At 49.3% G+C, this 71,736-nt stretch overlaps 2 protein-coding genes across 5 annotated transcripts; both read right to left on the bottom strand.

The window, feature by feature from the left end:
- Positions 1-41,132: 41,132 nt before the first annotated feature.
- On the bottom strand, positions 41,133-44,246 carry LOC125536348 (pectinesterase QRT1). The gene is made up of 5 exons (XM_048699546.1): positions 43,454-44,246; positions 42,851-43,040; positions 42,539-42,745; positions 41,637-41,872; positions 41,133-41,521 (listed from the first exon to the last, which is right to left on the bottom strand). The coding sequence occupies exons 1-5, from the start codon at positions 43,765-43,767 to the stop codon at positions 41,374-41,376; spliced, it is 1,095 nt and encodes a 364-aa protein (XP_048555503.1). The 5' UTR covers positions 43,768-44,246; the 3' UTR covers positions 41,133-41,373.
- Positions 44,247-46,677: 2,431 nt separating this feature from the next.
- On the bottom strand, positions 46,678-49,723 carry LOC125541267. Of its 4 annotated transcripts, none has more exons than XM_048704719.1 (3): positions 49,365-49,723; positions 48,471-48,689; positions 46,678-47,118 (listed from the first exon to the last, which is right to left on the bottom strand). In XM_048704719.1, the coding sequence occupies exons 1-2, from the start codon at positions 49,635-49,637 to the stop codon at positions 48,471-48,473; spliced, it is 492 nt and encodes a 163-aa protein (XP_048560676.1). In that variant the 5' UTR covers positions 49,638-49,723; the 3' UTR covers positions 46,678-47,118. The 4 variants fall into 4 exon arrangements, with proteins under 4 accessions (XP_048560676.1, XP_048560677.1, XP_048560678.1 ...); XM_048704720.1 differs by having other exon boundaries at positions 46,678-47,112; XM_048704721.1 differs by having other exon boundaries at positions 46,678-47,084.
- Between the last annotated feature and the right edge of the window lie 22,013 nt (positions 49,724-71,736).

Below are 71,736 nucleotides of genomic sequence, written 5' to 3'. Positions count from 1 at the left end.
TAACGCGAAGCTCCGGGCAGCAAGATACCTGACCGTGGAAATCCTCCACAGGCTCCCGGCTAAGGGGCAGGTTATTCCTACACCCATATCCGGCGAGAGGGTCGTATTCATCTCCCACTTCCTCCGGGGGCTAGGGTTCGCTCTCCACCCCTTCGTTCATGGTCTCATGTTCTATTACGGGCTAGATTTTCACGATCTGGCTCCGGACTCCTTTCTTCACATCTCAGTGTCCATTGTCATGTGCAAGGCCTTTCTCCGCATTCGTCCACACTTCGGCTTATGGCTCAAGACCTTTAATGTGAAGCCGAAGGTAGTCGACGGGAGCAAGCGGAGTGTGGCGGTGCTATGGTGAGCAAGCTCGCCAATACTATTTGGCCAAAGGGATCCTTCACATAAACTTCCAACCTATGGCAGCAGGAGTGGTTTTACATCACTAAACCCCGTGGTACCAAGTGGGCAGCTACACCTACGTTCCGATCTGGCCCTCCATTACGAATCACATCATGGATTAATAAGGGGCTGGACTGGGGATCGATTGACAAAGTGTAGACGCTACAAAGCCGTATCCGGAGCCTCCTTGAAAAGGACACCGGCCTCATCAACGTGATCCAGGTAATGCTAGTCCGCCGGGTCCTGCCGTGCCAGCGACAGCCTCTCCGCATGTGGGAGTTCAATCCAGAAGGACCACAGACCCTTCTGCACTTCTTCGGCACAATGCACACAGGGATGTGGAAGTTATTCTTCGGGACCTGTTGGGGATATTACTGCTGGGCATAAACCGGATAGGAGAGGCCGGGTTATCCCCATAAATGAGTTATTATATTTGAAGCCCATGAAGACAAAGATAGTGGCGCTTTATGAAGGCCCAGGGCCCAAAGGCAGATTAAGGCCTATAGACATAAACCGACATTGATATGTAAACTTGTGATGTAAGATAGAAAGAGTAGAGATCGAGCCGGACATGTTCATGAGCCGGTCTCGGGATTCTGTAAACCGACGGGCATCAACCTATGTATATAAAGGGACGACCCGACGGCGGTTTAGGAACAACAAACAAGAACTCGAGAGCCAGGCAAAGCAGATTCGCTCCCTGGTCATCGAAACCCAAGCAATTCCATCACAACTGGACGTAGGCTTTTACCATCACTGTAAGGGGCCGAACCAATATAATTCTTTGCGTCCCTTGTCCGCTTTAACCCCTTTAAGCTAACCCGTCGTGATGGCTCCACGACTAAGTCCTTTCATGAGGACATCTGCCGTGACAATTCCACGACGGTTGGTGCCCACCGTGGGGCTATCAAACGATGGTTTCGAGTTCTTGAAGGGCAGCTTCGAAGGACTCAAGGGATACGCTGTGGGCCGGATGACCAAGAGTTGTCGCGGCAAGCTCTACATCGATGACACAGGCTGGGGCCCCGAGGCTGGCTCGATCGAGTACGGGTACCGGGTCCCCTTTGGCAGAATACACGTCTTCATTGGCAAGATCGGTGAACCGGGCCCTGAGCCAGACATCTGCACGGACATCATCGAGACGGCTTAGCGTGCGAGACCTATTCGCGTTCAGCCTGCCGTGAAGCGTGCCTTTGTGGGAGTCATCCACGGAGCGGGATCTGAGGATAGATCGGTATCTAGTGGCGAAACCGTCGTTTACTCTGATGACGAGTCTTCAACCGGAGAAACCGAATCGCTGTATCAGCTGCATGATGACCGGATTAGCGGTAGTTCCGATGGCGACAGTATTCCAAACCTCCTTGAGCCGCCGAGCTGAGCTGCGATCTTCATGGGCGGTACACAATCGGTACGGCATTCTTCTACCGCCGCACCGGTGATTTCCGGTTCAGCAGCAGCGACACCAGCCGGAGCAGGGGGCTCTACACCGCCACCGGCTCAGGTTTTGTCCGATTTGTTCGACACTTTGGGAACGTTGCTGGCAGCGGAGGTTGACGCGGTAAACTGGGATCAGCACAACATGGAGATTGCAAAGGTGAAAGATCAGATAGCTCAAGCTAAGGTGGATCTGGCAGCGGAGAACACCAGGATGTCCCCTGAGCGTGCCGGATTAGAGGCACAGGCCTATCGGCTTATGCTGGACTAGAGTGCGTCAGATGATGTCATGAGGAGAAGGTACCGATCTCACCTTCCGCCGGTTTACGAAGGAAGAAACCTCTTTAACATACCAGGAACAGGCACCAGCAACCAACCAGTGGTAGACCGGGCAGAGGCACCTGGGACAGGGGCACCGGTTCAGCCGCGTGCGATGGATCCGCCCCCTCAGCCTCGTCAGAACGATGTCCCATCACGGCACGTCTCAACGCCTCCGGGTCATTACTCTAACCCGTTGGATAATATCGTTGCCGCCGCTTCATGACTGGCAGCTCTCCCGATCGACGACGATTCCCAAGTAGAAGTTGAGACACGACGGGCCAGGGAGCTCCTTCAGACGGCCTTGACTCAGCAGCAGGCTTATTCATATAGTCGCGAAAGGATTCATTCTACTCCCCGCCCGAGCCGGAGTTACATCAGGCATATGGATGAACCGGCTGTATCAAGTAGTGCGCGGAATCGTAATCCGCCCCGAGGCCATAACCTGGCGGGTGGCGGTGGTGATGCTCAGGATGTGGTGGACCGCGCTAGGGCATGTCGAGAGGCCGAGTTAGCGGCGCAACATGAAGCCCGCCAACTTACTCCAGTTCGTCCAACAACGCCGGTGGAACCAGGGGTTACCTCCAGTTCTTTGGGGGTACCGTGTCTCGTCCCAGCGCTGCGCAATGTACGGCTGCCCAAGGATTTCAAAGGCCCGCATAAGGTGCCGAATTACACCGCTGATTTATCCCCCGAGTCATGGGTTGAAAGCTATGAGATGGCAATGGAGATGCTGGATGTGGATGATGCGGCGTGTGCCAATTTTTCTACCATGATGTTGGAGGGAACAACTCGCACATGGTTGAAAAACCTACCGGCTAACTCCATTGGGTCGTGAGCCGTGTTAAGGGCCCGGTTTATCCACAATTTCAAGGATACATGCAAGCAGCCCATGTCAATTGTGGATTTAGCTGCCTGTGTCCAGGAGGAGGGAGAGTCAACAACCCGTTGGGTGCGCCGGGTTTAGGAGATTTTGCATTCATCAGACCGCATCAACGCTGATACGGCAGTTTTAACATTGGAAGCCAATTGCCGGTTTGCACCTCTAAAGTTGAAGTTGGGACGGCTCAAACGTCATTGCAATGACATGGGAACGCTTATGGCAGCTCTGGTGAAGTATGCCGACTCTGATAGTACCACGGACCCTGAGTATGACGATGACAAGACAGGGAAGGGAAAAAAGAGCGGCAGCACCAAGAGGCAGCAGTATAAACCGGCGAGTCACGGAAACAACAGTAAGCGTAAAGCGGGTAGCAGTTTAGATTTTGTGGCTAATACCAATGTGTAGGACAAAGGCCAGCGTCGTAAGGGTAAACCGCCCCCGCGTGGTGGAGTACCAAGTCCCAATCGCCTGTCTCACCTGTTAAACCAGCCTTGCCCGAAGCACGGATCGCGGGATAAGCCGGCCACACACCTTTGGAAGGATTGTTATATTATGCACGAATTCAAAAATTCAGATTTTTTCGGTATGACCATGGACCGGGCGGCGGTTCAGGCCCCGGATCTCATGGGCCGGGTTACGGTGGAGGCAGTTCCAGTTCAGGTTTTCACGGTAATCAGAGCGGACATGGCAATCAAGGCAATCAGGGAAACCAAGGTGGTTATAATCATCAGGGGAATCAGCAGCAACATCAAAAGTCGGGTTACCAGAGCAACCCGAAGCAATTGAATAGTTGGAAGTACCATGTCTTCACCACAAGTCTATGCAAGCGCGATCAGAAGCTTCATAAAAGGGCGGTGAATTCCGTTGAACCGGCGGTGCCCCGTTATCTGTGCTGGTCTGAATAACCCATCGTGTGGAGTCAAGAGGATCATCCTCCTCGGGTTGATAATCCGGGTCATCTGGCCTTAGTGGTGGCACCTCAGGTTGGGGGGTACAAGTTCACCAAGGTACTCATGGACGGAGGGAGCAGTATCAATATCCTTTATTATGAAACCTTCCGTCGCATGGGTTTGACATATAAGAATCTTAAACCGTTGAACACCGTCTTTCATGGTGTGGTGCCTGGTAAATCGGCGTACCCAGTTGGTAAGATAGCTCTGGAGGTGGCTTTTGGAGATGAGCATAACTCGAGATCAGAAACATTGACCTTTGAAGTAGTAAAGATCAAGAGCCCATATCATGCCCTATTTGGACGGCCGGCTTATGCCAAGTTCATGGCAAGGCCCTGTTATGTTTATCTGCAACTCAAGATGCCAGGTCACAAGGGAACCATCACGGTACATGGAAGCTAAAAGATCGCTTTGGAATGTGAAGAAGGTGATGCGGCTTATGTTGAGTCAGTTTGTGCAACGGAAGAGTTGAAGTTCTACAAGGACAATGTTGATCCGGCAGATATAACTTCGTTGAAGAAACCAACTACAGAGCATGATCCGGCCTTAAAGTTTAAATCAACTGATGAGACTAAGCTGGTTTACTTTGTTCCTGGCGATTCATCTCAGCAGTTTAGTATCAATGTTAACTTGGATCCGAAATAAGAAAGCGTGCTCATCGAGTTCATCCATGAGAACCTAGACATCTTTGCATGGAAACCCTCTGACATGCCAGGTGTACCGAGGGAACTCACTGAGCACACTCTCAATATTGACCCCAAGTTTAAACTAGTTAAGCAATTTCTCCGCCGGTTCAATGAAGAAAGACGCAAGGTCATTGGTGAGGAGATAGCCAAGCTCTTGGCGGCTGAGTTTATCATTGAAGTATTTCATCGTGAGTGGTTAGCTAATCTGGTGCTGGTACTTAAGAAGAACGGCACTTGGCGTATGTGTGTGGACTACACAGATTTGAACAAGGCTTGTCCGGCAGATCCTTTTTCTCTCCCTCGTATTGATCAAATCATTGATGCTACGGCGGGTTGTGAGCGTTTGAGATTTTTGGATGCACACTCTGGTTACCATCAGATCAAAATGACAGTTAAGGACCAAGAGAAGACAGCTTTTATAACTCCTTTTGGAGCCTTCTGCTATGTGTCTATGCCTTTTGGGCTCAAAAGCACCCAGGCGACTTATCAACGCTGTGTGCGGAATTGTCTTCATAATCAGATCGGCCGCAATGTTCATGCTTATGTAGATGATATTGTGGTGAAATCCAGGAAGGAGGAGACGTTGATACATGACTTGAAGGAGACCTTTGATAACCTCCGGGTTTATAAAATGATGCTTAATCCGGCCAAGTGTGTCTTTGGTGTACCGGTAGGAAAGCTCTTGGGCTTTCTGGTGTCTAACAGGGGCATTGAAGCTAATCCGAAGAAAATCAAGGCCATAACCTCTCTGGCTAAACCGAAGTGTATCAGTGATGTTCAACGCCTGGCAAGCCGGATTGCAGCCTTGAGCCAGTTTATCAGTCGCCTTGGGGAGAAGGCCATCCCTTTATATCAAATGCTGAAGAAGACGGATGACTTCGTCTAGAGTGATGCCACCAATGAAGCATTTGAGGACTTAAAGCGGCAGTTAGCCGAGCCGCCGGTCGTTGCTGCTCCTATTGATAAATAGCCCTTGTTGTTATATGTGGCTGCTAATGCGCGGGCTGTTAGCGTGGCTGTTGTTGTGGAGCGCAAGGAGGCTGGAAAGGAGTATCCGGTTCAATGGCCGGTTTATTATATCATGAGGTGCTTATCGAGTCTAAGCAGAGGTACCCACATTGGCAGAAGCTGGTGTATGGAGTTTTCATGGCGAGCCGGAAGCTCAAGCACTATTTTCAGGGTCATCCTATCACTGTGGTCAATTCTGCCTCTTTGGGGGATATCATCCAAAATAGACAAGCAACCGACCGGATTGCCAAATGGGAAATTGAGCTTGGACCTCACGGGTTAAAATATATGCCTCGCACAGCAATCAAATCCCAAGCACTTGTGGACTTCATCAATGATTGGACAGAGTTGCAGGCACCGGAGGAAAAACCAGATAACACTTATTGGACTATTCATTTTGATGGGTCTAGACAGCTGGAAGGCTCGGGGGCTGGAGTCATATTAACTTCCCCATGAGGTGATAAGTTTTGTTATGTTCTCCGTTTAATGTTCCCTTGCACTAACAATGCAGCTGGATATGAGGCCCTGCTCCATGGTCTTCGGATGGCTAAGGAGATGAATTTAAGCCGGGTTAAATGCTTTGGTGACTCGGACCTGGTGGCTCAACAGGTATCTGGCACCTAGGATTCCAAGGATCCACTCATGGCGGCGTATCGACGAGAGGTGGACGTAGTAGCTGGTCATTTCAAGGGTTATCAGGTGGACCATATAGAACGGCGTAAAAATGAAGCGACGGGCGCTTTAAGTTGCTTAGGCTCTCAACATAAGCCAGTGCCGCCCAATGTCTTCCTGGATGTGCTGCATAATCCGTCCGTCAAGATACCTACAGAGGAGGATTTGGTTGTTCCTGACCCGGAGGCTCAATTGGTGGCATATCTTCACGTTATCCCGGATTGGACAGTCCCATACCTGGCTTACATGAACCGGGGCGAGTTACCAGACGATGAAACTTTGGCCCGATAGATAATCTGGCGATCCAAGTCAATGACCTTTATCAATGGGGAGTTGCATCATTGCAGCGTAACGGGGGCGTTTCAGCATTGTGTGTCTCCTCCAGAGGGCTGTGAGATTTTGCGTGAGATCCATGAAGGAGATTGTGGTCACCGCAGGTTCAAAATCTTTGGTAGCTAAGGCTTTCCGTCATGGTTTCTATTGGTTGACGGCTCATGCTGATGCTGAGGATTTGGTAAAGAGGTGTGACGGTTGTCAGAAGTTTGCATGCCGCGCTCATGTTCCGGCTCAAGAATTAAGGATGATTCCAATCACTTGGCTATTTGCAACTTGGGGCTAGATATGGTTGGGCCCTTTAAGAGGTCCAAGGACAAGAAGACCCACCTGCTGGTGGCGGTGAATAAGTTTACCAAGTGGGTAGAGGCAGAGCCAGTCAGTAAGTGTGATGCGGCCACGTCGGTTCAATTCATCAAAAAGGTGATCTTCCGTTTCGGTTTTCCACACAACATCATAACTGATAATGGTACTAATCTGTCCAAGGGTGCTATGGAAGAATTTTGTCAACGTGAGCACATCCGGCTTGACGTGTCATCAGTGGCTCACCCCCAATCTAATGGCCAAGCAGAGAGAGCCAATCAAGAGATTTTGAGAGGCATCAAGCCCCGTCTTATGGTCCCTTTAAAGTGGACACCGGGCTGTTGGGTGGAGGAGTTACCTTCCGTGTTATGAAGTATCAACACCACACCGAACAGATCTACGGGTTACATGCCTTTCTTCATGGTTTACGGAGCAGAGGCGGTTCTCCCTAGTGACATCCTTCATGACTCGCCCCGTGTGGCTGATAAAGTAAGCCGGTGACATCCTTCATCAGCTTATGTTGCAGCTGATAATGAGAAAGCACGTCAAGACTCACTGGACCTATTAGATGAGGAGCGTGATCTTGCAGCGGCACGTTCGGCGATTTATCAACAAGATCTGCGACGTTATCAGAGCCGCCGGGTTAAGACCAGAACATTTCAAGAAGGCGATCTGGTGCTCCGGCTCATCTAGGATCAGACTGATATGCACAAGTTGTCCCCACCTTGGGAAGGACCTTTTGTGGTCAGCAAAAATCTGCACAACGGATCATACTACCTTATCGATGTTCGAGAGCATAAAGACTCACGTAAATCGGAGGAGGAGACCCAATGGCCATGGAATATAGCTCATCTTCGGCTTTACTATACTTGAGCCGCAGGCTCTTCTTATGTACATAATTATGACAATGTTATATTATGATCAATATAATGAACCGGAGCCTCGGCTAAAGCGGGGTATCTGTTGTTTTTCTTATATCATGTGTGGTTACTTGGGGGCTTGCGTTCATAAAGCGGCGTCCGGTTTACCACTTGATTCAGCTTATGCAGCTTTATATAAAATCACTTGGGGGCTTGGTCGTATTCGAACCATAGCTACACCTCTTGATCGGCTCAAAGCCAAAAAGGAAATTACTTAGGGGCCAAAGAGAGTGTTGCAAAATAACAACTCAAACATAGGCACCCACCGAGCACATCTCAAAATATTGCTTGGGGATTCTTTGCTTCGCAATGAACACAAAATCTAGACTTGTAATAGGCTATCAAGCCACGGCTTGGAAGCCTAGTGTATACACCTAAAACCCCGGGTTAGCCTGCCTTTTTAAGTAAGATACTCCGTCCAGGTAAACCTGGTATGACCCGCCGAATTTTTTGACAAGTCAATCTCATAGACCCTGAACTTGTCAAAGTTAAAACAATGATTGGTTAAAGATTGAGGTCCATCTTAAAAGGCTTTGTAAAATGGTTTAACCTAGCAGCCTGGCAGCCCATGAAAAGCCACGAATTTGGGGCCTGGCAGCCCGTGAAAAGCCCCAACTACAAGTTTTCATATGCTTTCATTTGCAAAGTTGTTTCTCCTTTGATGAGATTTATAATGGTTTTGATAAACCGGCGTTCATTAACCCGGTTCAGCTTTCAACTACAAGTTGTCAGTGCATAATCAGGCATAATCCGTCGCTTATTAACCCGGTCTGGTTTCAATTACAAGTTGCCAGTGTTACAAACGGATAATCCAGTGTTTATCATAAACCGGCACAATGTGGAAGGAGTTATCAGTACTCATGATTGGGGTTGTTGCCATCACTACAAAAGTTGGTCAACCAACATTGTGATTCAATGTCACAGGTATCATTTATTTTCATATTTGACTATCTTTTTACAGCCTTGGTTATCAATCCATAGGCCATATGTTTGGGCATCATGACCCGTCCAGCGGTAAACCGCCCGGACACTTTCAAATTTCTTGTATGCAGGAACAATTTAAATAACACCGCTACGGATTATGAACATAATATATCCTAAAGCAAGGTGGACTCGCAGTATCAAGCAAAATAAGTATGCATGATGGCATAGCAGACCAAGTGTTTTAAACTAGCCTATTACAAGGCGCTTTAAGTGCCCGAAAGAATAAATGTTTTTCAACAAAGTGTGGCTGTCGGGACCCCGATTCTAAGTCACACCGATCTAGCATGTAACACCTCATATCACTTTGCGGCCTCACGCACGGTATCCCCACGGGTGTCGCCTTACCATGGCCCGGGACCGTTTACGCCTTTTGGCTCACGTATATGATAGTGTCGCTAGCATCCATATGACAGAGAACCCGGGCCGACATGGCTAGTCGTGAACCCAAAGCGGCACTAACCTATGGGAACAGGCATACATGATTCACATCGAGCGTGTCGGTCAGCAGCGTGTGAATCCGGGCTGTAGCACTGGGCTAACAGGACTCCGGGGAACCCGGGCTGTAGCAGGCTAGGCAGGACTCCGGTTGTCACCGCGTGACATTTCCCCAAAGGGACAGACACATGAACGAAGTGAAACACATGCCGGCCAGTCAAGTGTCCTGAGCAGTAGTGCTGGGCTAGCAGGACTCCGGTGAACCGGGCTATAGCGGACTACTATGGCTCAAGGAAGCACTAGACTACATTTCCCCCATAAGAGAGACTGCCAAGGATAAACAACTAGATTGTCGGATCCCACACATAGCAATACACGTCACACGTACGCATAACATGCAAGTATGTGTTGTACAACATGGCATCACAACATAACACAAACTCATATAGATAAAGGCTCAGAAGAGCCACATAGCATAAATACAAGCAGGGGTCACATGACCCATCATCCAAAGCATACAAGCAACTGAAGCATTACATGTCTGAGTACAGACAACTACAAAAGAAAAGGGCTGAGAAGCCTGACTATCTAAAAGACCCTCCCAAGGGTACAAGATCGTAGCTGAGGTAACAAGCTACTCGTCGAAGTCCAGGCGGTACTACTAGTGAGACAGATGTCTCACCTGCAAAACATAAATAAAGCAAATGTGAGTACAAAGGTACTCAGCAAGAATTACATCAAATCCTATCATATATGCATTTGTATCAAGAAGGTAATGTGGGGTTTAGTTGCAGCAAGCCAGCTTTGACTCAGTGGCTATCCTGTTCTACGACAACGAGAAACTTCTTAGAGATGAGGCGGCGCACACGAGTCCACTAATCACCACATTAATACACTACTATGGATTAATCCTCGTCTTCCTACGAGAAGGCCATCCATAGCACTCACACTTATCTTGAGCATTTTAGAGTATCCTCTTTAAGTTGTCTATGTACCACGTAAGCATCCAAGAAGTCCATAACCGAGGACACGGCTATTCGAATAGATCATGATAACCCTGCAGGGGTGTACTTCATCACACACGCTCTCACCACTTATCACCATATACACGTCATATATCTCGTCAACCTTCAAGCGGAAGCCTGGCGAGTGTGTCGGCCACGACCTGACTAACCACGCAAGACTCTAGTCCAGGTTTATCGCCTATTCGGGTTCCATCCGCAAGGAGATCCGGCCGGGGTGTCGCTCACGGCCCCAAACAATGTGTACAGGGTTCCCGAGCCCACCATCCGGGTGCCACTCGGTACACCGGGCCACGGTGCCTAGTCCGTCCCAAGTCCACCCTGCCGGGTGCCACTCGGTAGAAAAATAGCACTACCTACAAACACCAGAAACTAGTTGCAACTCCTGGACAGAGATCAAGTTGGTTAATAAGTCGAGAGGGGTCGAGTTACCGGAACCCAATGTGTGGTAGTAGCTAGTCATTGGACAACTTACACAGAACTCGGTTCTTAAGGACGGTCCCAATGAGACAACCCACCATGTACTCCTACATGGCCTCTCACCGCTACCTTTACCAAATCGTGTTTCACACGCTTAACTCTCAGCATCAGAACATAGCATAACACTCCAATCCATTCCCAATGAATCAGACCTAACACAACTCTAAGCAATAGCAGGCAGGGCATGGTAGGAACACAACATGGCTCAATCAATTCCTACACATGCTAGTGGGTTTTAACTATTTACTGTGGCAATGACAGGTCATGCAGAGGAATGGGTTCAACTACCGCAGCATAAAGTAGCAGTTGAATCATTGTTGTCCTAATGCAATAAATGAGAGCGGGAGCGAGGGAGTGGGATTGTATCGGAATGAACAAGGGGGGTTGCTTGCCTGGTAGATCAACAAGGGGCACTGCTCCTCAGACAGGTACTCTGGATCGGTCTCCGGAGCAGGACCTATCGAGAAGGAACGGTGTCGGCAATCAATACACAATCATATGCAACAATATGATGCATGAAGATGGCATGAATATGTGATGTTGTTTGAGGTAATGCAACTAGTATTCAAATTGAATGAAGTCCATTTGAACCAAGGGTTTAAATGCAACTCCAAATTAAGCTCTTATATATGCCATTTATATGTTTTCACCTATACAGCAGGTATAAGTTGTTTTTTCATGCATGAAACTGGTACAGATGGAAAGATTGTATTTTTCTGATAATTTTTCATATATAAATTATTTAAATCTGAGCTATGGTTGAATTTCTACGAATTTTTGAAGTTTATATCATTTTCTGGAATTTCCTGATTTATTTTAATACCAGAAAATGATATATTGCGTCAGCAGGTCAAAGGAGCTGACCGAGTCAAACCTGACGTGTGGGGGCCACACATCAGTGACCGGTTAGTTAACAGGGGGTTAGTTTATCCTAATTATAGAATTAGTGGCGCAGGGGCCCACTGTCAGTGTCATCAGATAGTTAAGTTTAATTAACATCTAACTAAAATTAGCAGGGGCCTGGCCCACTTGTCAATGACCCTGGGTGGTCAAACCCCAGGTTAACTGGGGGGTTAGACCGGTCAACCTCACCGGTGTTTAGCCGCCGGCAAGGCCGAACGCGGCGGAGGGGCTCGGGATCTCCATTCCGGTGACCAAAAGGACGGCGGAGAGCACCGGGGCGTAGCCCGTGCTCTCCTGCATCTAGTGGGATAGATAGGAGGAGGAGGGGTGGCCAGAGCTCGCCGAAGCGAGGCTCGCGGCGGCGGCCGGAGCATGTCCAAGTGCGGGCGAGGGCCGCGGTGCATGGGGAGGCGAGCGGAGAGGCTCTACGGGTTCCTGGCGTCACCAGGAGCACGATGACGCGCACGGGTGCGGCTGGCTCGGCCCCTGGCCACGGTGGCGCCATGGCCGGCGGCGAGGAGCTCGCGGGCGCGGTGGTTGAGCTAGCTGGACGGGGCAAACGAGCACGGGGAGGAGGGGGAAACGAAGTAGAGCTCATGGCGGATCCAGCGGAGGCGTCAGCGAGCTCGGGGAAGCACTTGTTGGAGAACGTAGCAGAAATTCAAAATTTTCCTACGTGTCACCAAGATCTATCTATGGAGAAACTAGCAACGAGGGGAAAGAGAGTGCATCTACATACCCTTGTAGATCGCTAAGCGGAAGCGTTCAAGTGAACAGGGTTGATGGAGTCGTACTCGTCGTGATCCAAATCACCGATGACCAAGTGCCGAACGCACGGCACCTCCGCGTTCAACACACGTGCAGCCCGGTGATGTCTCCCACGCCTTGATCCAGCAAGGAGAGAGGGAGAGGTTGAGGAAGACTCCATCCAGCACCAGCACAACGGCGAGGTGGTGGTGGAGGAGCGTGGCAATCCTGCAGGGCTTCGCCAAGCACCACAGAAGAGGAGGGAGAGAGAGATGCAGGGTTGCACCAACGAGAGATCGAATCACGTGTGTTGTGGGCAGCCCAATGCCTCAATATATATAGGGAAGGGGAGGGGCTGCGCCCCCTCTAGGGTTCCCACCCCTAGGGGGGGCGGAAGCCCTAGATGGGGATCAAGGATGGCGGCCAAGAGGGGGAGAGGAGAGGGAGGCGCACTAATATGGGCCTTAAGGCCCATATCCCTTAGGGTTTGCCCCCTTTCCACCTCTTAGGCGCCATGGGCCCTTGTGGGAGGCGCACAAGCCCACTAAGGGGCTGGTCCCTCACCACTCTTACGCTGCGCAAGCCTCCGGGGTTGGTGGCCCCACTTGGTGGACCCCCGGGACCCCCCCCCCCCGGTGGTCCCGGTACATTACCGATAAACCCCGAAATTCTTCCGGTGTCCAAAACAGGACTTCCCATATATAAATCTTTACCTCCGGACTATTCCGGAACTCCTCGTGACGTCCGGGATCTCATCCGGTACTCCGAACAACATTCGGTTACCACATACAAACTTCCTTTATAACCCTAGCATCATCGAACCTTAAGTGTGTAGACCCTACGGGTTCGGGAGACATGCAGACATGACCGAGACGATCTCCGGTCAATAACCAACAGCGGGATCTGGATACCCATGTTGGCTCCCACATGTTCCACGATGATCTCATCGGATGAACCACAATGTCAAGGACTCAATCAATCCCGTATACAATTCCCTTTGTCTAGCGGTACGATACTTGCCCGAGATTCGATCGTCGGTATCCCGATACCTTGTTCAATCTCGTTACCGGCAAGTCTCTTTACTCGTTCCATAACACATCATCCCGTGATCAACTCCTTGGTCACATTGTGCACATTATGATGATTTCCTACCGAGTGGGCCCAGAGATACCTCTCCGTCACACGGAGTGACAAATCGCAGTCTCGATTCGTGCCAACCCAACAGACACTTTCGGAGATACCCGTAGTGTACCTTTATAGCCACCCAGTTACGTTGTGACGTTTGGCACACCCAAAGCACTCCTACGGTATACGGGAGTTGCACAATCTCATGGTCTAAGGAAATGATACTTGACATTAGAAAAGCTTTAGCATACGAACTACATGATCTTGTGCTAGGCTTAGGATTGGGTCTTGTCCATCACATCATTCCCCTAATGATGTGATCCTGTTATCAACGACATCCAATGTCCATGGTCAGGAAACCGTAACCATCTATTGATCAACGAGCTAGTCAACTAGAGGCTTACTAGGGACATGGTGTTGTCTATGTATCCACACATGTATCTGAGTTTCCTATCAATACAATTAAAGCATGGATAATAAATGATTATCATGAACAAGGAAATATAATAATAACTAATTTATCATTTCCTCTAGGGCATATTTCCAACAGCACTGGTGCGGCCGGAGCACCGTCGGCGATCTCGGGCAGCCGGTGGCGAAGATGATGGCGATGGCGGCGATGGAGGCCGTCCGGAGGTGCGTAGCTCGGTGAGGAGGTAGAAGGCGACGCGGCGAAGCTTTTGGGCACGACGGAGGGACAAGGGGACTACGGTGGCTACGACGGCGACGAGTTGCGGCGACGGCAGCGCTCGGTCGCGGGGAGAGGGAGGAATCCAGGGGAGGAGGGAGAGCGGGAGAGAGTGCGAGAGGTCCGGGGCGGCGTGTGGCGGCGTCCAGGACGGCCAGGGCGTCGGGGGAGAGGCCAGGCAGGCAGTAGCCGTGGCGCGCATGCGCGCGGCGTGCGGCGATCACATGCCCTGTCCCTCTGGCGCGAGGAGGGGGACGACTGGCGTTGCCAGTCGGCTGGGCCGGCCTGTTGGCCATTGGGCCAGGCCGGGCTGCACAGGGAGGTAAGTGCAGGTGGGTTTTCTTCCCTCTTTGTTTCTATTTTCTATTTTCTGACATTTTTTTTTGATTTAATAAAAATACTAAATCATTTTATTTTATTCTGTAAATTTTAGTAGGGTCTAGTTGGACCACTCCAAAGCCCCTCACCAAAATTCAGAATTATTGGAAAATATTTTATATATAATAAAATATTTATCCAACGCAAATAATTACTGGATTAATTCCAAATGCCCAAAATAAATACTTGTGAGCTCCTAAAGATATTGGTTTGATTTTTATCTCTGTCCAATATTTTCAGAGAGCAACATGAGCATTTTCTTGGACCCTTTTGGACCAATTTTTACTTGGATCATTTTCAGAAATGATTCTGAGGGTTTCACAAATCCCCATTTCAAATTTAAATGGAGTTTAAACATGAGGCAAGCATGAAGGGCTAGCCTAGGTCATACCATAACTAGGGATGTGACAACTCGCCCCCACTCGAAGAAATCTCGTCCCGAGATTCAGGAGTCAGCGGGAAGAAAGCGGGGTACTCAAGTCGAAGACGATCTTCACGCTCCCAAGTAGCTTCTCTCTCGGAATGATGAGACCATTGAACCTTGAGAAACTTGATGTTATGACGTCGAGTGACACGCTTTGCTTGTTCAAGGATGCAAACAGGGTACTCTCGATATGTGAGGTTATCTTGGAGATCAAGCGTTTCGTGGTCCACTCCACAGATGGGATCCGAGAAGCAATGCTTGAGTTGAGAGACGTGGAAGACATCATGAACTCGAGAAAGATGTGGTGGTAGTTCCAACTGGTAGGCAACCTCTCCTCATTTAGCGAGAATGAGAAAGGGACCAATGTAACGAGGAGCCAACTTGCCCTTGATACCGAATCGATGGGTACCCTTCAAAGGGGTAACCCGAAGGTAAGCTTTGTCGCCAATTTCATAAGCCACTTCCTTATGACTACGGTCATACTGGATCTTTTGACGAGATTGGGCTGTTTTCAAATTCTCACGAATGATGCGAACTTGCTCTTCTGCCTCCTGGATCATATCCGGTCCAAAGAATTGTCTTTCACCGGTTTCTGACCAGTTCAAAGGCATTCGACATCTTCATCCATAAAGAACCTCAAAAGGAGCTTTCTTGAGGCTGGATTGGTAGCTGTTGTTATAAGCAAACTCGGCAAAAGGAAGACACTTCTCCCAATCCATACCGAATGAGATGACACAAGCTCTAAGCATGTCTTCAAGAATCTGGTTGACCCTTTCCACCTGACCACTTGATTGAGGGTGGAAAGCGGTACTGAAAGAAAGATGGGTGCCCATGGCAGTTTGGAAACTCTCCCAGAAATGAGAAGTGAAAAGACTACCATGGTCTGAATTGATCTCTAGTGGAACACCATGAAGTGACACTATTCGAGAAATATATAAGTCAGCGAGCTGACTAGCAGTGATATTCTCTCGAACAGGTAGGAAGTGAGCCACTTTGGAAAGACGATCAATGACTACGAAGATAGCGTTATTCCCTTTCTTGGTCCTGGGAAAGCCGGTGATGAAGTCCATACCAACTTTATGCCATTTCCACTCAGGAATAGCTAAAGGTTGAAGGGTGCCAACAGGTCTCTGATGTTCTGCCTTCACACGACGACAAACATCATAGTTAGCAATAAACTGAGCAATTTCTCTCTTCATCCTAGTCCACCAGAACCTCTGGCGTAGGTCCTGATACATCTTAGTACTACCGGGATGAATCGTGAGAGGAGATTCATGCGCCTCCTTAAGGATTAATTGTCGAAGATGTTGATTCTTGGGAACCACCAAGCGACTCTCAAATAAAACAACACCACGATCATCTATAGAGAAACTACCACCAACTCCTTTGTTAGTGTTTCTCTTGATCCGGGAAATTCCCGTATCATGCTTCTGGGCTTCTATGATATGATCCACAAGAGTAGGCTTCGCCACCAAGGTAGAAAGGAATCCGTGAGGAGCAATGTGAAGGTTAAGCTTACATAATTCCTCATGGAGAAGTGGTTGGCCCTGCTGCAACATGAGATTGTTGCAGTAGGACTTACGACTTAGCGCATCAGCCATGACATTCCCCTTGCCTGGGGTGTAGGTAATCCCTAAGTCGTAATCTGAGATCAACTCCAACCAATGTCTTTGCCTAAGGTTCAAATCTGGTTGGGTGAAGATATATTTGAGACTCTGGTGATCGGTGTAAATCTCGCTACGTTTACCGAGAAGGTAATGTCGCCATGTCTTAAGTGCATAGACTACGGCTGCAAGCTCTAGATCATGTGTAGGATAATTCTCCTCATATGGATGCAACTGTCGAGATGCATAGGCAATCACATGGCGATCTTGCATAAGAATGCAACCTAGTCCCTGTCGTGAGGCATCACAATAGATAACAAAGTCCTTAGTGAAATCCGGTGGCACAAGTACGGGAGCAGAAGTCAAGCGTCTTTTCAGTTCCTGAAAACTGTGCTCACACTGTGGGGACCACTCAAACTTTTTATCTTTCTTGAGAAGTTCCATGAGAGGTTTGGCCACTTTGGAGAAGTTCTCAATGAATCGGCGACAATAACTGGCTAGACCAAGGAAACTCCTAACTTGCTTAACTGTTTCAGGCGGAGTCCAATCAAGAACGGCCTGAACTCTTTCGGGATTGACAGCAATGCCCTTACCAGAGATTACGTGGCCGAGATAGGTCACTTCTGGCAACCAAAATTCGCACTTGGAGAACTTGGCATAAAGGCGGTGCTCTCTGAGTTTTTCTAGCACAAGTCTAAGATGTTCAGCATGATCTTCCTCGTTCTTCGAGTAAATAAGAATATCATCGAGGTAAACCACGACAAACTTATCTAAGTACTCCATGAAGATCGACTTCATCAAGCGAGAGAAAGTAGCTGGAGCATTAGTTAGACCGAAGGACATGACGGTGTACTCATACTGGCCATAACGAGTGACAAAAGCCGTCTTAGGAATGTCCCCATTTCTAATCTTGATTTGGTGGTAGCCTAACCTCAAATCCATCTTGGAAAAGATTGAGGATCCAGCGAGCTGATCATACAAGTCATTGATCCTGGGGAGCGCTTTATCGTGACCAAATTAACGGGACGATAATCTACAACCATCCGGTCCGTACCATCCTTCTTCTTGACGAAGAGAACGGGGCAAGCCCAGGGAGAAGAACTAGGACAGATGAAACCCTTTTGCAAGGACTCATCAAGTTGTTCCTTAAGCTCGGCTAGTTCTAAGGGTGCCATCTTGTAAGGTCTCCTAGAGATTGGAGCAGTTCCTGGGATAAGATCTATGACAAATTCTACATCTCTTTCAGGTGGAATACCTGGCAGTTCCTCTGGAAAGACATCCGGAAAGTCACGGACTACCAGGATATCTTCAAGGTCTGGAAGAGGGTTGGCATTAAGAGAATAGAGTTGACGCTTTGCAACTCTAGTGGAGACAGTGACTATCTTGCCAGATGGATGTATGAGCTGAACAGAACTGGTGTAACAATCAATCTTGGCATAATGAGCTTTCATCCAGTCCATACCCAAGATGATGTTGATATCTGTAGACTTGAGGGCTATAAGTGATGCAAGGAATACAAGTCTGTCAACAAGGATTTCATTACCATGGATTATTCTGGTAGTTTTCCATCTAGACCACGGAGTTTGGATTTCCAGTGGAGTTGGCATATCACAAAATGACATGTGGTGCAAACGAGCATAGCCTTCAGAGATGAAGGAGTGAGATGCTCCGGTATCGAACAGAACTGAAGCTAGATGGCAATTGACAAGGAGGGTACCAAGAACGACATCCGGATCATCATGAGTGTCTTTAGCTGAGATGTGATGCACACATCCACGTTCAGTGGGAGCTGACTTGACACTAATCATCTTGCGTGATGGCTTACCACGGCCAACAGACTTCTCAGGCTGGGGTGGAGCATAGTTGGTTTGAGAGCAGTCACGTGCATAGTGTCCTGGCTCTCCGCATGTGAAGCAAGTCCCTAAGGTGGGACGTGGACCCGCATTGACAAGCGGTCTACCGATAGGCCTAGGTGGAGCATACGGTTGAACTGGGTGAGGCGCCACACAAGATGGCCTCGGTGAATATCCGGGTGGAAGAGCGGAGTTCGGAACCCAAATCCGGCGCTTTTGCGAAGTAGAACCGGAGGAAGAAACCAAATCACGGTTGTGCTTACGAGACTCCTCGTATGTGAGTTGAGTTGTCTCTGCATTAATGGCCTTGTTCACAAGAGCGTGGAATGTATTGCAATGATGCAAGTGGAGATCACGACGCAACTTGGGGTTGAGACCCTTCCGAAATCTAGCCTACTTCTTGGCATCTGTTGACACTTCTTCTGTAGCATAGCGGGCGAGGTTCTCAAACTCTCTACTGTAAGCATCAACAGCCATCTTACTCTGGGTGAAACTACAAAACTCTTCTCTCTTGTGATCAATGAGAGCCTGAGGAATGTGATGCTCGCGAAAAGCCTCAGTGAAATCCTTCCAGGTAGGTATCTGGCCAGCTGGAAGCATAGCCTCATAGTTCTGCCACCAAAGACTACCAGGACCTTCCAGGTGATGAGCAGCATAGGTGACCTTGTCACCTTCAGCTATGCTCGCGGAGCGCAGCTTGTGAGTAATACTACGGAGCCAGTCATCTGCATCGAGTGGTTCAATGGAATGATGGAAGGAAGGTGGTTTCAGACCGATGAAGTCATAGATGGTCGCTGACTCTTTGCACTGGGGTGCGGTGTTCTCCTCGATACGTGCTAAGAAGCGGTTAGACTCATGCTTGTTCCTCTCCATCTCTAACATGAACTCTGCCAATGAAGACTGGTCGGGAGGATCCTCCTCATCCCTACCACCTCCGTGGTTCAGGCAACGAGCAACAGAACTTCGGTTAACTGACGACATCCTGAAGAACCAACCAAGGAAAACAAGGATGGATTCAGCATCATCATAAGGATGTAGAATATAGTACGAGGAAAAATACTATCTCTTGAACTCCTAGGACAATTCCGGCAGCATAACGGCAGTAAAATGCTCAGAATGAGACATCCTGCTAAAATGGGGTAGTAACATACTCAACATCATTACTCAAGGTTCTGAGATATTACTAAACAGGCTACATCGGAGGTACTCAAACTGGGATATGACTCAGATGAACCAAACCTTAGAGACTACGGAGTAGTAACACATGATCCTGATAGACGGAAGAGAAAGCCTAGTTCCTTAACCCCGTAGGAAAGATAGGATGACTCAGATCAGAAGGCATGAGGCATAAGGAGTAAAAAGATCCTTACGTTCCCTTCCACAATCAATTCCCCCATATAGCTAAAGAATTTCTAGACTCAACTTCGACCAGGTTGGCTTGGAAATCCTACAGGCAGTTAGGCTCTGATACCAAAGCTGTCGGGACCCTGATTCTAAGTCACACCGATCTAGCATGTAACACCTCATATCACTTTGCGGCCTCACGCACGGTATCCCCACGGGTGTCGCCTTACCATGGCCCGGGACCGTTTGCGCCTTTTAGCTCACGTATATGATAGTGTCGCTAGCATCCATATGACAGAGAACCCGGGCCGACATGGCTAGTCGTGAACCCAAAGCGGCACTAACCTATGGGAACAGGCATACATGATTCACATCGAGCGTGTCGGTCAGCAGCGTGTGAATCCAGTCTGTAGCACTAGGCTAACAGGACTCCGGGGAACCCGGGCTGTAGCAGGCTAGGCAGGACTCCAGTTGTCACCGCGTGACATTTCCCCGAAGGGACAGACACAGGAACAAAGTGAAACACATGCCGGCCAGTCAAGTGTCCTGAGCAGTAGTGCTGGGCTAGCAGGACTCCGGTGAACCGGGCTATAGCGGACTACTATGGCTCAAGGAAGCACTAGACTACATTTCCCCCATAAGAGAGACTGCCAAGGATAAACAACTAGATTGTCGGATCCCACACATAGCAATACACGTCACACGTACGCATAACATGCAAGTATGTGTTGTACAACATGGCATCACAACATAACACAAACTCATATAGATAAAGGCTCAGAAGAGCCACATAGCATAAATACAAGCAGGGGTCACATGACCCATCATCCAAAGCATACAAGCAACGGAAGCATTACATGTCTGAGTACAGACAACTACAAAAGAAAAGGGCTGAGAAGCCTGACTATCTACAAGACCCTCCCAAGGGTACAAGATCGTAGCTGAGGTAACAAGCTACTCGTCGAAGTCCAGGCAGTACTACTAGTGAGACAGATGTCTCACCTGCAAAACATAAATAAAGCAAATGTGAGTACAAAGGTACTCAGCAAGAATTACATCAAATCCTATCATATATGCATTTGTATCAAGAAGGTAATGTGGGGTTTAGTTGCAGCAAGCCAGCTTTGACTCAGTGGCTATCCTGTTCTACGACAACGAGAAACTTCTTAGAGATGAGGCGGCGCACACGAGTCCACTAATCACCACATTAATACACTACTATGGATTAATCCTCGTCTTCCTACGAGAAGGCCATCCATAGCACTCACACTTATCTTGAGCATTTTAGAGTATCCTCTTTAAGTTGTCTATGTACCACGTAAGCATCCAAGAAGTCCATAACCGAGGACACGGCTATTCGAATAGATCATGATAACCCTGCAGGGGTGTACTTCATCACACACGCTCTCACCACTTATCACCATATACACGTCATATATCTCGTCAACCTTCAAGCGGAAGCCTGGCGAGTGTGTCGGCCACGACCTGACTAACCACGCAAGACTCTAGTCCAGGTTTATCGCCTATTCGGGTTCCATCCGCAAGGAGATCCGGCCGGGGTGTCGCTCACGGCCCCAAACAATGTGTACAGGGTTCCCGAGCCCACCATCCGGGTGCCACTCGGTACACCGGGCCACGGTGCCTAGTCCGTCCCAAGTCCACCCTGCCGGGTGCCACTCGGTAGAAAAATAGCACTACCTACAAACACCAGAAACTAGTTGCAACTCCTGGACAGAGATCAAGTTGGTTAATAAGTCGAGAGGGGTCGAGTTACCGGAACCCAATGTGTGGTAGTAGCTAGTCATTGGACAACTTACACAGAACTCGGTTCTTAAGGACGGTCCCAATGAGACAACCCACCATGTACTCCTACATGGCCTCTCACCGCTACCTTTACCAAATCGTGTTCACACGCTTAACTCTCGGCATCAGAACATAGCATAACACTCCAATCCATTCCCAATGAATCAGACCTAACACAACTCTAAGCAATAGCAGGCAGGGCATGGTAGGAACACAACATGGCTCAATCAATTCCTACACATGCTAGTGGGTTTTAACTATTTACTGTGGCAATGACAGGTCATGCAGAGGAATGGGTTCAACTACCGCAGCATAAAGTAGCAGTTGAATCATTGTTGTCCTAATGCAATAAATGAGAGCGGGAGCGAGGGAGTGGGATTGTATCGGAATGAACAAGGGGGGTTGCTTGCCTGGTAGATCAACAAGGGGCACTGCTCCTCAGACAGGTACTCTGGATCGGTCTCCGGAGCAGGACCTATCGAGAAGGAACGGTGTCGGCAATCAATACACAATCATATGCAACAATATGATGCATGAAGATGGCATGAATATGTGATGTTGTTTGAGGTAATGCAACTAGTATTCAAATTGAATGAAGTCCATTTGAACCAAGGGTTCAAATGCAACTCCAAATTAAGCTCTTATATATGCCATTTATATGTTTTCACCTATACAGCAGGTATAAGTTGTTTTTTCATGCATGAAACTGGTACAGATGGAAAGATTGTATTTTTCTGATAATTTTTCATATATAAATTATTTAAATCTGAGCTACGGTTGAATTTCTACGAATTTTTGAAGTTTATATCATTTTCTGGAATTTCCTGATTTATTTTAATACCAGAAAATGATATATTGCGTCAGCATGACAGCAGCATTGCGTCAGTAGGTCAAAGGAGCTGACTGAGTCAAACCTGACATGTGGGGGCCACACGTCAGTGACCGGTTAGTTAACAGGGGGTTAGTTTATCCTAATTATAGAATTAGTGGCGTAGGGGCCCACTGTCAGTGTCATCAGCTAGTTAAGTTTAATTAACATCTAACTAAAATTAGCAGGGGCCTGGCCCACTTGTCAATGACCCTGGGTGGTCAAACCCCAGGTCAACTGGGGGTTAGACCGGTCAACCTCACCGGCGTTTAGCCGCCGGCAAGGCCGAACGCGGCGGAGGGGCTCGGGATCTCCATTCCGGTGACCAAAAGGACGGTGGAGAGCACCGGGGCGTAGCCCGTGCTCTCCTGCATCTAGTGGGATAGATAGGAGGAGGAGGGGTGGCCGAAGCTCGCCGGAGCGAGGCTCGCGGCGGCGGCCGGAGCACGGCCAAGTGCGGGCGAGGGCCGCGGTGCATGGGGAGGCGAGCGGAGAGGCTCTACGGGTTCCTGGCGTCACCAGGAGCACGATGACGTGCGCGGGTGCGGCTGGCTCGGCCCCTGGCCACGGTGGCGCCATGGTCGGCGGCGAGGAGCTCGCGGGCGCGGTGGTTGAGCTAGCTGGACGGGGCAAACGAGCACGGGGAGGAGGGGGAAACGAAGTAGAGCTCACGGCGCATCCAGCGGAGGCGTCAGCGAGCTCGGGGAAGCACTGGTGCGGCCGGAGCACCGTCGGCGATCTCGGGCAACCGGTGCGAAGATGATGGCGATGGCAGCGATGGAGGACGTCCGGAGGTGCGTAGCTCGGCGAGGAGGTAGAAGGCGACGTGGCGAAGCTTTTGGGCACAACGGAGGGACGAGGGGACTACGGTGGCTACGACGGCGACGAGTTGCGGCGACGGCAGCGCTCGGTCGCGGGGAGAGGGAGGAATCCAGGGGAGGAGGGAGAGCGAGAGAGAGTGCGAGAGGTCCGGGGCGGCGCGTGGCGTCGTCCAGGACGGCCAGGGCGTCGGGGGAGAGGCCAGGCAGGCAGTAGCCGTGGCGCGCATGCGCGCGGCGTGCGGCGATCACGTGCCCTGTCCCTCTGGCGCGAGGAGGGGGACGACTGGCGTTGCCAGTCGGCTGGGCCGGCCTGTTGGCCACTGGGCCAGGCCGGGCTGCACAGGGAGGTAAGTGCAGGTGGGTTTTCTTCCCTCTTTGTTTCTATTTTCTATTTTCTTACATTTGTTTTGATTTAATAAAAATTATTGGAAAATATTTATCCAACGCAAATAATTACTGGATTAATTCCAAATGCCCAAAATAAATACTTGTGAGCTCCTGAAGATATTGGTTTGATTTTTATCTCTGTCCAATATTTTCAGAGAGCAACATGAGCATTTTCTTGGACCCTTTTGGAGCAATTTTTACTTGGATCGTTTTCAGAAATGATTCTGAGGGTTTCACAAATCCCCATTTCAAATTTAAATGGAGTTTAAACATGATGCAAGCATGAAGGGCTAGCCTAGGTCATACCATAACTAGGGATGCGACAGTGGCGGTACGCAGAAGGCTAAACCAGCCTCCGGATCATGACTCGTCACCAGGCTGGGTTTAAGGCTTTGGGTCGTCCTGCGCTGGTGCATCTTCCTCCTCTCTACCCAGTGGTTGGAAGTCAATGGTTGCCCAATCGATTCCAGTTAAGGCTTGGAACACAGCTTCATCACTTATAAGGTTTGAAGGGTCAATGTCAGGGGCATAGGTGTGCTTACGGATTGGAGGCATAAGATCTTCTACATCATGTGTTGGCGCAGGAAGTCTTTTATGATCAGAGTCATAAACCGGCTGATAGTGAGAGAGATCTGTTTTTGCGGGCAATTTGCTCGCTATGGGGCGCATTTCTTTTGTCAGCCTCCGAAGATCATCATTGTTAAACTCTGAGCCGTCCTCTTTTATGCTAGGATAGCCTCAACCGATATCCGACGAGTCAAGATCCGGTATCCATGCCTTAGCCCGCATTAGTGCAGTCAGCGCACCTGCCCTTGCACCTGATCTCTTTAACTCGTCCAAATGGGTAGGTAACATTAACAGTTTTTCAATGGTCTCCTTTATCAAAGTTGGAGGTGGTTTGTTATGCGCAGCAGTGCAAATGGCCCGTTGAGCTCCGGAATATAACTGCTCTATCAGAGTATAGGCAGCCTTCAGCTTCATCCGCATGTCAGAGCCCAGGTGGGTAATGCGGGTTCCTGTGTCATTACAAGCATCAGTAAACCGACAACCGATGAGATAATGTATATTGCAAAGCTTCAGGTGAGGTCCTTACAAAAAACAGCAGAGGTCATGGCATTGATCTGCCACTTTACACCGGTCAGCTCTTCGACCACCGGTTTAAGGGCCGCCTCTGCATCTTCGACCCTCTTTTGTAAATCGGCTTTCTCTATGCCCCTGTCTGCCTGTTCCTTCTTCAAAGTTTCCTTCAGCTTCTCCATGGCGGCTAAGGCACTGGTCAATTCTTCTTTGGCTTTGGAGGTCTCTGCTGGTTGGGTTTTGATATTTTCGTGAAAGTCAGCAATTTGGGCTTCCTTTTTGCTCAGCTCAGCCTATAAGAGAAAGACATATTATGAGGTATCAGTGACATTTGGAAGTCCCAAGCACATAACAAGTTATACACTTGGCACTTGGGGGCTAATGCCTATTTGCTTGATCATCAGAAATTTTTTACAAGTCCCAAGCACAATACAAGTATTATTCTTGACACTTGGGGGCTAATGTACGTTTTCTCAAAGTAACATTAGTTAAAGTCCTGGTTCAGGTTGGGAAGATGAACCGGCCCTTGGGGACTACACGGGCGGAAGTTCAAAGATTACAACGTTAAAGTACTAGTTCATTTGAAAAAGATAAATTGGTCCTTGGAAGATAAGCATGCAGAGTGGCGACATTGCAAAGTCACGGTTTATATGGGCATCATAAATCGGCCCTCGGGGGCTACTGGAGTCGGTACTAAAAACTTGGACATAAAAGAGAAACAGTTATGAAGTTACCTCATATCGCTCCTTCATCAGATTCACTAAACCGGCTTTGTAGTCATGGTTTGTGTACAGACGGTTTAAGAAACCATAATGAAGTTCTTGGGCGTTGAGGTGGGCGTAGCTTGACAAGTCTGTGGTCCACTTGCCTTTGCCCATAACAGAGAGTTCCTCCTTAGCGCTATGCTTTGATAATGCAACAGGATTGCCAGGAGTGGTGTGGCCAACACCAGTAATTACAACATCATCTTCCTTGTCACCAACAGCCTTTACCGGAGTCGATGATTCATCAGTAGCCTTAACTGGACTTGATGGTCTATTATCAGTTCGGACCAGGCTTACCGGTTTATCAGTATGACCTGTTGCATCAACTTTTGCTGGTTCAACAAAATCATGGTCCTAAAGGGGTGGATCATTAGGCATGGCATCAGCATTGGTTCTTTCCAATTCTGAAGTTCCCTCTGGTTCAACAACCACATGGTCATCAGACGGTTTATCTACACGAGCCTTCTTGCAGGGTCTGGCCTTGGCTCTGAAAGAAAAAGATACAAAGGTTAGTATAACATGTAAATATAAATCGTCAAAAGGAGTAGGTTTAAAGTGTTTACCCGGGAACATTTTTAAGTGGAGGGAGCTGTGTGGCTGTAGACTCGTCGTATGATGAAAGAGGCGTTCCCTGATAATTTGAATCAGATGGATTAAGAGGCTGTCGAAAATAACCCACCTTGGGATAAGAAGTATCGAAAGTGTTCGAGACCTCAGATCGATGCTTCCGAACCGGCGTGTTCGGTAAACCGGCCGAAGTGACTACTTGACCGCTATGCCGGGTTGTGCGGCGAGCTTCGTGCTGCTGCTTCTTCAAAAGAAAGTTTGGGTCCAAGTAAGCTAGGGGGTGAGAAAATCTTACTTTCCGGACTGCTTGACGGATTTTTTGTGTTGGTAGAGTGTCTGAACCGGAGGAAAGGATAATTACCTCTGCGTCATCAGCTTGGCTGCCTTCGGCGTCATCCTGATAATGATCATTGTCAATGAGGTGTATGAAAAATGAACCAAGAGAGTCAAGTTCTACCTCTGTGTCTGGGTCATCAAGGTTTAACCCGATGGGTTCAACTCCCTTTTTCTTGGCAGGTCTTTTAACAATCTTTGTCTTTGGTCAAGGGGTCTTGGCCGGGTTTTCCTGTGGTTTCTTCTTCTAGAATGGGTCGTCACCCTATTAAAAGATTGACAGAAGATATAAAATATTACACAAATAAGAATATCAAGCACAAGCAGGAGTAAGGTAAGTCTTATAGCTGGCGGTTTATTGGAAATGCGGAAGGGACTAAGCCCTGTTTTGCTGCAGACAACCACCGGTTCATCCAACATCTTCTTAACAGATTCAATAACTTCAGCCTCTGTTAGCTGAATATCAATGTGTCGTTGAGGATCTTTTAAGTCCCCTGTGTACTGACACATTAAACCGGAGCGGCGGCTTAACGGTAAAATACTCCAAGTTATCCAGCAACGAGCAAAATCAACTCCTGTCAGACCGTTAGCCATAAAGGCTCTGAGCTTGGCAAGTTGTCGAGCGTATGTGGACCGTTCCTTGGCAGTCAGCCGTTGTGGAAGTGGGTGCGTGTTGGTAAGCCGGTGAGCACGGTAACCCGACAGAGGGTTCTCATCTTCAGGGAAAGTATCCTTGCAGTAGAACCAAGTCGGGTTCCAATTCTTAGGATGACTGTGAAGTTTGGCATGAGGAAATATGACGTCCTCCCTTTTCTGAATGGAGACGCCTCCAAGTTCAGTGTTGGGCCCGTCTACAAATTCAGTACGATGGTTTAAATAGAAAAAATCCCAGAACAATTCAACAATTGGCTCTTCTTGCAAATGGGCCTCAGAGAACACTTGAAAATGGCAAATATTGGACACAGAGTTAGGTCCAATGTCTTGGGGGTGGATTTGGAAGCTGGCAAGCACATCACGGAAAAACTTGGACCCGGGTGGTTTAAAACTATGGCTCATGTGATCAACGAATACCACTATCTCGCCATCCTTGGGGGTAGGAGGATTTTCTGGGCCGAGAACTCGCCATTGGATTTTGCTTTGTTTTGGTCAAGCACCAGTTCTGACGCATCCATCTAGCTGTTCTTCAGTAATGCGGGAAGGGACCCAGTTACAAGCATAGAACTGTTTGACCATTTCGAATAAGGAGCTGGAAAAGATTGATGCCGGTTTAAGACTCATTATTAGCAAGCATAAAGCATAGAAGGTTAAGGAAAAAGCATTCAAGCATGCAAAATTGTTAAACCGGAGTCTGACAATGGAGGAGGTGCAAAGATAAATGAACCGACGGTTTAAGAGGGGACTAATGGTACCTACTGGATTATCAAATTTTTCAAAAAGCTAAACCTCCTATATTGGTATGAAAGGTACAGATCTAAAATACCTAAGTAAGGGAAAAAAGTTTCACAAATTGGTATGATAATTTCAGATTTGCGGTGCGACAGAAAACTAGAATATATTAAGACCTAAACTTCAGGTGCTTGAGCGGTTCATCAGGATCAGATGAGTCTTTCTATATGAAGGGGATGCTCTAATGAAGAAAAAGGAGCGCTAACTACAAAGGCACCGGAAAATATCAGATCTAGCTTTCCATTTGTGCTACTGAGAAGAACAGGGAAGAACAGCTCTAGAACTTCGAGGAACTCCGATGAGTACAAACCCTAAGGATAAGGTCTAGGGTGGAAGGAGAGAAGGCTTACCAGTGTTAGAGGAACAGCGGAGAAGCGCCGCGGCTTTCTGGTACGATCAGGGTGATGCAGCGGTCGTTGTTGGGGCAGATGCGAAGGTCGACGGCGGCGGCAGAGCTCCAACATTCGGGAGACGCAAGGAAGAAGACAATGTGAAGCGGCACGAAGGGAAAAAAATGAAAAGGACCCCTCGACCTTATTTATAAGGTGAATGGATAAACGACATGTGCGGAAATCGAGGAGCCCAAAAAATGGGTATACAGCAAGGTTGTTGCCTCGATTGTTGGAGGATCATTAATGAAGGGTATCTTCGGTTTTAATACATAGATGACGTCATGGCGGTTTATCATGATCCTGGAAGATGACGTCATGGTGGTTTATGAGACTTACATGAAGGTGCTGAAGAAGAAATTTTCCCAAGTATTGAAGATTGACATGAACCAGTTCAAATCAATCTGTGGCCTAATGTTGGGGATATTACTACTGGGCATAAACCGGATAGGAGAGGCCGGGTTATCCCCATAAATGAGTTATTATATTTTAAGCCCATGAAGACAAAGATGGTGGCGCTTTATGAAGGCCTAGGGCCCAAAGGCAGATTAAGGCCTATAGAGATAAACCGACATTGATATGTAAACTTGTGATGTAAGATAGAAAGAGTAGAGACTGAGCCGGACACGTTTATGAGACGGCCTCGGGATTCTGTAAACCAACGGGCGTCAACCTATGTATATAAAGGGACGACCCGACGGCGGTTTAGGAACAACAAACAAGAACTCAAGAGCCAGGCAAAGCGGATTCGCTCCCTGGTCATCGAAACCCAAGCAATTCCATCGCACCTAGACGTAGGCTTTTACCTTCACTGTAAGGGGCCGAACCAGTATAATTCTTTGAGTCCCTTGTCCGCTTTAACCCCTTTAAGCTAACCCATCACGATGGCTCCACGACTAAGTCCTTTCACGAGGACATCTGCCGTGACAATTCCACGACAGGACGCGAAAGCAGTGGCCAGATACAACCGAGGACATCAGCCTCGACTACAATCATCCGGATACCTCGGTAAGCACTCGACTCTTGAACATAGCTTAGTTGATTATCCCGTATCGGTATACTGAGAAATCTGTCTTTGACCAAGGATGGATAAAGAAGGCAGAACGAATTAAGTGTTCGGCTCCGCTTCCCGAAGACTCAGCGGATCCTGTGTTAACAAGGATGCTGGCCCCGGTGCCGTATCAAGTGCCGACGAAGGAGGACAAAGAGGAGGGCAAAAGGCTAGGGGTGGCTCCCACTCCAAAGATACACCGGACGCTATATCCGGGGAGACCAGAACTCCTTCTTCTGAAGACGAAGGGGAAGAAGAAGATGATATCCCTTCTCCCCATGGGAAGAAAAGGACCACCTCCGAAGGTTTGAAGGTGGAGGCTTCCAAGAGAGGGAAAATGTCCCTATCAGACAGTTCGGGTTCAGAAGACGACGTTGCCACACAGTTCCTCCGTAAGGACAAGCCTTTCGCCGAATCGTAAGTGAACAAGTGTATTCTAGACATATCCCGTTCTTTTCAGGTCACAAGGGTAACATCTTAAATATATGTTTGCAGTCCGGCCCGCAGTCTTCCTCAACAGTCCTCCTCCTCAGGTGACCTGCTTTCGGAGATGATGGAAAGCGAGACGCCTCCACATGCTTCCTCGCCCCTTAGGGCGGACAACTTCAAGGTGTCATCCCAGAGGGTCTCCCCCGATCATCAAGTGGCGCGGGGGACAATGAAGGCAGCGCCCGAAGGTGATACTTCGGTCGTCAAGGGTCCGGGGTGTGCAGCCCCTACGGGGACCAACAATAAAGGCCTCGGACTATCCGGTTTACAGCCGAAGACGACTCTAGGGTCGAGTGAACATATCCCTTCGAAGGGAGTTCGTACTCCTGCAGCCGCTTCCAGGAGTCCGGAGGCGCCGGATACATTAATGGGCATGTTGCAGAATGCACCCATCTCAGAGGAACATCGTACCTTAATGGGTATGGTAGTTGAGAGGATTTTGTCCGCAAGAAGCGGATTGAGTGAAGCCTTCATGGGCCTGCTAAGAGGCTTTGAGGTATGCAATGTAATATCTTAACCACTCTTTACATGCAGAATGTGCCTGTCTATAGATAGTAGCCCCTGAGACTCTGGTCAGCTTTCACAGGGAGGCGATCAGAGGATCAAAAAGATATGCTCAGGAAATGACATGATTACTTTGAAAACAGGCTAGTATGTCAATGGCGACTGCCCATGCTGCGGAAGCTGCAGATTTAAAGCAGAAACTTGAGTCAGCGGATGAGGACATTACTCTTATTAACAGGCGGATTGACGAGGCACAAGGTATGTTTTGGGGCAGTCAGTTTATGCATGTATACTAATATGAGCATGAAGCTGGAAAGTATATACTGGGACATGCATAATTGCAGATGGTGCTGCTGCGGTTGAGACCCTTCGGGCTGAACTTGCCCGGGCCAAGGAGCAAGCTAGAGTGAGCAATGCGGGTGTCAAGAAGGCATCTGTTAAGTTAAAGGCCGAACAACCCGCTCGACGCTAGTGCGAGGAGAGAATATCTATCATGGCGCGAGAGCTGAAGGATGCCACTAGGTAATGCGAATCACTCGAGAAGGATAACAAAGCCAAGGCAACCGAACTCAACAAGGCTTTACAAGAGGCGGGAGAGGCACGGTCCGAGTCTAGAGCGGCTTGGGAGGAGATCCGGCAAGCTGGGGACATAGCGGCTGGTAAGCCCTTTCCATTACAGACTAAATTCGGCGACCCAAAGTATGCCCTGCTTAATCAATTTTGGAGTTCTCCAGACTCATTCTTGGACCCGCCGAAGAGTGTCGCTGATGCGGTGCAATTTTATCAAGCGCAAGACGGATGTGCAGTGGAGAAGCTTTTCTGGTCACAGTTCAACGTGCCAAAGCGGCCGTCGTTGCTGCACGAACAAATGGCCCAGTGGGCCGAGCTCCACAAGGTGTCCGGAGCTGCCATGAATGAAGTTGTGGCTCGGCTATGGCCAACTGAGCCAATTCCGAATAGTTATTTCGGTTTGATGCAGTGACTTGTTGATGCGGTGCCGCGTATCGGCGCCGTTAAACGGTCAGCGTGCATTGAAGGTGCATGGATGGCCTTTGCCTGCGTCAAGACGTACTGGGCGAAAATGAAGGTCGCCGATGTTGCGGCAATCAGTCCACCCGAGGGCAAGGACCATCGCACGCCGGAGCATTATTTTGAAGATGTCCTAGACGGCGCCCGCTTGATAGAGGGTCAGTGCTCGAAGAATATTATGTTCAAGTGAATGTATCGGAATTGTGATAACAAATATTATGATATATTAAGGCCGTGTTATATTTATGCCTTTTGCCTGAAAGGCATATCCTCCTGTGCGGCCATTTTTTTATAATATGAAGGTTTGCCAGTCGGCGGCTTCAGCCCCCTCGCATATAATGCGGGGGTGTTCGAAATAGAAACTGACTACACTTGACCCAACGTCTTGGTCCGTGAAGGAGGTGTCAGTGCAGCGAACTAGGCAATCGGACTATAGGGCTTTAACACCTTCACTTAGCCATAGGAGTTTGATGGTGGATCTATGATATATCCCCTTGTATGTACGCGGTTATCCGAATACGGCTGCGCTACATATGTGACCGGAAAATGGTCCTTCATGTTATACGGAAGAAATCGCAAAAGATTTTAATAAGTCGCCGAGTGGTTGACCAGATCTCGCCGTATCATGACTGTCAGTTTTCGGCTTTCTCTACTGAGGTGCTTAACCAGGTGAACCGGAAACACAATCGCAGTAATTCTCCCTTTACTACCCTAGCCGATAGAGCGGAGGTGTATATGTGAAACCACCGAAAAGGTAAAATACAGTTCTATGAGGAAAAAATAAGTACTGAAGACGGATTATGTCCACCAGAATCTGATTGATACGTCGAGCACAATCTTACAGATTATAACACCTCTACCCGGGTCATTTTACATGCCAGGGGTCGAAGGCTGAGGAAAAAGGCTATATCCAGGTTTTAAATAGAGTGTTTGGTCTACAAAAAATCTTTTGGACCTCCTGTCGCACGTCTGTGCTGCCTTTGCCTTAGCGAAGAGGATTCCTTAAAAGGAGCCATCTTTGGTTGCCTGGAAGAAACTAGGCTCCGAAAGAGTCCTTGCATGTCCATAGGACGAGCAGGTTTTGATTCATCTGTGACAAAAGATAAGAAATAATTTAAAAAGAAGGGAGAAAAGCTGTAGGAGGACGAACCGTGTTGTAGGTCTGTCCGCATTGTGCCTCCGCCGACTACCAAGGTATTTTAAGTGCATAATTATGCATGCATGATGCGAACTTCGCGGGCATATGCGGCGAACGACGGAGGCGGAACTGCTAATCCAGCTCGAAAATTGATCGGTCTTGTGCAGTAGAGGCTGGTGGCTTAATGGTCGATAAGTTATGCGGTTTTAACGAGTCCGCTTTGTACTTCGGCTGTGATGGCCGTGGTATACTCCTCAGAATGGAGGGTGTGTTCCGTGTTTCCATTGATCGCTATGATGCTGCGTGGACCGGGCATCTTAAGATTTAGATAGGCGTAGTGTGGAACCACATTGAAACGAGCGAACGCGGTCCGCCCAAGCAGTGCATGGTATCCACTACAGAACGGAACAATATCGAAGATCAATGCTTCGCTTCGGGAGTTGTTCGGCGAACCAAAGACGACTTCCAGTGTGATTGAGCCCGTATAGTGAGCTTCTTTGCCAGGTATTACGCCTTTGAAGGCAGTTGTGGTGGGCTTGATCCTTGAGGGATCAATGCCCATTTTGCGAATAGTGTGTTGATAGAGCAAATTAAGGCTACTGCCGCCGTCCAAAAGGACTTGTGTGAGATGGAACCATTGATGATTGGGTCGAGGACCAAAGCTGCCGAACCTTTGTGACAGATACCTGTTGGGTGGTCATTGCGATCAAAAGTGATCAGATAGGCTGCCCATGGGTTAAATTTTGGTGCGACCGGTTTTATGGCGTAGTCGTCTTGCGGTACGCGTTTGCGCTCCCTCATAGGGATATGCATCACATATATCATGTTTACTATTTTTACTTCGGGGGGAAATTGCTTTTGTCCCTCGGTGTTTGGCTGGCGAGTCTCCTCGTCTTCGCTGTCACTAGGCGGCCCCTTCCCTTTGTGTTCGGCGTTGAGCTTGCCTGCTTGTTTGAAAATCCAACAATTTCTGTTGGTATGGTTGTTGGGTTTGTCAGGGCTGCCATGAATTTGACAGGGCCGATCCACTATCCTGTCTAAATTGGATGGGCCATCTTTGTTTGCCTTGAATGGCTTCTTCCGTTGACCGGATTTGGAACCACCCAATCCGGCGTTGACTGCCGTGTCTTGGGTTCCTACATTATTGTTACGACGCTTGTTTTTATTGCGTCGAGGCTTGCCATTGGCGTCCCTGACCTCAGAGGTGCCAGGATCGCTGGTGCTATTGTTTCGGCAAGCCAGCCAGCTGTCCTCTCCCGCGCAGAAGCGGGTCATCAGTGCGGTAAGAGCTGCCATAGACTTTGGTTTTTCTTGGCCGAGGTGACGGGCCAACCATTCATCTCGGACGCTATGTTTAAAAGCTGCTAGGGCTTCGACGTCCGGATAGTCGACGATTTGGTTATTTTTAATTAAGAACCTAGTCCAGAGCTTCCTCGCGGACTCTCCGGGCTGCTGGATGATGTGACTGAGGTCATCGGCATCTGGAGGCCGGACATATGTACCTTGGAAGTTGTCGCGAAAGGCGTCTTCCAGGTCTTCACAGTTGCCAATAGAGTTTTTTGGGAGGCTGTTTAGCCAATCCCGGGCTGGTCCCTTTAATTTTAGTGGGAGGTATTTGATGGCATGAAGATCATCACCGCAGGCCATATGAATATGGAGAAGAAAATCCTCAATCCATACCGTGGGATCTGTTGTTCCATCATACAATTCGATATTCATGGGTTTGAACCCTTCTAGGAATTCATGTTCCATTACTTCATCAGTGGAGCAGAGGGGGTGTGCGGCGCCTCTATATCGAGCCAAGCCGTGACGCAGCTCGGATGGAGTCCGTCTGCGGTTTTCGGCCCGGGCGTGATTATGCTTGTCACGTCCGGCTAGATAGCCGTCGTCGCGTGTTGGTGCACGCCCCCGTGATCCGTAGATCGATCTGGTCTAACCTGCTCTATTGTCCAGGTCTTGCCGCAGGTCATATGTATATCCCCGAGCTGTTATGTCTCTACCTTTATGGTGAGGTAGTGTGGGCTGGTGTTCAACTTTAGTTGCCGTTTTGTCCCGGCCATGAGGTGGTCGGTCAGCCGCATTACGCGCTGATGGCGCGGGCTCGAGGGCCTTGCCGTCAAATTGAGGTAGCAGCTTACGCTTTGGGTAACTTTTGATTGGGCGCTCGAGGCCGTATTCTTCGGCTGCCAAGACATCAGTCCACCTATCGTTGAGCAGATCTTGATCAGCTTGAAGCTGCTGCTACTTCTTTCTCGGGCTCCTTGCAGTGGCAATTAGCCTGCGCTGAAAGCGCTCCTGCTCGAGAGGTTCCTTAGGTACGATAAAGTCTTCGTCACCAAGGCTCACCTCGTCCTTGGAGAGTGAGAGATAATTACTGTCCCTGAGTCTTCGTTTATGACCTGTTCATCATGGCTAACTTGCCCATTTTCCCGATCGTCCTGTTCGAAAGTTGGCTCGATGGGGTCTTCTTTGTCTTTGGCATTGTCCAGAGTGTTGTTGTCTCCTGTGCCGGTATTGCTGTCTTTTCCACAGCGTGATTTAGAGCGGCGCCGCTGACGTCGGTGATTTGGCTGTATCTTAGGAGGCTTATCCTCGACTGGATCTTCTTTATCATCGCCATTACCCTCCTTGGGTGTGTCCACCATGTACATGTCATACGAAGAGGTGGCCGTCCTGTGTCCGGTAAACGACGGGTTTTTGGCCTGCTCCTTCCGGCATCGTCGTCCATACCGTCGATGTCTTCGGAGCCGTAGTCGAGCATGTTAGTTAAGTCCTCAACAGTGCTATGAAGTGGGTGGTGGGTGGGGCGTAAAATTCTCCGCCCTCAGCCCTAGTCCGGGCTGGGCATAATTTGGAAATTGACCTTCTGTAATGACGAGGGATCGCATTAAGTTCAGTGCCTCGCTTAAAGGCGAGGTTTGATCAGGGAGAAGAAAGTCCGTGGAGTACGGCGGGAAGGAAACTCCTTGGCCGAGCTCACACGATTTTGACTCTGAGGGTTCGAAGCCAGTGTCCGGAGAAGAGTCCGACTTCATGATGGTTGCCAGCGACACTACTTCCTCCGGCTCTCCCGTACAGGGTTTAGTGGCCACAAATAGTCCGACGGGCTCGGTAATCCCGTCTTCGTACCTGGTGATGTGCTCCGGATCTAAGGCCAGAGCGGAGGTAGGGGTTGTGAACCCTTGGAATATCAAGTCTCCTCGGATATTAGTGACATAGTCCAAATTTCCAAAATTAATCTGGTGACCTGGGGCGTAGCTGTTGATCTGCTCAAGATGGCCAAGCGAGTTGGACCGCAGTGAAAATCCGCCGAACGCAAAGACCTGACCGGGGAGGAAAACCTCCCCTAGGGCAACATTGTTGTAGATGATTGATTGAGCCATCGAACCTTCTAATTGTTGGGGAATGCAGTAATTTCAAAAAAATTCCTACGCACACGCAAGATCTATCATGGTGATGCATAGCAACAAGAGGGGAAGAGTGTTGTCCACGTACCCTCGTAGACCATAAGTGGAAGCGTTATGACAACGTGGTTGATGTAGTTGTACGTCTTCACGATCCGACCGATCCTAGTACCGAAAGTACGGCACCTCCGCGATATGCACACGTTCAGCTCGGTGATGTCCCATGAACTCTCGATCCAGCTGAGTGTCGAGGGAGAGCTTCGTCAGCACGATGGCGTGATGACGGTGATGATGATGCTACCGGAACAGGGCTTCGCCTAAGTATCGCTACGATATGACCGAGGTGGATTATGGTGGAGGGGGGCACCGCACACGGCTAAGAGATCAATGATCAACTTATGTGTCTATGGGGTTCCCCCTAGCCATGTATATAAAGGATGGATGGAGGAGGAGGCCGGCCCTCATAGGGCGCGCCCAAAGTGTGGAGTCCTACTAGGACTCCCTACTCCTAGTAGGATTCCACCTCCCACATGGAATAGGAAAAAGGGAAGGGAGAGGAGAAGGAAGGAAGGGGGCGCCCCCTTTCCCTAGTCCAATTCGGACCAGTCCATGGGGAAGGGGCGCGGCCACCCTTGAGGCCTTTCTCTCCTTTCCCGTATGGCCCATTAAGACCCAATACGAATTCCCGTAACTCTCCGGTACTCCAAAAAATACCCGAATCAGTCGGAACCTTTCCAATGTCCGAATATAGCCTTCCAATATATCGATCTTTACGTCTCGACCATTTCGAGACTCCTCGTCATGTCCCCAATCTCATCCGGGACTCCAAACAAAATTCGGTCATCAAATCACATAACTCATAATACAAATCGTCACAGAATGTTAAGCGTATGGACCCTACGGGTTCGAGAACTATGTAGACATGACCGAGACTCATCTCCGGTCAATAACCAATAGCGGAACCTGGATGCTCATATTGGTTCCTACATATTCTACGAAGATCTTTATCGGTCGAATTGCATAACAACATACGTTGTTCCCTTTGACATCGGTATGTTACTTGCCCGAGATTCAATCGTCGGTATCTCAATACCTTGTTCAATCTCGTTACCGGCAAGTCTCTTTACTCGTTCCGTAATACATCATCCTGCAACTAACTCATTAGTCACATTGCTTGCAAGGCTTATAGTGATGTGCATTACCGAGAGGGCCGAGAGATACCTCTTCGATAGACGGAGTGACAAATCCTAATCTTGATCTATGCCAACTCAACAAACATCATTGGAGACACCTATAGAGAATCTTTATAATCACCCAGTTATGTTGTGACGTTTGATAGCACACAAGGTGTTCCTCCAGTATTCGGGAGTTGCATAATCTCATAGTCAGAGGAACATGTATAAGTCATGAAGAAAGCAGTAGCAATAAAACTGAACGATCATTATGCTAAGCTAATGGATGGGTCTTGTCCATCACATCATTCTCTAATGATATGATCCCGTTCATCAAATGACAACACATGTCCATGGCCAGGAAACTTAACCATCTTTGATTAACGAGCTAGTCAAGTAGAGGCATACTAGGGACACTCTATTTTTCTATGTATTCACACATGTACTAAGTTTCCGGTTAATAAAATTCTAGCATGAATAATAAACATTTATCATGATATAAGGAAATATTAATAACAACTTTATTATTTCCTCTAGGGCATATTTCCTTCACTGATGACGACACAGCGGAACTCTCAATGAAAGCACCAATGTCGGTGTCAAAACTGGCGGATCTCGGGTAGGGGGTCCCGAACTGTGCGTCTAAGGTCGAAGGTAATAGGAGGTAGGGGACACGATGTTTTACCCAGGTTCGGGCCCTCTTGATGGAGGTAATACCCTACGTCCTGCTTGATTGATATTGATGAGTATGAGGATTACAAGAGTTGATCTACCATGAGATCGTAATGGCTAAACCCTAGATGTCTAGCCTGTATGATTGTGATTGCCCCTACGGACTAAACCCTCTGGTTTATATAGACACCGGAGGGGCCTAGGGTTGTACAGAGTCAGTTTACAAAGGAAGGAATCTACATATCCGAACGCCAAGCTTGCCATCCACGCAAAGGAGAGTCCCATCCCGACACGGAGAGAAGTGTTCTGTCTTGTATCTTCATAGCCCATTAGTCCGGCCCATGTTACATAGTCTGGACGCCTGTGGACCCCTTAATCCAGGACTCCCTAGCCATATTCTCCCGGAGCCTTCCTGTCCTTCTTGATAACTTTGGAAATTAAATCTGAATTCCAAACTGAAACCCTTGGTACCAAGTTCGGGATTGGCTCATCAACATCCAAAGAGTCTAGATACAACAGCTGCGTCGTGACAAGAAAAAGAACACAAAGTTTAAGTTAGATAATGATTGCGAAAAAGAAAAAAGAGAACGATGGATGCTTTAAAAAGCAGAACAGCTTGAAGCACTTACAACAAGGTGGAAAACACAGCAACAAACAACCTTCTTGTTGCCACGCCCCGAAGTGAACGCAAGCTTTAGTTGATCAACAACAAACTAGCATATATTGGTTTCCGTTATTCCATTGACATCCATGACCGCCGGGAAGCTTTTTGGGGAAATAATTAAACTGGTTGAAGGGGCAAGGAAGCACGAAAATACAAGAGCTAGCCAAGCGCGGACAAAGTCATCATCATAAGATCCTCCCATGTCTATGATCATCTTGCACCATTCTGTGAGAGTTGGGGAGTTCTTGGATGTGATGTTGTAAATATTGTACATTGCCTTTGTGATTTCAGGCCGATTCTCGAAGCACACCTTCCTGCCCCTATTTGGCAAACCCCATGTCCTACGGACACTTGCGGCATCTACAGGAATCTTCCCCCTTTCTGGAATGACTATCTGCGAAATCTCAGGGTCATAATGCTTCATTATCCACTGGCTAAGATCTCTGGGCATGCTACTCGCTGCAAGGTCCGGAATGCCACCAAATTCTTTTCCAATGATGACACCCTTTTGGTCAGGAACCAAGTCCTTGTTCAACTTGAAGAGCCTTGCAGGGGATGCCCTGTTTCTACGACCCTATTGCATAGGGGAAAACAAAAAAAAAGGAATTAGCAAAATAATGTTCATCATAGGAAAGGCAACTTAGGCAGCATTGCTGGGCAACTGCTTAGTGAAACTGAGGCAACTATGCAAATACCTCAGTTCCTCCCGTCTTCTGGCGTCTTGGTTTTGGAGGTTGGTCCACATCTGCACCTTCAACATTTGCATTCCCAACATCTGCAGCTTGGCTCTCGTTACTATTATCGTTACTAATAATATCATCATGACGCTTCCCCCGTGCAATAACTGCTTTAGTTCTCTGACGCTTGTACCCAATTATTGGTGCACTACTTTGTGGCTGGAAGATGGAAACCACATAAATCAATAAAAAAGAAAAAGAAAATATGTAATGTACATAAAACTTCCTGAGCATGTGCACACCTGTGTTTGATGCTCTTCATTCCCATGAGATGCAAGGTCATCATGACTTGATCCAACAGGTCCATCCTGTTTTGCCTTATGACTTGTCCCAGCCATTTTTTTCTGTTGCATATATAAAGGACAAACAATGAGCATCAACATAAAAAAAATAGAAAAATGGTTCTGAAAAAACTGTATATCATCCAACAAATTCGTTTGACTAAATTCTTACTAAACTAAGCAAACAACAATTTACAAAAAGTGGACAATAAAAAGAGTTGTAAACTATCTGATTTTCACTATGTTACAACATTAATACAAGGACATACAAAAACCTAAGTAAAACATGACTACAAGGAGCAAGAAAAATCGGTTACACATCAAGCACCTGAAATAAAAGGATGAGGGCGTGTCTGGCAACTGACTCACAAAAAGTTGAGCAAGCCATATATTCCACAAGTGCACTAGGAAACACATGATGTCATGTCATGCTACTGACTAACAAAAAAATTGAGCAAGCCTGACATTGTACGAAATTCATTGGGCAACAGATGATGGCATGTCAGGCAACTGACTCACAAAACTTGAGCAAGCCAGTTATTGCACAAATACACTAGGTAACAGCTGAGGACATGTCAGGCAACTGACTCATAAAACTCCAGCAAAAGCCTGACAACTGAATCACAAAACTTAAGCAAATGACATATCTGTAAAAACAAACATGAGCGTTGAACCCCAGCACACAACCTCATACACACACATTTCAACAACAGGAGCCTACAACATCGAGCATTGTCCCATTGCCTTGTTCAAACACAAATAGGGACATTTGTTGCATGTAAAAAAGGTGCTAGGCAACTATATGAGCAGTTGTTGGGCAAGTTAGCAGATCAACAACGTATGCACGAGAACATCTCCCTCCCTCTCCCTCCACACACCACGACATCCTACTGAGCATCACCAAGCCTTGAATGCCCCTCGAATCCAATCTCACCAGTACCCAAACCAAACCTAACGAGTGCTTAATCCTTTCCAAATCAGTTAACCTACACATAATCTCTTACAAGGGCAAAGGTACTCAGTGGATCTGACAAGCCTACACAAATGGGATCGAGATGAACTGACCTGGGATTCTGCCCTCCGCCCAACAGCAAGGCGATTCTGCTCCTTCGCGCAAAAAGCACGGCGAAGGCGCGTGCGTCGTTCCTCCTCGGCCGCGTCTCCGGCGCTGCAGCGCCTTCCGCCCCCGACTGCTGTGTGCTGCGGGTGTAGTCGTATGGCCCCAGTCGCCGCACCGACGCGCACCTGCCCGCTTAACCCCTCCCTTCACGCCACACACGCTATCCCTTGCTCACTCCGGCAGAAGACGACCGTCGAATCGCCGTGACGCCGTCGGCTGCTCTGGATTCAGGGGATTGGAAGAGGAAATGGGATGCGCCCCCCTGCGCTCGGGAGCGGTTTTGAAATGGGGAGGAAACAGAAGTGGGGAGGGGAGAAGAACTGCAGGGACCCACGACCGCCTAGGCATCCAACGGGTTTCGACCGCAACGCCACGACCAGGAGACACCTGACGCATGCATCAATAAACGACGGTTTCGCCTGGGAAGCGCGCGGCCGCGAGATATCGATCGGACGGCGCGCGAGCGCGTGTGCTCTGTAAGACAAACGAGCCAGCGAGCACTTTTTAGGTTTTAGAATCAAAGAATCCTTGGTACGACAAACGGAAAAAATAATTCCTTTTCACAGGGCCAACAAACCTCATGTTGCTACATATGGACGTGTCAGGCCCGTTACACGCCGGTGCTACCACATGTAGGCTAGGAGCTGCTACTACCACCACTAGTAAGTAGTACATTATCTGCAGTGGAGAGAAAGCAATCTGAATGAACTGGAGGACGACGTCGTGCAATCCTCTCCACATGTTTTTCTCTCTTTATTTACACCGTCTGTCTACTACAACCGGAGCCACTGCTCGCCATTGATGTAGTCCCGGCCGAGGAAGGGGCGCACCTCCTCGTAGGTGAGCGCCCGCGCCCACGGCACCCGCTGCCGCGAGCTCGCCCCGGGCCCCTTGCACTTGTACTCCCCGAACATCACCGTCCTGCACGCCCATGAAACAACAAGAAAAAGCTCAGCCACACGCGTCACTCTCCCACGGATTTCCTCCATGATCAGGTGGTTGAGGTCGAGGTTGAGGCGAGGGGAGCAGCACGTACTTGGTCCTGGCGCGGTCGCCCCAGTCGCTCCAGCCCTGGGGCACGACGATGCCGCCGAGATCGCAGAAGGCGTACACCACCCGGGCGTACCTGCCCCACGCCCTGCCCAGGTACAGCATGCCGGAGCCGGTCAGCCGGCACCCCACGAACGAGAACCCCGACTCGTCCGACGCCGAGCTCCGCTGCGACGCCGCGATCGCGCCGTAGCTCGTCGCCACCGCGTGCAGCGCGCAGCCCTGCGAGTTCATGCAAAGTCGTCAGTTCCCGTTCATCGTGTCAAAGAAAAAACGTACTGTAGCAGCATGCATGCCGTGTGACGTCGCGTTCGTTGACACTTTGACTTCCGATATATTTTTCGGGCCAGTGAGACAGTCGTGCATGCCGAGATTGCAAAGAGAATGTGACCACAAAAGGTTCTAGCATAGGTTTGTGCAAGAGCATTGTGGGCATTGTTTGTGCCTAGCTACCGGATTTCCACTAATCTAGCTATCTAAGTGCTAATCAAGCTGTGCGCCACAATACATGCTAGAGAGCCTACACGTCAGACACGTCAAAAGTGAGGAAACCAAGTGTCAAACAAGTGCTTGCTGTAAGAAATGGAATGGAATGTCAGGGATTGGTGCATGCCTGAATTGTGAAATTTGTGATAGCAACCCACAGTGCAACGGCCAAGAATTATTATTCTGGTCCATGGAAGGGAGGACATGCAGATGGCAAGGCGGCAAATTCGGCATCAAAATAGTAGCCTATGGGAGCAAAATATTCTACAGTGGTATTATAAAAGCAGCGTGCACAACTAATTTTTACCTAGCAACATGGCAAATATCGTAGAGAAAATGTGCATGGTTGATACACAAGAACGTATTGAGAGCAATATCAAATCTTGGACAATCTTTCAGTACCTGGTACAGGGACCTGGCGTTCCCGAAAATGAAATCGATGGAGCCCTGGATGTCGCAGTTGTACAAGTAGTGCCTCCCGATGTTGTCGAAGAGCGTGTCCTGGGTCCCCAGTATCCTGCACCTGTACAGCATGGTCTTGTCGCCGGACAGCCGCAGCGCCACCGCCTGCATCCCCACCGCTCCCGGCGGCGCGGCCGGCGCCGAGTTCTGCACCGACCACGTACGACGCATATACACATGTCACATTTCGAAGCAAGAGGCGGCTGATCGCCGGCGATGGTCATGGGCGGAGAGGTAGAGCCGGACGTGCACCTCGAAGGTGATGTGGCTTGCGCAGAAGTAGTCGGCCTCGACGGCGAAGGAGGCGGAGTAGAAGGTGCCGACCTGGTGCCCCGTCGCGTCGATGTCCGACGCCCGCGCGTTCCATGTGATCACCGTGCGCCCGGTCCCCATGCCGATCAGCGACACGAACGGCTTCGTGATCGGCACCGTCACCTTCTCCCTGCATCCATCCACCACATCCCATGCCTAGCTTGTTAGTTCAGTCCTTACACAAAAGAATTGTTCAACAAAAAGGACCCATTCTGTATTCATCCGTGCATAATAAAAATATAGTAGTACGATATTTTGCCTAATTAGAAGCAGCACACTCTACAGATTTAGTAGAGCCTGCATTGTGTAGCCTGCAGGCACTAAGATAGAAATGGGAAATTACTAGCTTCGGTAGCTGCTACCGGCAGGCAACGCACACATAGCCAGCTCTAGATGACTAGAAATGGCTGTTGAGAAGCTAGGAAGGGAGGAACACACTGTAACTTAATGGCCCCATTAACTCTTGGAGGCAGTTACTGCGAAGTCGAGATCGATTGAGGGGCAGCGGTGGTGGACTGGACGGGCGGATCGCGATCGCCTCACCTGTACACCCCGGGCCTGACGAGGATCTTGACCCGCCGCGTGTTCCCGGCGGGCACCATGTCGACGGCGCCCTGCACGGTCCGCGAGTGCCCCGTCCCGTCCTGCGACACCACGATCGTGCTCACGCCCACGCCCCCGCGGTGCGCTGCCGCCGACTTGACGTCCACCGGCGCGGCGCGGATGAGCCCCGCCACGGCCGGCATGGTCAGGTCCTCCCACGTGATGAACTCGGCGCCGGCGGCCGTCACGGCCGCCAGCAACAAGCCCAGCACCACGGCGCAGCAGGGCCGCTTGCCCGCCGCGGCGGCGGCCATGGACTCCTAGCTCTAGAACGAGTGTGTAGGTCAGATCGTCACGCTGGGATCGGTGAACTGGATGGCGATCGCGCACGCGAGCTAGCACGTGGCTTGGGAGGGAGACGGCCGGACTAGGGAGCTGATCAGCTTGGCAGAGGATATATAGAGGAGCTCGATCGATCGGTCGGTCGGTCGGAGGGGGGCTGCGTCTAGGCGTTACTGGCACCAGATGACATGATCGGAGTGATGGTGCACGCGATGATGATATGGAGGAGGAGGGAATGGGTTGGGTTGGGTTGGGACGGAATGCAAGAAGACGTTGGAGGCGCGAGGAAGTGGTGACGCCATTAAATATGGGGAGCGCCCGGCCGGCCGGTGCCAGCTCCCCTCTCCGACGCACAAATCGTGTCCACTCCGGTGCGCCGGAGCGAGAAGAAATCGATCGTCGACCAGGGAAGAAACAGGAGCTACCCCTCAAAAAAAGAAAAAAAAAGAAACAGGAGCTGACGTGACACTGTTTGTGTGCACGCTGGTTTCTCTTCACGGAAACGAGAGTGGTTCCGTATGGGAAATCTCGGGTAACCGACGCCTAAAGCGCGCGTGAGGTGTGTGGTGTTTTCGTACACCGCACGAATACCCCGTTAGCTCGCGCCACACACTACAAAAGTCGATACGTACTGGCTAGCAGGCTAGCTAGGGGTGACGATCGAAACGGCGACACACGTTGCACGTTCAGAGAAAACTGGTGTCCAGCCCAGGGAATTCGTAAGGGTTACAAGTTAAAAAAAATTGTTGCGATCATAATTGGTAGTGCATGCCGTAATGGCTGGTGTTTATTTATGTCATTTTTTCAAGATGTGGAACTGGAAAGGTTGGTCATGGCTTGTGCGCGAGGGAGTATGTAGATTTGTTTGGGGAGTTTTTGTGTTGATTATGATCCCAGCCATGGAAGGATGAATCTGAATGGGGGTAGTTAGTAAGTGGTTAGCACAGAACGGTTGGGTCCAAGCACGATGCACGTTCCCTTTCTTTTTACTGCTGACCTAGTTTTTGTTGCAGTTAACTGCTTTGGCTTTAGATTGTCCAGAAATGTTCCGAAACTGCATGCTGCTTCAGAGTTCAGACGAGAATGATTGAAAACTTATAATAACCTACGAGTCGATATTAGTTTCTCCTGCTAATGCTTTCTTCAAAGGAAGAGACTCGAGAAGGCTGCTACTAGTGGTTTAGGCCAGTGAGCATTTACGCGCCAAGACTGACGGACCTAACATCGTTGAAACTGTTTTAAAACATTGTTAGAGTTTGCAAAGTGGTCAACTTGGCAGGTGTCTGTTGACGATAAAGCAATCCTAGATTGCTCAGGCCTCAGAACATGTCAAGTTCTCGTTGGGATGACAACGTTCTTGTTCCTCCAAGAGGACCAGGCGGCAATTTCATTCCGTTGAGAATGTTCACAACTTTGCAACTCGAGCCGCCACATGTAACACCAAGAATGCAATAGCACCTCTCGTCAACAGTTTTGCTTCATCATGGTTCTGCTTTACTATGGTACCGCAGAAAGCCGTAACTTTGAATCCGCTGGCAAGTGTAGAAAGAACAGCAGAGCTTCGGAAATTGAATTGTTGCAACATTCGTACACACTTTGCGGGTGACCTTTGAATGAAAAACGGGACGGCGAATTTTGCATGAATCTAATTTTCTACTCTAGAATGAAGATCTGTTAGCTAGAAATACACTGAAGCAAGTGGCCTGGGTTATAGCTGAAGGCAAATTGATGACCACGTGCTTGATGCTTCATCCTTTCGTCATCTTGTATCTATAGATTACGCCTAAGTACACTTCCTGTTCACTAATATGAAAACGTCTTACATCAGTGAACGGCGGTAGTATGAAACATGAGACCAACACATCACCTCATTTTTCTCCTCCTAGTTTAAGTTTGATCAGGTGGACATGGATGAACTTAAGAGCCACCCAATGGATCATACAATCAAGATTCTAGAACAACAGATCTCTAAAGAAGAAGATGAATATACATGAGCAGAAATAATCTCCAAACACAAAATTCACCAGTATGAATTGGAGGTCTCTCTGCCACTGTCTGGATGAAAGATCAGCTGGCATCCTGCCGAAGGCTACTCGATGAAGGTGTCCAAGTGTCATAGCAGTCATCTGCCATCGCTGAAGAGGCATGTTATAACTTATAGATGGTGCTGATGAAGAACCTAACGAGGACATGGCTGAAGGCGGTCTTTTCAGTGAAGGTTTAGTCATGTAGGGTTCTAGGGAAAATTATGATGATGTTAGCCTGATGTAATAACTTTCCCTTTTCCACGATTCAGTTTCGTATTCCAGATTAATACAACTTTACATCTTCTATTTTCCATTCTCTACCAACTCCTTTCTATTCTTCAATTTTTCAGTTCCAAACTGATCCGGGCTATATCAACCTGATTACAGAAGTTACTAAGTGAATATCCCATCCCAATTATGTTCAACGTCCAGCTGCATCTACAATCTCGATTCATGTATTCAAATCTTTTGACTTCCGTGTTTTGTCCGTGTAGGTTTGCACATACAGAAATACTACATATGCTTGTTTAGGCAGCCTGCAAAGTTATCACATTACCAGACGAAAAGTCTATAATCCTACCCTTAGTTGATTCTGCATGATTGAACTTATCAGGTAACCACTTAAGTTATAGCCTGCAAGTTTGGACTTATGACTCATCTTGTCCATGCAATACTACACAGACTGAGTCCGTTTATGAACCGCTACGGAGAAACGAGGAAATCCAACATCAGCACACAGGATAAGAAACGAAGTTGATTCCTGTCACCATGATATAAAAATACTGGCAGTCATTTGAGTTGAATGGACCTTCTCAAATTAATGCACATTGCATATAACCACATGCGCAAAGGGTATGTTGATGCACAATGATTCTTATTTTGGGGAGAGCAAAACCAGCACACAAATGATTTAAGTGTCCAAATTTCTAGTAGTGATGTTCCTTCTCGATATGTGCAGAAAATACATAAATAGAGATATTCTCATCTGGCTACTAAGAATGCCAAAGTACTTCTTACGAGGGAGATGAGGATCAGTCTGCTTCATGAAGGTGCAAGTTAACTTTGCATACTGCAGAAAGGTGTAGCTTTTGCATCGACTGACAAGCCAGATGAAAGACCACGGAGAGAAGTTGAAATGCTGCGATGACCACAGTTAGCAAGTGATCTTCTCTTGAAATGATCTTCGTAAAAAAGATCTTCTCTTGAAATGGGACGAGAAATTTTGCATGACCCATCTACTCATTCACCTTGGAGGCTTGGACCTGCACTTCTCCAAATGTTTACAGTGTACTGTTTCTACAAAGAAAGATAGGGAAGAAATGATTGGAAACTGAGAAAGTCAGCATACATCCTCCTGTTTAGATACTCATAGTAACCAGTTAGTTAAACCAGATTGCCAGCTCACAAGTTTGTGACGAGTGATTGATGATGCCTCCAAACAAGTAAGGTTGCACGGAACTGATAGTTCTAGTTCTAGTGAGTGATGCACTAAAGTAAATAAAATCGGATGGTAACTGAAATGGGACAGTGCTGTACCAGTAGTCCAGTACACCATGATAATATAGCTAGAGGAAAAACGACTGCCACATGTTTCATCCTCTAGACCTCTACCCATCTTATAATATTTGTGTACTAAAGTGGAGCACAAAAACTGATGCAAGAGAAAGACACATCTCCTCAAGTTACAACCAGGTTCAGATCCAGTGGGCTTGGATGCACCTATGAAATGACTCGTTAGACCATACAATCAAGATTTCAGAACCTGCTGCAAATCTTCATGGAAAGTTAAAACTACATACAAGTATATTTAGTCTATTTCTGGTAAGCAGTATTAGTATTCGACTTGGAGTCACGAATGCTAATACTCCTTAACAATTTCAAAGTCCTTCGGATGGAGACAAAAACAACTGTAATCCAGCATTAAAGACTGGGCCCAATCCTTGTGGTGCTCTAATGTTGAGTACACAAGAAAACCAACATTCCAAATTGGCAGTAGGGAAAAAAATACAAAATCAGAATGACCTTCGAGCACAATATTCACCTGCCAGAACTGCTGATAACTACTCCCTCTGTAAACTAATATAAGAGCATTTAGAACACTACTTTAGTGATCTAAACGCTCTTATATTAGTTTACAGAGGGAGTAGAAGATACCATGCATGGTGTTTCGATTTATTTAATGAAATTACACATGGCACCTAGTCTAACATCCCATATATGCATAATTATTTGCACATCATTTGTCATATGATCTTCCTACACTTCACCCACTACTGAATGCTCTCTCAGAGTTGAGAAGTTGCAGACTACAATCAATAATCTAACCAGTGAGCACATAATTGGAGTAGCAATCGCAGCCCTCATTGTGTAATCCATCTCAGTTTTGGTCTCGGCTGTAGCAATGAACTTAAGAAAGGTAAAGGCAGCGCTGCAGAATCCAACAATTTGATTTACTTGCTTCATCAACTTACAAACATATACTAATAAACGATACTGGATAGCTGCTTCAGAGATGATAATCGCACTTGTGGCCACAAAATTGCTTGGTAGGTAAAGCAAACATAACGATTCGATTGGCTAACTCAAACAAGAGGAAACAATATTTTCATGGGGAAACAAAGTTAACAAAAGGATCAATTCACTCATACCTAATTATTATTACGTGCCTGCTCAAGCTCAGGCCTGTGAATTGCCATGCGAGCAATCTCCGATACAGCTGCGTCACTTGCAGGTGTATCATCACCAGCAAGCTCCTCATATGCAGCCTCAAATGCTTCTTGCCAGAACCGTGGAAGCCATACATGATCACCAGTGCGCGTGTACAAGTCCCACATCCGGCGCACTAGTTTCTCCCTTTCCTCCATCTCCTACTCAATTCATAAGTAGGCATACTTCAGTACTCACTAGAAAAAAACATAAACCCAGAAGTAGTTCTAGTTTCATTTGCTTGAACTTTACACTGGCCTACCGCCGGTAACAATATCAAGATTGAAACACTACTTAAATGATTATCACAAGTCAGCACGTTGCCATAACCCAAACCAAGAACAAGGCAGACGGTTCTTCATACATGTAATATACCAGCTAAAACATTTCTTCATAAAAATCGATATCAAGGTATCACCGTAACATCATGGTTTCAGGTTTTCAGCATAAAGCATAGCACTTCCACAGCATAAAACTGAACATTCAGAAACTGAAAAGATGCATATGTATGGCTGAAATCCCCATATGTCTAGATAATTAATTCGTCGTGCAAAGCTTGATTACTATCAGGATTCCAGGTATACTCATATGTTTGTTGAAATGAGTAAGTGTATCACCCAATATCGAAAAAGAAGTAAGTGTACCACCCATTTCATTCTTATTCTGAAAACTTAGAGGTAACCAACTAACCATCACCTTAAAAAATTCGCAATGTCAAATATTTGATGTTTCTAAGAACAGATACATGTTTGAGGTCAGGATTTATGAACAGAACAACTGAACAAGCACCAATGTAGGGCAAGATCTGAGAGGAAATGTGTGTAGAGGGGCCGTACGAGCGGGTCGAGGTCGTCGAGGAGGGGACTACTCAAGTCCCAGGGGACGGCGGCAAGGTCGCCGGAGGACCAGCGGAGGGTGACGGAGGCGGCGAACATGGACCAGAGCGCGAGGAGAGCGATGGCGACGAGGGCCCACGCCTTGTACCGCCCCTTCCCGAGCAGCGCCGCCTCCGCGCCCCCGCCGGCGGAGACGGGAATGGAGATCTTAGTCGCCGGCGTCGGCGAGGGTGGACGGACGCCGTGGTACTGGTGGCTGGCGACGGCCTTCATTGCTCTACTCCGGCCGGTCCTGAACCTCGAAAGACGGGAGTGGAGTGGCGGGTAGGATCGTAGGGGTGTGTGCGTGTCGTCAGTGAAGAAACAATCAATTGTTCTCTTGCTCGCTTGAAATTTTGGTGAAAAAGTGCAACTTTTGTAAATCCTATAGCAGTTTGGTTTAAATAGTACACCCTCTGTTCCTAAATATAAAGACGGTAGGAAAGGCTTCGTCGATGGCAAATCACTTGGTTTTTTCACGAATACACAATGCTTATGTATCTTTTTATTGATGCAAGAAAATAGAATGAGTACGAGGGTACAACGCATGGCACGAACACAAGATGACATGAACACGGTGCCTAGAGTAGAGAGACATAGGGTGCTCGACCTGAACAAGTAAACAACACGGCTAAACCCTTGGCTTAAGAGGCAATCTGAACCAAACATGACATCCGACAAATCCAGCACCGGGAACACTGCGAATAGACAAGAGCACACCTTCAAAAAGGATAATGATTTTGTGGCGGCATCGCTGTTCGATCCGAAGAATCAGACCTAGGGTTTTCGATAGTGCTCGAAGAGGGGGCAGAGGGAGGCCATGGTAACGCCTCCAACGAGGGGACGACACTCATCAGTGTCACCGCTGCCAACACTAGCAAGTTGAGCGGGGTTTTCCCCCTGGCCTTGGTTGAAAACAAGGAATCAGAGGTCAAGACGTTGGTCGAAAACCATCACCACAAGAATGGGAGCCACGCCGGACACACGAGCCTTGAACATGACGGGAGGACAGAGCATCGAGGAGGTAGGGTTATGGAGGTGGCAGGGCGGAGGGGGCGGCGTAGGGGATGAGATGGCAATCTACGAAGCCGACGAGCCAGGAACTAGTGGGGACGCAGATCCGGGCCATTGGGGCCGGGGCCGCCAAGCTACTGACAAGCCAATGAGGCTAGAGGAGATGAAACCTCCAGAGCGTCACGATCGTTGCCGCGCCGGAAGAGACACCGTCAATCCATGGACATTGGAGAACACATGACAAGGGCCTCAGGGGCCGGAGCTGCACCGACAGGACGTCCACTGTGAGGGCACAAGTGCCCGTCAAATGCCAGAACTACGCGTTGCCAGGGGCAGCCGCCGCTGAGGAGACACCAACGAAAACTCACGAAAAGCCAGAATCGTGGAGCCATGGCCGGCGTATCAGAGGAGAAAGGACGCCGCTGTGGCACCACCAAGGGCGGCCCGAGCAAGGGCCATCCCGGGGTATATTCACCAAGGTGCTACCAATATTGTCATTTTACTTGTGTAAGTGCAATCTCAAGCTTCTAGAGACGGTTGGGATTCTTAAAATAGGCTTTCGCCCCGCTTTATAAATAAAACAAACATCCATACAACCAGATTCAGAGTAACAAACAACTAATATTGCTGGGGTAGCAACACAATCACGCTCAAAGAAAGCATAAAAGAAATTAGAGAAAAAACACCTAGTGCCAGTAGGCACAACGACACTATGGAGAGGAGAGGCGACGCATGGTAGTCAAAAGCGTATCCAACATGAGTCCAAGTCGGTCGCGGTCCCGCCGTCTAGATAACAGATGCGAGTACGGGAAAGCAAGGAATTTGAAGAACGGGTTAGAGGGCCTGCCTCTCAATCACCATCTTATTATGCGTCGTCTATAAAGTCCACGACATCGCCACAAATATGAGCCGAAATAGATGAAGTTGTTGCTCGGTCTAGTTAGTCATGGTTTTTAGGAACTCCGCAAGGTCTAGGGCCTTCAATTAGGCCCCAACGCCTTGCTGGACGAAACTCCAAAGGGCACGCGCATGCACTGCACGCGAACAAAATGTGGGCCCTAGTCTTCGGGACATCACCAAGGCGGTAGAGATTGAGGGACGGTGATATAATAGTGTGGATAGCAAATTTGTAACCTTGGTTAGCTAGCTAGCTAAGATTGGATTAGTCCTTATCTAACTCAAACTGATCAGGTTGTTCACCCCGATTTGGTTGTTGTAACCGTGTATTCTTGGCTATGTAGATGGAGATAAGTTGGCCTTTGAGACTTGAGAGATGCCCATTTCGGCTCAAATCACAAATGTCGAACTTCACATTTCCTTCAACCTGCAGAGGAGGAAGTATATGAATCGGAGATTCTGCCACGCATATCAAGAAGGTTAGAAGGGTACTGTGCTGGATTCCTACTGTCCACGTACGGTGCAGGTGCAGGTAAAGTTGCAGTTGCAGCGGGGCGCGGGCGGTGCAGCGCGTCAGGCTCGCGCGGCTAGCCACACCGCGCGTGCTTTGCCGTCTGGCGCGTCCGTCCTTGTCTGGAGCAATTTCCCGCTTGAAATGACTATTGCCCCGAAGAAGACGTTGCCGCTCACTTTCTGGCCACTTGATCAAGAAGGAATTTCTGCCCTATAAACAGTTGACGCACTGGTCATGCTGTGTGTAAGTAGCTACGACTAGTGATCGAGAATATACACCTACATACTTAACGTACGTACGACTCATGTTGCCGGCTGTTGCACCGCCCACCGCCGAGGCCGGACCTGATCCACCGGTCAATCATCCCGAGGTGGAGATCATCACCATGCGCGTGGTCTCGGCAGCGGAAGATGCCGACGAGGCCGAGCCGGCGGTAGATACCACCAGCTTATCGTGTCCAGTACTGCTGCTTCCCACACCATCCTTGGCAAAGGGCATGCACGTGCTGCTCGTCCAGCCCGCCACGGACTCGCCGGCGGCGTCGCTGGTCCCCGCCAGCCGCGGGGACGACGCACCGGCTGTTCAGCAGGCGAGGGATAAGGACGCCCGCAACAGCAAGGCCGCGAGGGAGCTCCGGGGCTGGCTGATGGTCCTGGCCACCGTGATCGCCTCCATCACCTACGCCTCCGGGCTCAACCCGCCCGGTGGCTTCCAAGGCGGAGGCGGGGACAGGGTGACGCCCGTCCTCCGCGCCACGAGCCCCAGGAGGTACACGACCTTCTACTACTGCAACACGGCCGCCTTCGCGCTGTCCCTCTCCATCGTGCTCCTGGTGGCCAGCCAGGACCTGCGGAGGCTGGCCAAGATCAAGGTGCTGGAGATCATCGTGGCGCTGGACGTGCTGGCGCTGCTCATGGCCTACATCGTCGGCTCCACGTTCGGGTTGGAAGAGCTGGGTGTTTGCGCCGGGCTGGTGCTCACCGTGCCGGTGGCCCTCGTCATCATGTCGTCTCGCGTCTGTGGGAAATACTTCTGGGACGAACTCTGAATCTCTCTATGATAAGAAATTACTATTATACGGCCATTAGTTAACTTCCATGTGTATGTGCGATTAATTGAGAGATCTGCTTCTAGTACATTGCTCGTGGATGATTTGTGTACCTTCATCTTTTTATTCTTGGACAACATCGATCGGTCGTTGGGCCTCTTTGATTCAAAGAAGTTTCAAATGAATTTCGCAGGATCGCAGTCCTTCACAACATTTCCTATATTGCTTATTTGATTTGTGGAAATCATTCCATAGTAGTGATGTGTCAAGAGATTCCTAGCTAAAACAGGAAAGCTGAAAGTACCGAAGCTTCAAACTCCTTACTATCGTAAGAATCCATACTTCCACCACAAACTTTTTTTTACAGTCCATTGAGACAAATCAGTTCATTTCTTCTGTTCCCATTTCTCTGGTTTGCACATGCACTTCTCTTTTCCCCACATGTTCTTATGTATGTGCAAGAAACATGCAGATCAAAGAGGCTTTGAGATAGTGAATAGGAGCATATTCACCCGGCATCCTCAAATCCTCGTCAAACATCCGCGACGCGTCCGGTCAATGACCAGACAACAAAGAGAAGGAAAAAATTGACCTAACTGAACCCCTCATATCATCCTGATATGTCCACATTGTTCGCGAACCCTTATATTAAGGACAAATGTAGGGATAATATGAGGGCTCACAGAAGCGCCCGGCCAGTCCGCCAAGTAGAGTGAGGCCCACCTTCAGTTTTCCTTCTCTATGCTATAAGGAGGATAAATTCAATTTTCCTTCTCTACACCGCACCTAGCCGAAGTACTAAACCGTACAGAGGAGTAAAGTTGTTACTTTGAGCCGCATCCGAGGAATAGATATACTCGCCCGATTGGGGCTGGAGAAAAAAAATTGCTGCCTTGTTGCCCACGGTCACCTCTGCCCCTACCCCTATCTTGCCCGCCGTCGCCCCCCTGCCAGGGAAGTTCCCACCCGTCGACCCCGTCGACCAGCTAAAAGCATAATTGCTCCCTTAGTGGTTTTGGTAATTCATGTCAACATACACATTGTTGGACTAACACCTTTATCTAGTATATTTCCGATAAGTCCAATAGTGGCATGACAAGGACATGAGGATGTGGACCCCTTTAAAATGCTAAGGACATGGATTGACAAAGCTTCAACACTCTGCATTTATGGTTAAGTGATCCAAGATCACATTGAGTCCATAGGAAAGCCAATACTATTAAAATGGGGTGAAGTTTTGATCACGACTCAATTGCTCAAGTGCTTGATGACACTGCTCCACAAAAACCCCAACCACCTTCTCCAATTCATATATGTCCAAACCCTAAATATCCAACTCGGTCCCGCCGAATACATCCAATTCGGATCCACCAAGTTCTTCCTATACACTGCCAGAGCCTAACCCTAGAATTTCGGTCTCACGGAGATTGCGATCGAACTCACCGAGTTGCTGTGGCTAAATTTCTGTAAGCCAATTCGTTCACTTCGGAATCACTGAGTTGAACTGATCGGGACTACCAAAACAAAGTCCTGCCTAGGTTATCACATTTTGGTATGTTCAAGATGTCCACTTTGGAACCATTAGCAACATTATAATGGAATCCATTAGACTTCATAAACTTGCACATTGTAATGATCATAACCTAACTAATTCATTGCCCTAGGTGATGATCACATACATGATGATGATGATATTGAACATGGCTATTATCATGATGTGATAGCCTGGCTTATTAGGGATGATAGACTACTCATATCAATAAGGAATTCCTTCTTTTCCAGGAGCCCATTCGGACAAAACTCCAAAGTTAAGCGTGCTCAGCTTGGAGTAGTTTTAGGATGGGTGACCGACTGGGAAGTTGCTACCGGGTGCGCACGAGTGAGGACAAAGTGCGTAGAAAAGACTAGTATTAATCTGTGGAGTCAGTCCAGATCCCGCCAGGAGTAACGACCACCGGTGGGTGTGTCAAATCTTAGTGGCAAATCTTCAAGATTACATGGCCAGAGAAAATAATGGATTCTTGATAGTGGATGCACCGATCACATGACCGGAGGTAGAGACATGTTTCGTGAGCTTGCTAAAAATGATGGTCCACGCAACTATGTGACTTTTGGAGACAACTCCAAGGGTAAGGTACTTGGCCTTGATAAGGTGGCCATATCCAATGATAGCTCCATTCAAAATGTTATTCCTGTTGAATCTCTTGGCTACAATCTTCTTTTCGTATATAGACTAGCCAACTTTGGTTCCAATGTTCTATTTACCAAAGTAGATTGCCAAGTGTTTCTCGAGATAATCATAATATTGTCTTTACCGACATTCGTAGAGGTGACCTATACATTGTTGACTTCACTAAAAGAGTCCAACCTCGTACATGCCTTATTGCAAAATCTTCTAAAGGTTGTGTCATGGTTTTGTCACGACAGATGTCATAGTGTGAGGACTTAGTCGTGAGGCCATTGCAACCTTGCGATTAGCTTGTCGGGGTTGATCGGAATCGAGAGACGCGGATTTACCCAGGTTCGGCCCCTCTCGATCGAGGTAATAGCCTACTTTCTGCTTGTTGCTTATTGCTTTGCGATCAATTACAAGGGAGCGCATTTCGCTTGACCTAGCTATTGATCGTTTGTAACTTAGTCTATCTGCCTCAGGGACTCGCCTTTATATGCAAGTCAAGGCCATGGGCTTACAAGAGTCCGGGTCGTACTATGATCTATAACCTAATAGGATCCTAACTTATCTTGCTTCCTAAGTAAGGAAACTCCGAGCAACTTATACTTCTAGGCCTTGAGTCGCCATCTTCAGATACTGGGCCCAAACCTCTGGGCCTCAAGATGAGCGATACTTCTGGGCCTTGAGTCGCCATCTTCGGGTTGGCCTCTCCGCTGCCTCTGCAATCCTTTAGGTTCACTATCTTTCTTTCTTCAGATTTGTACCGGTTCCATTGTAGTTCACCGGAGTTCATCCATACCCCACAGTCATTGCATGTTTAGATCTAATACTTTCCATAAGTTTTTCATCAAAATGTAGCGGCGCTAGTTATAACACCATTTTTGCATCTAGAATCCCTAGTTTTTTCTGTAGAATCCATGAACAGACTAGCGGTCACTATGAAAGTGCAACTATCCCTAGGTGGTTTTGGTAATTCCTAACAACATATAGCTCATTGAACTAATGCTCTTTCAAGATGATCATTTCAGAAAGTTCAGTGATTGGCATGGCAGGGACTAGGAATGTGGACCCCTCAAAATGCTAAGGACACATATTGGCTCAAGCTCAAGACTCTACATTTTCATTTTAGTGATCCAAGATCACATTGAGTCCATAGGAAAAGCCAATACTATTGAAAGGGGATGAGGTGTTGCTTAATGGCTTGCTTGCTCAAAATGCTTAGTGATATGCTCCAAAAGCCCTCAACCAGTTTCTCATATCCACATATGTACCAAACCAAAAGTCAAACTCGGCCCCACCGATTTGATCTATCCAGCGCCACCGAGTTCACTTGACATAGCCAATGCTAGAAACCCTAGTCAGTTTGGTCTCACTGATAGGGATCCCGGTCTCACCGAGATGGGATTGCAAACTCTCGGCTTCCCTTTGTAACGTTTTGTTCTAACCAAGATGAGCGATCGGTCCCACCGAGTTCGCAATGCAAAATCTCTGTTTCCCTTTCGTAACGTTTCGGTCTCAACGAAATGAGCAATTCAGTCCCACTGAGTTTGCCTGACCAACTCTCTGTTTGCCTATTATAGAAATCGGTCTCACCGAGATTACGTTATGCCCTAACCCTAGCGAAATCGGTCCCACCGAGTTGACATGTCGGTCCCACCGAAAATCCTAACGTTCACATTTTGAACTAAATCGGTCTGACCGAGTTTCATGATTCGGTCCCACCGAGTTTGGTAAATTGTGTGTAACGGTTAGATTTTGTGTGGAGGCTATATATACCCCTCCACCCACTCTTCATTCATGGAGAGAGCCATCAGAACGTGCCTACACTTCCAGCATATATTTTCTGAGAGAGAACCACCTACTCATGTGTTGAGACCAAGATATTCCAATCCAACCATAAGAATCTTGATCTCTAGCCCCCCCCAGTTGCTTTCCACTCAAATCATCTTTCCACCAAATCCAAATCTGTGAGAGAGAGTTGAGTGTTGGGGAGACTATCATTTGAAGCACAAGAGCAAGGAGTTCATCATCAACGCACCATCTATTACCTTTTGGAGAGTGGTGTCTCCTAGATTGGTTAGATGTCACTTGGGAGCCTTCGACAAGATTGTGGAGTTGAACCAAGGAGTTTGTAAGGGCAAGGAGATCACTTACTTCATGAAGATCTACCCAAGTGAGGCAAGTCCTTCGTGGGCGATGGCCATGGTGGGATAGACAAGGTTGCTTCTTCATGGACCCTTCGTGGGTGGAGCCCTCTGTGGCTCGCGCAAGCATTACCCTTCGTGGGTTGAAGTCTCCATCAATGTGGATGTACGATAGCACCACCTATCGGAACTACGCCAAAAATCTCCGTGTCTACATTGCGTTTGCTCCCTCCAAACTCCTCCCTTTACCTTCATATGCAAATGTTTTACATTCCGCTGCTATACTCTTAGACTTGCATGTGTAGGTTGATTGCTTGACTTGTGCTAAGTTTCTAAATCTACCTAGACTTAAAATTTGGAAAAGGCTAGATTTTTATTTGGTCAAGTAGTCTAATCACCCCCCTCTAGACATACTTTCGATCCTACAAGTGGTATTAGAGCTTTGGTCTCCATTTGCCTTGATTTCCATTGCTTTGGTGATCATAGCCTTAGGAGAGTATGTCGTCTAGCGAGGGAAATTACCATCATAGAGGTCCTTACTTTGATGGTACTAATTTTGCTAGTTGGAAGCATAAGATGAAAATGCATATTCTTGGACATAACCCCGCCGTTTGGGCTGTTGTGTGTATTGGCTTGCAAGGTGAATTCTTTGATGGGAGAGAACTGAACAGTGAAGCTAGCACGGAAGAGTTAAAGATGCTGCAATACAATGCTCAAGCTTGCGATATCCTCTTCAAAGGATTGTGCCCCTAAGAATTCAACAAAATCAACCGTCTTGAGAATGCAAAGGAAATTTGGGATACTTTGATTGATATGCATGAAGGTACCGACTCCGTCAAGGAATCCAAATTAGATGTGCTTCAAAGTCAACTTGACAAGTTCAAAATGAAGGATGGTGAAGGTGTCGCTGAAATGTACTCTAGGCTTGCTCTCATCACAAATGAGATTGCCGGATTAGGAAGTGAAGAGATGAACGATCGATTCATCATAAAGAAGATCCTAAGAGCCTTGGATGGAAAATATGACACCGTGTGCACATTGATCCAAATGATGCCCAATGACAAAGATCTCAAGCCAACGGAAGTGATTGGAAGAATTGTTGCGCATGAGATGTCATTCAAGGATAAATAAGAGCTTCACAACAAGTCTAGTGGTGCTTACAAAGCCTCATGTGATGCTCCTACATTATCAAGTGAGAAACAAGCCTTCAATGAAGAATTGAGCCTAATGGTGAAGAATTTCAACAAGTTCTACAAGAGTAGAAGCAAAGAAAGAAGTTCCAAGTCAAGGTCCTACAATGACAAAAGATCTTCTAGTCATGAGCGTAATTGCTACAATTGTGGAAGACCCGGACACTACTCAAATGATTGTACGACCCCCTACAAAAGAAGAGAAGATTCATCCAAAAGGAGAATTAGAAGAGAAGAATCACCTCCAAGAGAGAGAAGGAGTAGAGATGATCATTATGAACGAAGAATTTCTCGGAGAAGCAAGGATTCGAAAAGGAAGGACAAGTCATCAAGGAGCTACACAAAACGAAGACATCAAGCTCATGTTGGTGAATGGGTATCCGGTTCCGACTCCGACAACCACTCCGAGAGAAGTTATCACTCCGACTCCGAATATACTCAAGATGAAGGTGTTGCCGGTCTAGCACTTGTGTCAACCAACTCCTACGACATATTTGACTCACCAAATGAAGGAACTGGAAGATGCTTCTGTTGGGGAACGCAATAATTTAAATTTTTTCCTACACACATGCAAGATCCATCTAGGTGATGCATAGCAACGAGAGGGGATAGAGTGTTGTCCATGTACCCTCGTAGACCGTAAGCGGAAGTGTTATGACAACGCGGTTGATGTAGTCGTACGTCTTCACGATCTGGCCGATCCTAGCACCGAAGGTACGGTACCTCCGTGATCTGCACACGTTTAGCTCGGTGACGTCCCACGAACTCTAGATCCAGCTGAGTGTCGAGGGATAGCTTCGTCAGCACGACGGCGTGATGATGGTGATGATGAAGTTACCGACGCAGGGCTTCGCCTAGCTCTACAACGATATGACCAAGGTGGAAATCTGTGGAGGGGGGCACCGCACACGGCTAAAACAATCAACTTGTGTGTCTATGGGGTGCCCCCTCCCCCGCATATAAAGGAGGGGAGGAGGAGGCCGGCCGGCCCTAGAGGGCGTGCCAGGGGGGGAGGAATCCTCCTCCTAGCAGGAGTAGGATTCCTCCTTTCCTAGTCCTACTAGGAGGGGGAAGGAAGGAGAGGGGGAGGGAGAGGGAAAGAGGGGCCGCGCCCCCCTCACCTAGTCCAATTCGGACTCCCTTGGGGGGGCGCCACCTCCTGGCTGCTGCCCTCTCTCTCCCCTAAAGCCCAATAAGGGCCCAATAAATTCCGGGGGGAGGGGGTTCCTTTAACCCTCCGACACTCCGGTTTTATCCGAAACCTCCCGGAACACTTCTGGTGTCCAAACATAGCCGTCCAATATATCAATATTCATGTCTCGACCATTCCGAGAGTCCTCATCATGTCCCTGATCACATCCGAAACTCCGAACTACCTTTGGTACATCAAAACACATAAACTCCTAATACGGATCGTCACTGAATGTTAAGCGTGCGACCCTACGGGTTCGAGAACTATGTAGACATGACGGAGACTCATCTCTGGTCAATAACCAATAGTGGAACCTGGATGCTCATATTGGTTCCTACATATTCTACGAAGATCTTTATCGGTCAAACCGCATAACAACATACGTTGTTCCCTTTGTCATCGGTATGTTACTTGCCCGAGATTCGATCGTCGGTATCTCAATACCTAGTTCAATCTCGTTACCGGCAAGTCTCTTTACTCACTCCGTAATGCAACATCCCATAACTAACTCATTAGTCACATTGCTTGCAAGGATTATAGTGATGTGCATTACCGAGATGGCCCAGAGATACATCTCCGATACACGGAGTGACAAATCGTAATGTCGATCTATGCCAACTTGATAACCCACAAGTATATGGGATCACAATAGCTTTCGAGGGTAGAGTATTCAACCCAAATTTATTGATTTGACACAAGGGGAGCCAAAGAATATTCTCAAGTATTAGCAGCTGAGTTGTCAATTCAACCACACCTGGAAACTTAGTATCTGCAGCAAAGTGTTTAGTAGCATAGTAATATGATAATGGTGGTAGCAGCAACAAAAGTAAAGACAGCAAAAGTAATGTTTTTGGTATTTTGTAGTGATTGTAACAGTAGCAGCGGGAAAGTAAATAAGCGAGAACCAGTATATGGAAAACTCGTAGGCACCGGATCAGTGATGGATAATTATGCCGGATGCAGTTCATCATGTAACAGTCATAACATAGGGTGACACAGAACTAGCTCCAATTCATCAATGTAATGTAGGCATGTATTCCGTATATAGTCATACGTGCTTATGGAAAAGAACTTGCATGACATCTTTTGTCCTACCCTCCCGTGGCAGCGGGGTCCTATTGGAAACTAAGGGATATTAAGGCCTCCTTTTAATAGAGAACCGGAATAAAGCATTAGCACATAGTGAATACATGAACTCCTCAAACTATGGTCATCACCGGGAGTGGTCCCGATTATTGTCACTTCGGGGTTGCCGGATCATAACACATAGTAGGTGATTATAGACTTGCAAGATAGGATCAAGAACTCACATATATTCATGAAAACATAATAGGTTCAGATCTGAAATCATGGCACTCGGGCCCTAGTGATAAGCATTAAGCATAGCAAAGTCATAGAAACATCAATATCAGAACATAGTGGATACTAGGGATCAAACCCTAACAAAACTAACTCGATTACATGATAAATCTCATCCAACCCATCACTGTCCAGCAAGCCTACGATGGAATTACTCACGCACGGCGGTGAGCATCATGAAATTGGTGATGGAGGATGGTTGATGATGATGACGGCGACGAATCCCCCTCTCCGGAGCCCCGAACGGACTGCAGATCAGCCCTCCCGAGAGGTTTTAGGCTTGGCGGTGGCTCCGTATCGTAAAACGCGATGATTTCTTCTCTCTTATTTTTTCTCTCCAAAAGCAAATATATAGAGTTGGAGTTGGCATCGGAGGGCATCCAGGGGGCCCACGAGGTAGGGGGCGCGCCCTAGAGGGGGGGGGGGCGCCCCCCACCCTCGTGGATAGGGTGTGGGCCCCCTAGTCTTCATCTTTGGCGAGGATTTTTTATTATTTTTCTAAGATGTTCCATGGAGTTTCAGGTCATTCCGAGAATATTTGTTTTCTGCACATAAAACAACACCATGGCAATTGTGCTGAAAACAACATCAGTCCGGGTTAGTTCCATTCAAATCATACAAGTTAGAGTCCAAAACAAGGGCAAAAGTGTTTGGAAAAGTAGATACGATGGAGACATATCAACTCCCCCAAGCTTAAACCCTTGCTTGTCCTCAAGCAATTCAGTTGACAAACTGAAAGAAAGAAAGAAAAACTTTCACAAACTCTGTTTGCTCTTGTTGTTGTAACTATGTCAAGCCACCATTCAAGTTTTCAGCATAGATCATAACTAACCACATTTGCAATAATTCTCAGGTCTCATAATTACTCATATCAATAGCATAATCAACTAGCAAGTCATAATAATAAATCTCGGATGACAACACTTTCTCAAAACAATCATAATATGATATAACAAGATGGTATCTCGCTAGCCCTTTCTGAGACCGCAAAACATAAATGCAGAGCACCATTAAAGATCAAGGACTGACTAGACATTGTAATTCATGGTAAAAGAGATCCAATCATAGTCACACCCAATATAAATTAATAGTGATGAATGCAAATGAGAGCTGTGCTCTCCAGCTAGTGCTTTTTAATAAGAGGGTGATGACTCAACATAAAAGTAAATGGATAGGCCCTTCGCAGAGGGAAGCAAGGATTTGTAGAGGTGCTAGAGCTCGGTTTTGAAATAGAGATAAATTGTATTTTTGAGCGATATACTTTCATTGTCAACGTAACAACTAAGAGATGGCGATATCTTCCATGCTAAGCACATTATAGGCGGTTCCCAAACAGAATGGTAAAGTTTATACTCCCCCTCCACCAACAAGCATCAATCCATGGCTTGCTCGAAACAACGAGTGCCTCCAACATACATCAGGTCCCAGGGGGAGTTTTGTTTGCAATTAATTTTGATTTAGTTTGCATAAAGCATGGGACTGGGCATCCCGGTGACCAGCCATTTTCTCGTGAGTGAGGAGCGGAGTCCACTCCTCTTGAGAATAACCCGCCTAACACGGAAGATAAGGACAACCTTGCTTGATACATGAGCTATTCGAGCATACAAAACAGAATGTTTATTTGAAGGTTTAGAGTTTGGCACATAAAAGTTTACTTGGAATGGCAGGTAGATACCGCATATAGGAAGGTATGGTGGACTCATCTAGAATAACTTTGGGGTTTAAGGGATTGGATGCACAAGCAGTATTCCCGCTTAGTACAGGTGAAGGCTAGCAAAAGACTGGGAAGCGACCAACTAGCGAGCGACAACAGCCATGTACATGCATTAAAATTACTAAACATTGGATGCAAGCATGAGTAGGATATAATCCACCATGAACATAAATATCGTGAAGGCTATGTTGATTTTGTTTCAACTACATGCGTGAACATGTGCCAAGTAAAGTCACTTAAATCATTCAAAGGAGGATACCACCCCATCTGCCGGGGTTTCTGATCCACGGGCACCTATGGGACCGGCGGACCGGGTCCTTTTTGGTTCGGCGGGGGGCGGAGGCTACGCAAAGAGCAGATCGAGGCGAAGCAAGCGGGCGGTTGGTCGTGCGAGGAGTAAATCAAGGCGAAGCACGCGAGCGATTTACCCAGGTTCCGGCTGCAAGGATGCGTAAAACCCTACTCCTGCTTTGTGGATTGGTATTGATTTCTAGCTCGGGAGCGAGCGTGAGTGTGGAATTGCTGAACCTCGCGAGAGCTCTCGAGGTGGCCGACCCCCTCTACGTTGCACACGGGCCTCCTTTTATACTCAAGGGGTGACCGACATGGAGCAACGGGGGCCAAGGGCAAAAATGGAAAGGGTGCCGTGGGTAGGCACAGCTAGGTGCTGTAGTAGGCACAGCTAGCTGCTACAGTGTTATCATACCTAACCCTGACGGCAGGGGACAAGGGCATTAAATGCCCGTCTGTGTCGCCTAGACAGCACCGAAAGGGACCGCTAGGGACGCCACCGTCTTGCCATGATGGTTGTCTTGTCAGCGCCTGCGTGCCACCGCACGCCCCTAGCTGCACAGCCTCCTGCCACGTGCGCTTGGGAGGGGCCCCGGAGCGACACGTGGGTGGATGTGCTGGAGCGCGGGCGTGGAGTGGGAGCTTGCCGCGGCAAGCGCCTTGCCGCGGCCGTCAACTTGTCGCTTCCGGGAGCTTGTCGCTCACCGGGCCTTGTCGGGGCGCGTAGCGCGTCGCGGCAAGTTCCTTGGAATGCCTTGGATGGCCTTCCCGGCAAGCGCCTCTTGCCGGGGCCTTGGGACGCTTCTGATGGCCTTCCCGTCAAGCTCCTCTTGCCGGGGCCTTGCCTTCTTCCCGGCAAGCTCCTCTTGCCGGGGTCTTGTCTTAAGTACTTTGTTCTTGAATGGTCTTCAAAAGGACCACGGAGGATCTTGGCGGTGACCTGGCAGGCCTTGCCGCGGGACGCTGCGACTGCCCGTGCACAAGTTCGGGGTACTAAGGGTACCCCTACTTTAGTACACCGACAGGAGCCCCCGGGCCTGGGCCAGACACGGTGCCGAGCGCTGTTGGGCCAGGCCCAAAACAGTGCACGGGCACGCGCGGCCTAGGTCACGCCGCATATCTCTCCGCTTCCATCGCGCACGCCCGTAACGGCGCGCGTCGAACGCGGCGTCGTGGGTGACGTGGGCGGCGCACGGGCGTGGGGCTAAGCCCCGCGAGCATGCGTCAAGCCATGATGAAGGGGAACGGCCCACGCCCTCTTCTCCAAACGGAGGTAGGCGTGGGGGCGTGGCTCATTTACTGGACGGGGCCGGTGCGCGATTTCCGAAGCGCCCACTCCCTGAGATCACGGGGTAGGGTGAGGCCGCCCCATCCGTCGCCTCAGTTCTGCATCTCCGCCACGCGGCTCCCATGCATTTGGGATCGCGGACGGCAGGAGCGGGAACCCGGGCCGTTGCGAGCAGAGGGGACGGGTCGGCCCGCCTCCCTGCTCTTCCTGTGCCTTGATTCGCTGAGCGGGGCGGCTGGGCTCCCACTTCGCTCCTTTATAAGGAGCGGGAAGGGAGCACCGAAGCCTACACTCTCCCGCCTCCTCCTTTCTTCAGCTTCTACTCCCCTTTCTCTCAATCGCCATGGAGAAAGGGAATCCTGGGCCTTCATCGGTGGCGGCGAGGGTCGCCGCCAGACAGCGCACCCTCCCCTTTTCCTCGCTCGTGGTGGCAGAGCCAGCCGTAAGGGGAAGAGGGAGGGGGCGAGGTCGTGGACGAGGTCGAGGACGAGGTCGAGGCGCTCGGGGAAGAGGCGGACGGGGCGACGCGCCATCTTCGCCCCCGCCGGCGGCTCCTCCCCCCGCGGCGGTCCATATAGGGGACAACCCTTGCGAGTTCTTCGTCAAGCTGCGCCGGGCGCCTCGTCGTCGCCTCCGGCTTCCGGCTCCGTTCGCGGGCGCGATGGAGTCGGACCCGCCCGAGACTCTGAGATTACACATGAGGGGCTGTGGGATCAGCGGCACGCGAGTCCGCGTGGCGTTCCCAGCCCCTGGTGTGATGTATCTCGATCGAGGGTGGAAGACGTTCGCCCGCATCCACAGCTTGACGGGGGGACTCACCCTCCATTTTAAGCTGGTGGAGGGCGATCTCCTTTCCGTCAAGGTCTTCGGGTGCTTCGGCACCCGGGTGAAGTGCTGCGTGGACAGCTCCTCCGATAGCGAAGGCTCCTCCTCGAGCGAGAGTGACGAGGAGGAGAGCGGCAGTGATGGTGAGGGTGGCGGGCGGCAGGACGGCGGCTCTGACTAGGTGTCGGGCGCCGTCTCGTGCGGCACCGGCGACCCTATCATCCGCGGCGCCGGCTTCTTGAACTCCCCGGGGGCGTCTCCTTGGGCGGCTGGCGTAGGGAGGTCGCGGAAGGGGAAGAGGGCTGGCGACAAGGCCGTCAGGTCGGAGTACGAGGGCGTGGTGCCCTCGACAGCGTGCTGACGTCCTGCCGCCCCTCCTTCGCACCCTTCTCCCGGCGTCGCCATCACCGTCCGGCCCCCGGATGTTCTCTTGGTGTCTTCTGGCACCTGTAGCTCGCCTTGGCGCCCCTTTCCCCTTTTCGCCTGCTTGTTCTACCTCCTGAAGAGAGGGACAGGAAAAGGATTACGGGCACCTTATCTTTTTAATTGTAAGCCTTCGGGCCTTTAGCTGTATCTTGTAATCCTCTCTTTCATGTTTTTCACCCTCTATGGACTGTACCTGTATGGGATGTTTTTTGATGAAAAGTGGATGTTTGCCGGGTTATTTGCCTCGCGGGTCGAACCCACACCAAGGAGCAAATCCTTGGTATCTCTCGGACAGGCATTCCATTCCCCGACAACAAGCCCCGCCGCCTTCCCACGCCGCTCGACCTTTCTCACGCCTTTGACGGAGGTGGGAACGAGGTGGGCGCGGCCTCCTCGTTTCATCCCTTCTGCTGCCGTGACTACGACCAAACTTGGCCCCAGGAACGCGCTCCAGGGCCTAGAGTCGGGGGAGTACGGCAGTTTCTGGGAAGAAACGGGGTTTCGCATTCCCCAGTCCATAAGAGGATGCATGAAGTGGGATAAAAGACTTATCTGATATTGCAGCCCCCGACAACTCTGGCTTGCCGGGGGTGACATCTTGGCATTCGCAGCCCCCGGCGTTCTTGCCGGGGCCCAGGTGCCGGCACGCCCTTCTTCTCCTTTTCGCCTCCAGGTGGCCTGGCCAGGACGTGCGAGCCCTGCGAACGAAGGAAAAGCAAAGGGACGGACACTCGACCTCTAAGCTAGGGGTTAGCCGCTGTTAGGACTATCGACCCTAACCAAGGACGAGACTCAGACTCAATCTAGCATGCATGCTATAGCCCCCGGGGTATGCAGCGCTTCATTTTCTGGTGCTCAGGGTCTGCGCCTGGCTCTGTACAGAGGTTTACATGCAACAGCGGCAAGACTCGTACAGAAAGGTGGTTGCCGGACGGGGTCCGACAACCGCGCCTTACGGGTAAAACTTACGAAGATGCTCGATGTTCCAGGAGTTGCTCACTGGAAAGCCATCTTCGGTCTCAAGGCGGACAGCGCCAGGCCTTGTGACTCATTTCACCCGGTAAGGGCCTTCCCACTTCGGCGTCGACTTGTTTGGATCTTGGCCGACTGAACGCGCCGAAGAACAAGGTCGCCTTCCTCGAAGCTTCTGGCACGGGCTGGGAGCGACGGCTCGCACAGCGGCCTGAAGACGATCTTCCTCAAGGAGCAGCGCGTCATCTTGCCGCAGCCGCTCTTGCTCAAGCTCATCATGAGCGAGCACTCGAGGTGACCCGTATACGAGTTCCGTGAGGATATCTGTTCCTGCGCCAGGGTCTGCGCCTGGCTCTGTACAAAGGATTACATGCAGCAGCAGCAAGACTTGCACAGAGAGGTGGTTGCCGGACGGGGTCCGACAACCGCGCCTTACGGGTAAAACTTGCGAAGATGCTCGATGTTCCAGGAGTTGCTCACTGGAGCACCGTCTTCGGTATCCAGGCGGACAGCGCCAGGCCCGGTGACTCGTCTCACCCGGTAAGGGCCTTCCCACTTCGGCGTCAACTTGTTGGAATTCTTGGCGGGCTGAGCGCGCCGAAGAACAAGGTCGCCTTCCTCGAGACTCCTGGCATTGACTCTGCGGCTGTGGTAGCGGCGCAGAGCTTGCTGGTAGCGAGCAGCTCGCACAACAGCCTGGAGACGATCTTCCTCAAGGAGCAGCGCGTCCTCTTGCCGCAGTCGCTCTTGCTCAAGCTCATCATAAGCGAGCACTCGAGGTGACCCGTATACGAGTTCCGTGGGGGTAACTGCCTCTGCTCCATAGACTAGAGCAAAGGGTGTCTGTCCAGTGGCTCGATTTGGCGTCGTTCTGATCGACCAAAGAACCACCGGTAGCTCCTCGATCCAGTTTCTTCCACACTTGTGCAGCCTGTCGAAAGTTCTGGTCTTGAGCCCGCGCAGCACCTCGGCGTTTGCCCTCTCCGCTTGACCGTTGCTCCTTGGGTGAGCAACAGAGGTGAAGCAGACTTTGGCGCCGAGATCTTGGATGTACTGCATGAAGGCATGGCTCGTGAACTGTGTGCCGTTGTCGGTGATTATTCTTTTAGGGATCCCGAAACGGCAAACAATCGACCTGAAGAACTTGACGGCTGACTGTGCGGTCACCTTCCTCACTGGTTCCACTTCCAGCCACTTTGTGAACTTGTCGATTGCGACATACAAGTACTCAAAGCCCCCGACAGCCCGGGGGAAGGGGCCAAGGATGTCGAGCCCCCAGACCGAAAAGGGCCAGGATAAAGGGATCGTCTGGAGAGCTTGAGCTGGCTGGTGTATCTGCTTGGAATGGAACTGGCACGCTTCACACTTGGTTACTTGTGCAGCTGCATCCTGGAGGGCTGTTGGCCAGAAGAAACCTTGCCGGAATGCTTTGCCGACGAGTGCTCTTGCGCCAATGTGGTGACCACATATGCCTCCGTGTATCTCTGCCAACAGCTTCTGTCCGTCTTCCCGGGGTATGCACCTCAATTTCACACCGTTGAGTCTTCTTCTGTACAGCGTCTTGTCGACAAACTGGTACATACTTGACTGCCGGGCTACTCTTTCGGCTTCTTCTTGCTCTTCGGGAAGTTCTCCTGTCTGAAGGAAACGGACAATCTGCTGCGCCCATGTTGGAGCCTGTGGCTCGACAACAAGGACTAAAGGCAACTCTGCTGCTGCGGGAACGTCCGCTTCTACGGCGAGAAGCTGTGTCTCTGCCGGAGCTTGACGTTCCGCGACAAGCTTGCTGGGAGCTTCAGCTTCAACGGAACAAACCCTAGGGCTTGCCGGAGCATCTTGCTCCTCAGCGCCTTCAGTGTAGGTCTTGGAGATTGTTGCGGGAATATCCGCTTCTACGGCGAGAAGCTGTGTCTCTGCCGGAGCGTGACATTCCGCGACAAACTTGCCGAGAGCTTCTGCTTCAACGGAACGAACCCTGGGGTTCACCGGAGCATCTTGCTCCTCAGCGCCTTCGGTGTTGATCTTGGGGACCTTCTTGGCGGCGGCCTCGGGAAGCTCTGCCGGCAGGTAGTCACCAGGAATCAACTTCCTCTTCTTGCTTTGTCCAGTTGACGGTGTTACGGACGGTTGAGTCAGCTTGAGCACAAAGGTCCCTGGTTCCACAGGTAACTTAAGTGCGGCGCACTTTGACAGGCCATCTGCAATGGTGTTCTGAGATCTCGGAACGTGCTCCATTTATAGGCCGTCAAAGCGCTCTTCTAGCTTTCTCACTTCGTCGACGTAAGCTTCCATCAACGGACTCTGATAATTCTTGTTTACTTGGCGGACGACAAGCTGTGAGTCACCCCTGACAACGAGCTTCTTGATCCCAAGGTCTGCTGCGATCCGGAGACCGGCAAGCAATCCCTCATACTCTGCAGTATTGTTTGTTGCTTGCTCCTTGGGAAAGTGCATCTGGACTATGTACTTGAGGTGCTCTCCGGTGGGGGCGATAAGCAGCACACCAGCGCCGGCGCCTTGCAGCGAGAAAGCACCGTCAAAGTACATCAGCCACTCTTTGCTCGCTTCTTTGTCGGGGATGCTCGTCTCCGGAATTTCTTCGTCCGGAGTTGGCGTCCATTCCGCTATGAATTCTGCCAATGCTCTGCTCTGGATAGTTGAAGTGCTTTCAAACTTGAGACCAAAGCTTGACAGTTCTAGTGCCCACTCAACAATCCTGCCTGTCGCTTCAGGATTCTGCAGTATCCTCTTCAGCGGAAAGCGAGTGACCACTGTGATCTCATGCGCTTGGAAGTAATGGCGCAGCTTTCTCGAGGCCATGAGAAGGCCGAAAAGCAGTTTCTGCACACTAGAGTACCTTGACCTAGCCCCCTGCAAGAGGGAACTGACAAAGTAAACTGGGCGCTGCACCGTTTTCTTCCGTATCTCCTCGTGTATCAGCGCGGGTTCATCTTTGTCGGGTCCAGAGCTTGTCGGGGAAGCCCCCTGCTTGTCGCTGGATGCGCTTGCCGCGGTTGCTGGCTCATCATATGCCTCCCTCTCTGCCACTAACGCAGCACTAACCACTTGATTGGTTGCCGCTATGTACAGCAACAACTTCTCTTGTGGCTTAGGCGCGACAAGTATTGGAGGGGAGGACAGGTATCTCTTAAGGTCTTGCAGCGCAGCCTCCGCGTCCGGAGTCCATTTCATTGGACCTGCCTTTTTCAGTAGTTTGAAAAACGACAAGGCGCGCTCAGCAGACCGAGAGATAAACCTGCTGAGAGCAGCCACGCAACCGGCAAATTTCTGGACATCTTTGACGCGCTTCGGGGCTTCAATCTGCTCAATGGCCCTGATCTTGTCGGGGTTGGCTTCAATCCCCCGCTGAGACACGAAGAACCCGAGAAGCTTTCCGGAGGAAACTCCGAACACGCACTTCTCTGGGTTGAGCTTGAGGCTGATTTTGCGCAGATTTGCAAAAGTCTCGTCCAAGTCTTGGATCAGGGTTGCTCTGTTTTTGCTCTTGACCACTATATCATCCATGTAGGCTTCCACATTTCTGTGTATTTGTGGCTCAAGAGCAATATGGACTACTCTTGCGAATGTTGAGCCGGCATTTTTTAATCCGAAAGGCATCCGTACAAAGCAGTACGTGCCACATGGAGTAATAAATGCGGTCTTCTCTTCATCCTCCTCTGCCATGAAGATCTGATGATACCCGGAGTATGCATCAAGAAACGAAAGCAAATCACATCCAGCTGTGGAGTCAACAATCTGGTCAATGCGCGGCAAAGGAAATGGGTCTTTGGGACAAGCTTTGTTAACATCGGTGAAATCGATGCAAAGCCTCCATTTCCCGTTTGCCTTGCGCACGACTACAAGATTGGCCAACCACGTGGGATGGAGCACTCCTCTGACGAGGCCTGCTGCTTCCAGTTTCTTGATTTCCTCCGCAATGAATTCTTGGCGCTCCACTGCCTGCTTCCGGACTTTCTGCTTGACGGGCCGCGCATGAGGACAGATGGCAAGGTGGTGCTCAATCACTTTCCTGGGAACACCGGGGATGTCAGACGGTTGCCATGCAAACACGTCGACGCTCGCCCGCAGGAAAGCAACGAGCGCGCTTTCCTATTTAGGGTCAAGCGTGGCACTGATGGTGAAGGTACCACCAGCGCCATCCTCCTTGGCGGACACCTTCTTCGTCCCTGGCGGAGCCGCCATCGTCTTCTTGTGCTCGCCGGCGGAGCTCGATGGTGCGTCCTTGACGGCAGCGCAGCACTCCGAAGAGGCGCGCTTGCCGGAGTGGGCACCAGAGCTTTTGCCGGACTCGATCTTCTTGCCGGTGGAGCTCGATGGTGTGTCCTCGACGGCAGCGCAGCACTCCGAAGAGGTGCGCGCGCCGGAGTAGGCACCAGAACTCTTGCCGGACTTGGTCTTCTTGGTCCCGGGAGCTTCAGCGGCAAGTGGATCGCGGTCTGCCGTGGCTGCTGCTTCCCGGTAGATCTTGTCGGCACAGATAAGAGCGTCCTTCTTGTCGCCAGGGACAGAAATGACGCTTATCGGGCCTGGCATCTTCAGCACGTTATACGCGTAGTGAGAGGCCGCCATGAACTTGGCGAGTGCTGGATGGCCAAGTATCCCGTTGTAAGGCAACGGGATATCGGCAACGTCGAACGTGACCCTCTCAGTCCTGAAGTTTAGCTCGCTGCCGAATGTTACCGGCAGCGTGACCTTCCCCTTCGGCTTGCTCCTTCCCGGATTAATTCCTTGGAATGTGCCGGTTTCTTCGAGCTCGCCGTCAGGGATCTGGAGTTTTCGGAGCACAGCGGAGGAGATCAGGTTTAAGCCGGCCCCGCTGTCGACTAGCATCTTGGTGACCTTGAGGTTGCGGATGGTTGGTGAAACCAACGTCGGCAGACACCCGACCGCGGTTGTGCGATCAGGGTGGTCCTCAATGTCAAAGATGATAGGCGTGCTGGACCACTTCAGAAGCTTGCGCGATTCGATGGGTGGCTCCGCTGCATTGACTTCCCGCACCCACTGTTTGAGTTGGCGGTGCGAGGTATGCAGGGAAGCACCCCCGTCAACGCACAAGACCTCTGTGGCTTTCTGAAACTCCTGCTCACTGGTCTCAACGTCATCCATGTCTTCATCCTCGTCGTCGTCGTCGTCGTTGTCGCGACCGCGGGGAGGTCTGTCTCCTTGCCGCTGCTTGGCCTTGCCGCGGCGTCCTTCCTGGCCGGTGCGCTTCTGGCCAGGTTTCTCGGCACCCCCTTGGGCTCTCTCTTTGTCGCGCCGCTCGTA

Source organism: Triticum urartu, chromosome 2, assembly GCF_003073215.2.
Source record: "Triticum urartu cultivar G1812 chromosome 2, Tu2.1, whole genome shotgun sequence".
NCBI lineage: Eukaryota > Viridiplantae > Streptophyta > Magnoliopsida > Poales > Poaceae > Triticum > Triticum urartu.
Note: the sequence above shows the minus strand (reverse complement) of the source record. Positions and strands in the feature narration are given on the sequence as shown.

What these genes read in the sequence shown, in the direction of transcription:
- LOC125536348 (XM_048699546.1), bottom strand. Translation starts at nt 43,767, where the DNA reads ATGGCCGCCGCCGCGGCGGGCAAGCGGCCCTGCTGCGCCGTGGTGCTG. An exon ending in GTCAGGCCCGGGGTGTACAG is followed by an intron (nt 43,041 to 43,453) that starts GTGAGGCGATCG and finishes GGATGGATGCAG; the next exon opens with GGAGAAGGTGACGGTGCCGA. An exon ending in ACGCCAGGTCCCTGTACCAG is followed by an intron (nt 41,873 to 42,538) that starts GTACTGAAAGAT and finishes ATGAACTCGCAG; the next exon opens with GGCTGCGCGCTGCACGCGGT.
- LOC125541267 (XM_048704719.1), bottom strand. Translation starts at nt 49,637, where the DNA reads ATGAAGGCCGTCGCCAGCCACCAGTACCACGGCGTCCGTCCACCCTCG. An exon ending in TCGACGACCTCGACCCGCTC is followed by an intron (nt 48,690 to 49,364) that starts GTACGGCCCCTC and finishes TGAATTGAGTAG; the next exon opens with GAGATGGAGGAAAGGGAGAA.